The 72,089-nt window shown below is 35.8% G+C and overlaps 1 protein-coding gene across 1 annotated transcript; it reads left to right on the forward strand.

Annotated features, from left to right (window-relative positions):
• Positions 1–32,370: 32,370 nt before the first annotated feature.
• Positions 32,371–35,849, forward strand: LOC131066558 (receptor-like protein kinase 7). The gene is made up of 2 exons (XM_058001354.2): positions 32,371–34,996; positions 35,181–35,849. The coding sequence occupies exons 1-2, from the start codon at positions 32,428–32,430 to the stop codon at positions 35,570–35,572; spliced, it is 2,961 nt and encodes a 986-aa protein (XP_057857337.1). The 5' UTR covers positions 32,371–32,427; the 3' UTR covers positions 35,573–35,849.
• The last annotated feature ends 36,240 nt before the right edge of the window (positions 35,850–72,089 follow it).

Genomic DNA, 72,089 nt, shown 5'->3' on the forward strand with positions numbered 1-72,089 from the left:
GGGTCTAAAATGTATGGTTCAAAGTGATAAGAATGGAATTGATATTTTGCGTGGTATTGCACACATTGTGGATTCAAATGTGATGCCTATGAAGAGTTGTGCCGAAACTTTAGGTTATACACAACCTCCTACTCAAGTTAATCATTCTATTCCTTTGACAACTCCTATTGCTAGTATACCTACTTTTACATCAAACATAATGACTACTTCAACACAAGACATTCCACCTATGATCACCAGTCATGGGGGCAATCCTTCTTCTTCAATCAACCCTCTTCCTTCATTCCATCCAACTTCTTCATTCATTCCTTCAATGAGTGTTCCTATTATATCTCCACAAATGAACATGACGCAAGGGGGCAATTCATTTAACCATTCCATTCCTCCTTGTAGTGTTCCTCCTTTCCAATCATCTCCTATGACTAACTATCATAGTGTCCCACCACCTTACTCTCAATCAATACCTTCTTTCAATAACATAATACCTCCATCACAATCTAACACGTCTAATATGAACTCTTCGACTGAAGCAACCATCAATAATCTTGCACAAACTGTCTCTTCTTTACAGCAACAAATTGCCTCTATGAATCAATCTAAGACTAGTGTGCCCACATTTGATGTTGCGAGCCCACTTTCTCTTGACATTGTTCGAGCTATCCCCCCTAAACATGTTGAAATCCCGCATTTGGAGCTTTATAATGGTAAGGGTGATCCTCTAACACATGTTAAGACCTTTCAAACAATATGTACCGATTTTGCTTATGACCAAAGGTTGCTTGCAAAACTGTTTACTAGAACATTAAGAGATAAAGCCCTACAATGGTATTGCTCGTTGCCATCCTATTCTATTACTTCTTTAGAACAACTTGCCAATGCTTTTATTCAACAATTTCAAAACAATATAAGTCCTAAGGTTACTTTGATTGATTTAATGCATTGTAAACAAGGTGTTAAAGAAAAAGTGATTGATTTCATTGGTAGATATAAGCATTTGTATGCTCAACTTTCTTTTCCAGTACCTGACAATGATATTCAAAGAATCTTTATTTCTAATTTACAAAAAGATATTAGAGAAAAACTTCTGTTTTCTGAGTTTACTTCTTTCCAACAGTTGTGCGCAACTCTTCACACTTATCAACTGACTGTGAGTCAAATGGAACAAGCAAATCCTATGGCTCCGAGTGATAAGGGTGATAGTAGTCAACAACCATTTGGGAAGTTTAAACCGAACAGAGAGTCCATTAAATTCAATGAAAACATCATCAACAACAATGTGAATGCAGCATCAGGTGTGCCTCCTATTTCTAAGTTTTTCAAGAAAGAAAGAAAGTTTACTCCTTTGAATGAATCATTGCATAGTATTATGAATAAGTTATTGGAACAAAATGTGCTTACCCTCCCTCCTATAAGGCAAATAGATCCTGCAAAGATTAATTCACCCTATTTTGATAACAAATCTTTTTGTCAATTTCATCATCAACCTGGGCATAATACTGAAAAATGTTTTGCTTTAAAGGGTAAAGTTCAAGATTTGATTGATAATAACACTATCTTTGTTTCTGGTGTGAATGATAAAGGCAACACATCTGTAGCTCCTCCTAACCAAAATCTTAAGATTTTTACTGATCCATTACCTTCTCATACCTCTAATGTGATTGATACTAATGCATCCTCTGTCTCACCTGATGATCTTGTGTCTATGACTCCGAATGTGATTAACTTTGTAGAGCAGTAGAAAATCCCTAAAGAACCTTCCATCACCTTTGATTCTAGTGAAACTATCAGGGCACCTGATGGTCCTTTATATATAGTTGCAAAAGTCAAGAATACACCTTGCCATGGAGTGCTTATTGATCCTTCTTGTATGGTTAATGTCATTACTGAAGAATTTCTTTTTACTTTGCAATTGAATCAAGTGATCTATGACGAAACAAATGTGGTTGTGAAACTATTTGATGCATTTTCTTCTCCTGCAATTGGTTCTATTACATTACCTATTGAGGTCCATAATAAATCCCTTGATGTGGTTTTTGCTATTATTCCATCATCCGAACAATTTTGTGTGAAGCTAGGCTATCCTTGGCTATCTTCCATGAAAGCTATTGCTTCTCCTATTCACAAGTGTTTGAAATTTCCCCATAATGGTGAAGTTGTTACTATCAATCATAGTCTCTTTAAACCAGCTGAAAGAACTTCTAGCGTTCCTATTGACTATTTTTGGCCTAAACAATTCCAATCTCTTCCACCACGAAGTGATCATCTTTTTAAATCTTATCAAAAGTGGAAAAAAGATATGATCCTATCTCTAAGTGAACCTAGAACACCCAAACTTGATATTCCTATCGTTCTTGAGAAGGAAGTTCTTCCTTTGAAAGATAAAACTAATGTCTTTCCTCAAGAAGATTCCCAACCCATCTCTATGAATGTGACTATGCCTATATCTAATAAACTTCCTAAAAGTAGACCTATACCTCCTCGTCATGATGGGCTTGGTCTCCTTCCTAAACCAAATATTCCTCCCTTATATGGAGCAGTTCCTCCTCCTTCCTCTTATGGAGAGAAGAGACCTTCCTCTTCTCCTATTATTCAACCTAAGAGGCCACAACCTAAACACCCAAGTGATAAGGATGAGAACATTCCTCCTCCTCAATCTTCTCAACTTCCTACTAAGACTAGACGAAATCGTTCTGCACGTGAACGCCAATGAAAGCGTCATCTTAGAGCTCAGGCAGCTGCTTCTCAAACTTTGCAATCCCCAAAAACACCTTCAGCCAGTATTATTCCATTTTCTCCTGAGCTGACGATTGAGCCAAAATCTCCTAAACATAAGATGCATGATGGTCTTGATCCTGTGCGAGTTAAAGATCCTATTTTTATAAATCTTGATGATGATATAGATGAAAATGTTATTCATGATGAAAATGTTATTCATGATGAAGGTGTTACTCCTGTTCATTCTGATAGTGAATATGAATATGTTGATGTTGATAACCATTTATCTAACGAATTTTCTAAAGCACTTATCCTAGCTCCTAGACAAGAACAACGTGGCTCGGAACATGAACATAGCCCTTGTTTGGATCTTGTGATAGCTCCATCTGCTGTGTTGGATGTTCCTCCTCTAGCATGTTTCCTACCTTCCCGAAATATTGATCAGCAAGATCGGGGGGTAGATGACATGCTAGACTAGTTCATTAGCATAGCAGACTCTCTCCTCCTCTCTTGATCTCTTTTGTTACTTCTTCTATGTGTTATTCTCATTCTTCTATTTGTTTTCCTTAGTGTTGTCTACTTGAGGACGATGCAAAGCAATGAAATCTCTTTTGGTCTCTCTCATGTTGACTCAAAAGACACATGTGTTCCCTTCTTCTAGGTGACCTTCCTTGATTGGGGAATGAAGAACAATTATGCATACATACATATGATATACATGAATTATCATACAACATACTGACCCCGAGGAAAGCGAAGTCACCTTGTGCTTTGTGTTTTGTGTCTATTATCCTTGGGCTTATCTCACACTTGGGGGCTAAATCCTTGTGATAACGTGCTCCTTTCTCATTTCTTATATGTATCACTACCTTAAAGAAATCACCCCCGGTGAGGCGTGTGCGATCACTTTAACGTAGGGGGCATACATCCCATTCATATCTTTTCAAGATACTTGAAAATTTCTTGACAAATTTAGCTTTGCCTTGAAAATTTTTGATATCTTTCTTGCATGACTCATAGTGAGGGAGCCTTACTACTGATAGTCATGGTTCTCCCTCGTGATCTTCCCTTTTACTTTGTCAATCGAATTCGTAAGATCCTTAGTCCACTGGGGGCTTGGTGTATCTTGCCTCCTTGACGTGGTGAAAGTTTTTCAATGTTGTTTCCTTGTACTTTACTGGAAGTATGAGCGTACGCTTATACTCCCGCTAAAGTGGGGGCTAAATGTAGCGTCCTAAAATTGTGACACTTTCAATTTCGACTGCATTTGGGTCTTCACGATGGCGGCGCAACGTTGAACCTGAATGGAGACCCCGAAACCTGTTTACAACACCAAAAACTGCATTTTTCTGCACGCTGGCCTGATCCCTCCTTGCACCCTGCTGTCCCGGGAGGTGGGACCATTGCGCCCAGTGCCCTGGTCCTTCAGGACTAGGGTGCCCAGTGCCCTGGTCCCCCAGGACCATGGCACCCAGCGCCCTGGTCCCTGGCCCTATTTTGGGCCCGGTCTCCCTTTGGGCATCGGGTCTTTAAGTTTGCAATTCGGGAAATAATGTTTCCTGGTCGGCCTAAGGTCGTAAAAATCAATCTATCAACCCTAATTGACAAGTATATAAACTACTTTTCCTCTCCTAGAAAGGGAGGAAGGAAAGAAGCAAGGGCAAGACGCGGAAGCGATATTCAAACATTCAAACATTCAAGCATTCAAGTATTCCTTCAAGCAATTGAGCATTCTAAGTCTCCATTCAAGGCTAAGTGTTGCATTTAAGACAAGGATTCAACCATTGAAGAGGAGATCACTTACAACACATACAACATACATTACACCTTCGCATGTAAGAATACAAACATTCTTACAACAAGGTATCAGTACTTGTTTACATTACCAACATTTACATTTACAACATTCTCATTTCTTGGTTAATTCCAAAACCGGGGTTTGACCTAAAGGCAAACCCCTAATCCCTAACCCCCCAATCGTCCTCACTTTTCTGTGTGTAGGTTGCAGGTACGCGGCTGTAATTGAAGATCTGGAATCCTTGTGCAGAGACGAACAGATCCACCTTCATTTCGCGGATTTTTCGGAGGACCGTGTGCACTCCGGGCGCCATCATCCCATCAACTTTCGCTCAAATTTGCAGAACAGCACCGTCTCAACATTTTACTGCTAATTCCAGGTCTGTAGCTTCATCCCATATCCCTATCTCTATTTACAAGCGAATCTTTCTTGCTTCTACATGCATTCCTAGTTTAATCTTTCTATCTACATTCTTTACAAAAGAGGGTATCCTTGATGTCTTAACCCTTGAAACTCATTTAGAATCCATTCTTGCATTGTGTGGGATTGGATCTTATGGGTTTCAACCCCTCTTTTGAATGTAAAGTCTCCCCTAAGTGAAAACCATCAACCCTAGTGACCTCCCTTCTCTCTCCTTGGAGTTGGGGAGGGGAGAACAACTAGGGTTCGATTTTTCCGCTTTACACATGCATACATACACTTAACTCAAGCTGTATAAATAGATCTCTTAAAACGATGATCCAATTCATTGCTTCGATCTTACAAACAAGATTCCTCGAATGAATAAGTAAACAAAATATTTCATTGGTTAGATTGACCTTGTAATCATACACAATCTTCTAGTGCAATTTCCAATGTAATAATGGTTAGATGTGCCTCGATCTTGTAACACATTTTCATATGCATGTCCAGGTTCAATGTATCTGGTAACATATTTCACTCGGTGAATATCAACTCGATGTGTCATCTTTACTGCTCGGTAGACATAAAAAGATACTCGGTAGACAGCTTGATGTGTACTACGTTCTGTGACTGCTTTCTTCTGTAACCGACTAGACTGTGCATACCGACTTCTCTATTATACCGATTGCGTGATTCAGTAGTGCTAACAGACTAGAATATATAGTATGACTTTGAATATAAAAACTAATGGCAACTTGATAAGTAGTAACTGTGCTCTGCTGGTTGGTCTGATGGTTTTGTCTATTTAGTTCTTTGTTCATCCTTTTTTGTCTTTCCTCGAGTATGTACCATTCTATATGTTTATGTGGGTCTTTTTTGATCAGTTATGTGTTTTGGCTTAATGCCTTGTTAAGTCGAAACTTTCTCTCATGTTAAAAGGTTCTAGGGTCCCTTCAAAACCTGTTTTTGCTCTGATAAAAAACATTCATCTTTGTACTTTTGTATCCAAGGAAAACCTCTCCCCCATCATATGATTTGTAAGAGGAAAACCACTCCTTATGAGGAGTCATGTGGTGGGAGGAATTTGAACTAATAAACCAAGCATCATCCCTAATAATGTTAGCTGAAATAAATAGAGCATCAAAATAATCATTGAAAGAATTTTTCATGGAGAAATCAACCCCATGTTTTTAAAATTTATACTCCTTCACATTGCCCCTTTTTACCACAATTCAAACACTTTTCTCTTTTCGAGGGTCTTAGAGAATCCTTTAGTCTTATCCTTCTATTTATCCTCTTAATGTCCTTTCTCTTTGGACCATTCCTACACATGCAAGGCCTCTTGGCCTCATCTCTTTTGAAAGAAGTGTAGAAATGATGCTATCTATCATCAAATCTGCACTACCACCACTTATGGAAATGATTAGATTTTCTCAAGATTCAGGCAAATAGCAAAGCAATAAGATAAAATTAACCTCATCTTCTATCGTACCATCTATTAATGCAAGTTAACTTAAAATTAAATTAAATACATTTAAATGCTCAACAATGGATTCACCATCTTTTATTTTTAAAGAATATAGCCTTCTCTTGAGGTATGAATTATTAGACAACTTTTAGTTTGGTAAAAATCACCTATCCTCAACCACAACTTGTATACAAAGTCTTCTATGGAGAAATTCAAGAGGATGTATTTCATAAGACACAAATGAATGGTTTCTCATTCCTTCTTTTCCAACTTCTTCCAATCTTCATCTATCATAGTATATAGCTTTGTCTCTTGTGAAACCAATAACCACTGATATCTTTCTTTCAAAGGATCTTCAAAATTCATTTTTCACATCTCACAACTAGTGCCATTGAATCTCTCAATATCTATATGAGAATTAGAAGCCATGATCTACAATCTTCTTTCCAAACCTGCAAAAGACCACAAAACAAAACCTCCCACTACAAAAAAAACTTTCAACAATAAAAGTGAAAGGCTTGGACCCCTCTTAATAGAATCATTAGGTCTGACACAAAATGTTGAAAACAAGGTAAAGAAAGCTTGCAATATTAAATTCTTTATGTGATTACAAATATAAAAAATAGATTACCAAATTTGAAATATAAAAGTGATTGCAACATTTAACATAAGATAAAAATCAAAAACCAAATGAGACATGAGATTTATGTGTAGAAGCATCCCTTTAGAGAGAAAAAAATCACTAGAGAAAGAGATGAAGAATAATTAATCTTAAATACCTCATGTCAAATCTGTGAGAACCATAAGTCATTTATGATGCTTAAGAGTCTTGTATTTATAGATTCTTTCTAGATAACTATCTCATAACCAATTTGTAATCACTCAGTAACCACTTACACATTTTTGAGAAAAACAAAATAGGGCTTTATTAATGTTTAAAACTTATCAACTTTCACGTGAAAGGAGCCTATTTTATAACATATTACAAAAATGTGATGAAAGTAACAATTACAAAAGATAACACTAAAACATAACTTGTTACTTTGACTTTTAATTGAAAAAAGAAAACTTTTGCAATTCAATTGACTGAGAAATATCAAATTCTTTAGTCTGATGCCTTCTGAGATGCAATTTGTCATTGCTAAAGAAAGCATTTTGCCTTGAATGTTCTAAATTATTTGATAGCTTGATCCATGAATTTATTTTATAGGATGATTACATTAATTACCCTCTTCTGAATATCCTCCAAACTCTGATAATAGTTAGATAGGTGACCATTGCATACATACAAAGTAACACAAATGGTACTCAACCTTTTCATTACACCTACAATAAGAGCCTCCTCATTAAATAATTTTACATCAATCTTATTTCCAAATCTTCTCTGTATGAATTGGATATTCATATTTTGAACCTCATTCCTCATTGATGCATTTTTTATGATTGCCAAAAATATTCATTCTTATTTACTCACAAGTTGCTAACATGTTTTCTTGTTTCGTCAAAATCTAATTGATATTTATGAGATTCCACTCTATACTCTGAAACAACGTGTTGGATTGATTTTCTTCTGCATTTGAGAAAATCTTCTATGAAACTAAGTTATCAGTATCCATTTTGATCATTTCCTGAAGGTCTCTTAGAATTCTTGCCAAACTGATTCTCTTTGATATTTTTCAGCTCCTTTATAATTTTTGGTCTCTTAACATCTGCCTTTCAACGAACCTCTTTGGCTTTACCAATAAAATCTAAAGTTTCTTTCATCTGATTTACCAATTTCTCTGTCATTTTTCCGTATGAATTATATTTATTTTACACTTTCTATGACTCCCTTCTAATAAATCCTTCAAGATTGGGACTTGTCGAGGTAGGAGCTACATCTAAGAGTAAAATAGAAGTGTCCACAACATACCTAAAACAAGATGTTAAGACTTGCATTGGCTGTTTGAGCTGATCTTTTGAATGTTTTCCTTTTTGGTTCTCTAAATCAATTTGGTTGAAAATACCTAAAAGTTATAAATATCTCCATAATGTGTTGAAAGGTCGAGATCTAATTTGTTGATATCAAAATCACTCCCATTATCTTCTTTTACATTATTAGAATCAATTGCCAATATTGATGCAACTTTTGTCTTCTTTGGCCTCATAGTCTTCTAGATCAAATTGGAAACTGTATTGAACTCAGGAGAAATCAGCTAGATAAGCCTCTTCTTATTTTGCAAGCTCTATTGTAGCCATGAAGAAGAGGGTACTTGTGAAGAGCTTGGAATGCCTGTGGATATGGTTCTAATGACATAGGAACATTAGGGACAAATGGAAAAGGAGCTTCATTAGGAGGGGTATCACCAATTAACATTTTAGGAGGAGAAGTGAAATGATCATGAGAAGGTGACATGATAATAACAGAGGGTGAGATAGAAGGAAATGGCTCCTCATATTAAGAGATTATTTAGTATCTACATATTTTCTTTCCTTTGCAACTTCCTGAATCAGATTTAGTGTCTTTTCTTTTATCTTTGACCTCTTCTTTCTTATCTTTGGATCACCCTCACACATGCCTATATGATTTCCCCTTTTTGGGTCTTTGTCATCAACACCTCCTTGAGTATTTTACTATGAATCAGTAGCTGAGGCATAAACTTAGCGAATGGTAAAAGACAATGAAACCTCATGAGTGTTACCTCTCTTGTTAGAAGAGTTATCTTTATTTGTAGGTAGGGTAGTAGTGGCTTCAACGAATTTCTTGCCTACCCATTCTTTATTTATTTTGATAACATAAGCTATCCTCTCACCTAGATCTTTCAACTCCCGATCTTCCTAATTAATAGGTAGTTTTTACAAAAGCCAAGCAATACCATAGATACTTTAGAAAAAGTTTACATAGAATCCATAACCTTCTCATACCAGATGGATACCAGAGGGGGTAATTTTGGAGCCTTTCCATCGCTAGGACTACAAGGGAAAAATAATCACATCTGATAATCAACAACACTTTAGTAAATCACACCTCGTTGATGAATCCTATTCCCATTGTTTCCCTTTTAGGAATGCCTATGTTGTCAATCACATACCTAGGTTAGGATCAACAAAAGTGTACTTTCTTCAAACAACTAGCCAATTACCCTTCTTCACAAAATATAGACCAACATACACAACTAGCATCCAAGATTGAGGCAATGAATAAGAATTTATCTCAAGTAACAAATGAACTCACGAAACTGATATTTAATCCCTTCTCAAATTCAGGCCACCAAAATACTTACAACTCAGATATAACTCCCCCCCAAAAAATCAAAACAATTAGAATTTTACATGGAGGAATTTTGGTCAACAAAGACCTAGTTGTCCATGGAACACTAGGCCAATAATGTTAGCATACCTAAACCTTCTGAAAATGCTAATATATTTGAATTGTTTGAAGCTAATATTGCAGCTCATGAGTGTAGGTTCCAGGAAACATTTGATCACATAGAGGAAAATGTGCGGAAATACAAAATATGTCAAAATTCATGCAACCTAATTAGATTGAACATCTTTAGGTTAGCTGAACACCATGTTACTAGACTCTTGTTTGCTTATGGGAGAAGCTAGTTTCAACCTCGTGACAATATGAAGAATTCACTTTCCCCTTTAATTGGGAAAATGAGCCAAAATGCACAGACATATGGGATTTCCAGCAGAATCAAACCAATTACAATATAATGAGCAAGAAGTTGCCTTTGGCAGGTGGTATTCACCCACGAGCCAGTACTACTCCTCCTAATCCTTATGCAAGTAATAATCCTATACCCCCAAAGGGACCTATAGGATTTTTCTCAAAAAAAAATAAAATTGCCTGGGATAATCAAGCCCTTCTTGGTGGCACATGAAAATTACAACGTTGTGGAAGATCTAAAAGAGACTAAGGACAACATCTTGATGTATGACATGTTGCAGAATTTTCCTACACAGAGAGAAGCTCTACTCAAATATTTGGAAGACCAAAAGAATGGATCAATCATATTGCTACAACATGATAGGGGATCAAGTGTGAATACTACTGATGTAATGACCATCATATTTAAAGGGAAGAATGGTCCTTCCCTTCTTTCTAAGCATATGAATATTCAAAAAAAACTTAAATAATTGCTTGGTTAATTTAGGTCCATAATTCAATGTTATGCCTTACTCCATTTGCCAAAAGACAAATATTAACTCCAAATCCCACCAATAGAGTAGTGTTGCTGCTAGAAAAAATGGAGGTCAAATTTATTGGTGAGTTGAAGAATATTTACATTCAACTAGTAGAAAATCCATGATTCTAAGAATACATCTGACATTAATGTGGTAGACATCCTAAAAATGTAGGGCATGCTGCTCAACAGAGAATGAATGGAGTGCTTAAGAGGATGGTTTACTGCAGACTTCACTTAGTTGTGGTTGCCATGGAAGGGATTGAATAATTATATCAAAATATATACCGAGCCAAAGATCAAGCATGTGATCTTGGAATACAATGCCCTAAACAAAGTAACCTTCAAGAAATTAGACTTGGGTATATACATGATAAATGAGATTATGGTTTACAATGTACAAGAGGATATAACATCGATGATAGTCCTGTGAGAGGCATACAAGAATTTGAACATGCTGATATTAATTTCTAAGAGTTTGTGAATAAAATGTACAATAATTTGCTACACTTGGGAGGTCAAATGGATGTTTCCATTCTCTTACTTTCGGGGTGGTTGGTATCCATAGCCAAGATCATTTAAAATTCTCTTGTCCTATTTGCTAAGATGTAGTGGCCAGAGTGAAAATCATGTTGTCCCAGGGAAATGATGGAAGAGATGTTGAAGGACAAGAATCGAATTCTCATACCATTCCATCTAAAGTAATTAAACAAGATGTGGATTTGGATGCCATCAAGACACAACATAATATTATAATAATACTGAACAATTCACAAAAGTTGAAGAGGGTAATCATACTGCTCATCATCACCATAATCAGCCTTTCAAAGAAAATAAATTAGGGCCTAATCACACCAAGAATGAATCCATGTGGAGATTATAGTTTTATGTATCAAAGTGCAAACAAGGATGTTGTGCTAGAGTTGAGTTGGTCAATCCAAAAAGGAAGTCCTTTTTGGCTGCCTATAGATTGTAGTCCACTTAAACTAATAATATGATAGAGTATGAAACTCTAATACATAAGTTGTTATTGTAATCATTTGCTTAGGTGTCCTGCCTAGTTGGCAAGGTAGTTGAGGTTGTAGGTTCACCAACTTTTACCTCCAAAATAGGAAATTCAAATTTTCGCATTTTGTATATATGTAAATTCACTCATCAAATTTGATTAATTCAATTTAGTCATTTTTTCATGAATCTACAATTTATATTTGATTATTGTTTCAGTTTGTACAAAATATCTCTTGGCAAACCTCACATGGTATCAGAACCACACTTGTTGCAGTTGAAACACATTCTCATTATTTGTGAACTGTCATTTCAAATTAAGATTTCAAGGTTGTGAATTTGGATTGGTTCATGCAAATCAACATAGATCAACAAAGCTTTGGTGAAATTTTCCATGTCTAGCAAATTTTTAAATACTTGAAGATTCATTGTTCCATATTTATGAATTTTGTTAAATCTCTTGTCTATAATTTTTTATAAATTGCGACAAATAATTGTAATTTTCTTGTAAATTTGGTAAATATTTGAATTCTTGTAAGTTATTTGTGTTAGGAAAACGGTGTCTTGACCTTGCCATAATAAAAATGTATTGTTGATATGTGAGCGCAGGGGGTTGAAGGGGGGATTAATCCCCTTATGGGCTTTGGTCCCTTGATTGGTCGGGGCCAAGGATAGCACGCTCTGGTGAGGGTTTTTTTTGGGTAGTGCCCCCAAAGAAAAATTTCATTTAGAGTTTATCATTGTGAATCTTAACCATTTATTACTAGGTCATAGATCTAACAGTGGATATTTTGTATGTCTTGTTTGCCCTAGAAGACAACCCTATTTTATGAGGGCATTGTACTATGACTGTATATTGCGACGTATTCTTAGAGTCTCATAGTTGTTGAGTTGCCTCTTGATCTCTATTGGTGATACTCGTTGGAGAAGCTTGCTCTGTGTAGGGTCCACCCTCGACTTGACTTGTTTCGACTAGAGTTGACTTTTAATTCGCATGATAGATATTATTGGGCATATGCTATTTCAGATGATTTATATGATGTTGATACTATCGTTATTGATCGTGTGATTTATTAGACACTATATATTTATTATGTGATTGACTATCGAAAGATTATATTGATCATGTGATTTGATGAGCATAAGTGTTGATGGATTTTACATGCCTTACTGTAATCATGAATTATACTAATCATGCACTTGATGATGTTTTTATGTACTAACCATATTTAATGATTATCTATGATGAGTTGATCTTATGGTGTGTTTGATTGTTGTATGGTTGTCTTCAGGATAGAGACAATTCCACATCACTGCGAGCGGGATATGTCGCTGCGATTCTCTAACCCTTGCTTGTTATAATATATATATGCATATGTCGTATCATTGCTTTGTGGATGCAGGATTTGCAAGTACCAGACACCGATTCCACCTGGCTCCACAGGTTTGAGCGTGTCTTTAAATCCCAATGGTATGTGGTTCAGAGTTGGCACAAGTTCCCCTCACATACTCTAGGTCTAAGTTGTTCACTGTGAGTCGTCAGTGTCTTGGTGCAAGTCGCCATGTCAGTTAGTAAGCTTGGTTTCTTTTGTGTTGTGAGTATGTTAGTATTGGCTGGTTAATTCTATTTTGTTGAGACTGATTGATTATTGATGTGAGATTAAATAGTTAATAATGTTTATTTTAATTATTTTGATTAATAGCGATTTGATTATTTGATTATCGAATGTTTAATTTAATTTATTGGATTCTTGCCTTTTTGGGTACTTAATTATTTGATATTTAAATATTTATTTATTTTTGATTTAATATTTATTGTTTAGCTTATGTTGTGGTTTTATATTTATTTGTGATTTGACCTTTTAATGGTATTTAATTATTTATTTATTTATTTGTTATTTATTCGCCTATGGTTTAATATTTATTTGGTATTTAATGTTTATCTGGTTCTTTAATTATTTATGAGCCTTTGGTTTGTTTAATTTATTTTCCCCATTTGATCTATTTAATTGTGGCTCATGTTTTATTTATTAGTTTGACTTTTATATTAAGTGGGTTGTATAAATTCACTTTATAATAAAATAATAAAACATTCCCACCAAATTGTAAAAGCATGATTTATATTTATCTTACCTACCCTCTTCTTTTATTGGTTGAATTTGAAAAGGGAGTAAAATTATATTATATGGTGGGGTTGGTAAAATATATTATAGATTGGAATATTTTGATTGGCGGAGATTGAGGCTAGGGTTTATGGTTATTGTTTGGCTTTTTATTTTCTTTCCCATGAAGTTTTTGGGGTTGGCTTGTTCTTTTAAAAAAAATATTCTTTGCAAGATTTTCCTTTGGAGTTTTGGCTTGGATTGTTGCTGGAGCTTGTTGGTTTTGGCTTTTGGATTTGGGGAGCTCTTTTTCAACTTCTTCCATCACACGGGTTGTAGGTTGGAGATGTATTCCTCTTTTTGTATTTTGTTTGACAGTTTTCCTGTATGCTCCGTGTTTGCAAATTTAATGTGTGAGCTTTGGAAAATAAATCTATAGTTGTATATTTTAGAAGGAAATATGTGAATGCATAAATCTGTTGTAAGACTTTATTCTATGGTTTGAGGAAAATACTTATATTCTGGATTTTATCTGGTGTCTTTCTGGGTCTGTGTCGTGAATGGATTTTTGATTGAATGTTGGCTTTTAAGTGTTTATTATTTATTTCATTTATGCCCTTTAAATCTATTGTTCTAGGCGACTCTGTGCATATGTTTTTTGAAGCTTAATGTTTTTAAGTTTGATTTTTAATCTTTGCTGAAAGTTGTGTGTTTTTCGTCCTATTTATGCAAAAGCATTGATTCTGCATTTGCGTTGTCCTTTCATTCATTTGCGTTGTCCTTTTATCCATTTGCGATGTTTGTTGTTGCATTTACGTTGTTCTTCGATGTATATGTGTTGTCCTTTGTGCAAAAGCGTTGTCCTTATCTGCACAGGCGCTAAACTATTTAACACAAGCGCTATCCTGCAATGCATAAGCGCTAACCTGTAATGCAAAAGCGCTAAACTTCAATGTGAAAGCACTGTTATGTCTGTCTTTGATGTTTTCATTGTTTTCCAGTCAGATTTGGATTCTTGAGTCTGGTTTCATTCCAGAGGCTTTTTGGGATTTTTGTAGACGTTTTCCAGCTACTGTTATTTATCAGTTTGATGCGAATTTATGTTTTATATGCTGAAAACACTCTTGGCTTATTGTTGAAGATCTGAATCTTTTTCTTATATTGAGATGTTGCAATGGAAAGATGCTATTGTTGTGGAGACAGCAAGATGTTATTGTTGTGGAGACAACAAGATGATATTGTTGTGGAGACAACAAAATTTATATGTTTTATTGATGGAATATTTCTTATATGATATGGATTTCCACTTTGAGGCTCATTTTGCATTATAATGGATTTCAGCCCTTTGCGCTCTTTAGCTATGGTTTTTCTTTGCATGTTTTTATGTGTTGTTGGGCTGCATGATGAAGTTATGGATCTTTTCTTGGAATTTGAATTGGAGCCTCTTGTGATTTATTGTTGGGCCATGTTAGGAGGAGTGGGCTTCCTTGTGATGACAGGGGTCACGAGAGATAGGCTTGCATGAGGTTCCTTGTAAGGATGCATGAAACCTAGACCACCAGGGCACATTGGAGTTTTCCATGATTTGTAAACAAGTGATAACATTAAAAATGAATTAATTAGAATGGGTAATTAGATCTCATTTAAACAAGATAATTAATAGTTTGAGCCTCATGGCTGATTCCTAGGGAGGATGTTTTAGGATAAGCATGAGAAGGTCGTGAAGACGGTAAGTCAAATCTCCCTTGATTCTCTCATGGGTAGAAATGGCTCCACATGTCTATCGAGGTTATGTCGTGAAGAGTTATGTTTTGGAAATATTATGGGGGAGGATAGCATGTGATGACACTCCGCTCCTACATGTGTCCTTTGTTTGAGATGTATTGATGCCTTGTTGATTTGTGCGCCTCTGGGATTTTTCTATTTGTGCTATCTTGTGATGGTTCTTGCTTGAGTGTCCTTGTGTTGGTTAGTTTCTTTGGTTTTGAGTGTCAGCCTAGATGTAGAGTGTGTGTTGGGACCTTGTGTCATCTCCTAGCATAGGGGGTGGTTCCTTTGGTTCCACATGGTCGGGTGGTTGGTGCTTTTAAATTGTTGGGGTGTTCCTGTCTTTGTATTCTTCTTGCGTGGATGAGGATGCTTCTTCAGATTGTTCATGGATAATAATTGCAGCAAGAATGTAAATGATGATGTGATTTATGTAATGAAATTATTATGTAATGGTTGTAAAAGAAATCACATTTATGAGAAATGACTATGTTGTTCTAGTTGTAGTGATAACTTTGGTTATGGTAAATGATTGTAATGATGAACCTTGAGTTGTATTGTAACGCATTTATATTAAATGAAATGGATGCATGAGGTGTGGATAAGTATTATGGATTGGAATTAAATGATGCAATTTATATTCTTGATGAGCCATGTTAAAAGGAAATAGTATAAATATTATGATAATGGTATTAGACTTAAATGATGTCTTAAACTAATGCTTGACTAGAAGAAATGTTATGCCTTGGTAAGATGTATGAGTATGAGTAATATTGGAAGGTATCTTAGGACATGTTTATGAGTTGCGATTAATGAATTTGATATTATAGTATCATACTTCGTGGATAGTGATCTAATGGTTGGATTGAAATCTTATAATGCTTGGGATGTAATTGAAGGTTCCTTATGGAAATATTGAATGGATGTTCTTAGTGAATGACTTACTAATCTTATTAATGGAAATTACTAGTAAGTGTATGGATAGACGGTAAAATAAATGCTTGTCTTTTAGGAAAGGATTAGAATGTATCATGTGTTATGGTTTAAGATTATATCTCCATTTGGTGGATGCTATTAGTGGATATGGAATTAGGATATTGTATCTTAGTTTGTGTTGAGGTGAATTCGTGTAGTTTCTTGATTTGTAATAAAATGATTGTTGATTAATTGATATAGTGTAAGAGATTTTGTGAGAATTAAGTGGGCTATGGATTAAATGTTTAAGGAGACTTTGTGATTATTGCATTATGTGCTTAGGAATCATGATGAAGTAATAAGTATGCTAGGAGCATAGAAGCATAAATGATTATGTGGAAGTCAATCGTAAATGGAAATTATGTTAATGCAATGTAAGGGATTAATCATTGTATGTGAATGGTGATATTTATAGTCGAAGATTGGTTAATGGTAATAGGAACATTTGGACTTGGTGTATAAAATAAACCTAAGAGAAAAAGGGAAGTAGCTATGCATTGAAAGATAGAGTCTCATATTAAATGAATGATTAAGAAGGTTGCATATCATGAGTGTTAGGTATTGCTATGTTGCACCTATGTGTGTATAATGATTAAGATTAGGAGATATTGATCTGGAAGAAAGTAAATGCTTATTGCTTATGTAGGTAGATTAAGTAATGACGTTTAGATACCCTAGGGAGTTAGTAGTAATGATTTAGTGTATTCCGCTTGCGTAATTGTTTGGATAGCTTGAGTGAATTATTCTATGTTCATAACACTTAAATGTTGTTGGGTGCTCGCTGCATTGTTTAAGTGATGTTATGTGTTGTATTGTAAAAAAAAAAAAAAAAATTTAAATTAGTGTGTATTTAGCTATATTTCTTTGGGGTATTTTGGCGGGCATTACACTCTGTAAGTATATTGTAATCTGTTGTTGATTTTTGAATCATATATTGGGCAACTTTTGGAGTGGGGTTTTTCTTTAGAAAGAATTTTCCCCATGTAAATCATTGTGTTGTGGTATACACGTTTTTGTAACTATTGTAAATATCTATAAAAGTTTTGCATTACCCTCCTTTCAAGATTAGTATAGGAAGTTGTTTTGCTACCATAACTTCCTTACAATTTGTGATTTACCTTGTCAAATTTAAGATTATTTACAGATCTATGAATATTTGTGTTTAAATCAGCTAAAAATTATGCAGATTAGCTTTATTTTTTTGTAAATATCTATTTGATTGCTTCAAATATGAAAGGGAGGCATAAATATTTGCAAATAAGTCAATATCTCTATGTATTTGCATTAAAATTGAAAATGAGGAAAATTATTTAATTTTTTCTAATTCAACTTGCATCAAGGCCTACCTACTCTTTTGGCCCTTTTACCTCGTCTTTTTGCATTTTTTTACTTATGCTATTTTGGCACTAGAGGATAGAGAGTATGTAAGGTGTTGAAGTTGAATGACATTTGATCTTCTAGAAAGGCGTTAAAATTTATAAGACATTTGGTCTCCTAAATAGGCACTTTTTTCTGGCTAACTTTGAATGCACTTACTCAAATTGTAGTCGTCAAAATCAAACTGTATGCTGGTTTGATCTAGGCGAGCTATTTGGATGCCACTTCTTTACTATTTTAGCACTTCTTTACTCAATCATATTCTAAAATGTTTCTTTGGCAGTTTGTAGAGTGAGAAAACAACAATTTTTATTACTATAATTTGTAAAATTCCTTGGGTATAAGGTGCTGACAGAAATAATTGTTTTGGTTTCCAAATCAAATTTACCGTGAGCACACCTTTGTTTGGTTTGGAGTGGATTTTTTTCCAGCCAAAATGGAGGCAATTTTTCCCAATTCACCTTTCCAAGTCAACTTGGTTGAGTAAGAGCTAGTAATTGCATTAAAATTTTGAGGTTATATTTTTATATTTACATTTGTAGAGTAGAAATTTGAGTTGTTTAATTTGTCAATATAAATTTAAGATGTATATCAAATTCAAATTATGTAAAAGCATCCTTCCTTCTCTTCATTTTTTCTTCAAAATTGCAAAAAGAAAATGAATTGTAATTCTTTGTAATGGTAATTCCATATTTTGGGGGGAATTTCTTTTGAGAATCAATGGGGTGTTGAGTCTTAATTTTTTCTACATTATTTTTTAGATTACAACTCTTCATAAAGAATGGATCTAAATCTACCTCTTCGAACTCCATTTAACTACCATGAATGGAAAAGTAAAGTTCAAATTTAATTGTAAAACAAAGGCTTACATAAAGTTATAATAGGAAAAGAAAAATAAATAGTTGATGATAGTGCTAAGATAAATGGTACAAGTGTGATCAAGCTTTTGGTTTCTAGTGTCTACATGCGTATTCAATACTTCTCTTTCATGTAGAACAAACTCCTAAAGAAGTTTGGGATACCATAGAAAATATATTTGGAAAGCAAAATAAGATGAAAGGTAATGAGTTGGAGAATAAGATTGTTAGTTTGAGCCTGATTTTATTTGAGATTTTGAAAAATTTCAACACCAAATTCAAATTGCTAAGGTTATAGCTTAAAGAATGTGAAATATTAAAAAAGGACGATTAACTAGTTCTCTCTATTCTATATAAGCTTGTCCCACATTATTTGGTATAATCTACCAAAAGTGCTATGGGAACCACTCAAAAAATTAACTAGAGAGAAAGATAAGGTGATTCAGATGGGGACATTGAAGTCTACTAAGTCTCAAGCTCTTATTGCTAGAAATGGGACACAACGGAAACTTCACGTCAAAGGATGAAGCAAAATAATCAAAAGGATGAGGGAAAATAAAAATATGAGTTCTCCAACCCACACATTGAAAGTTATTCAAATCAAGGAAGATCTAAGAGAGAAAGGGTTAAGTGTTCCAATTGCAAGAGTACTAAGCATGATGAGCACAAGTGTCTGCAAATAGATTGATCACCACACAAATCTTTTGAAGAATAATAATACAAGGATTGATGAATCTATCAAAGAGTCCTCATCAGCTCAAGAATCCTTTAAGGAAAATGATAAAGGCAAATAAAAATTTAAGGGAAGAGCATTAGTTGCAACATCTACTTTTTCAGCTTCATCTTGGATATTGACTTAGATGCTTCATACTGTATGGGTTCTTTATAGGTTAGGTTCTCTTCCATTGAACATGATAACATATCTCTTATTACTTTAGGAAATGATATTCTAGGAGCCATTATAAGGAGAGGGTTTGCTAAGGTCAAAGATGGAAATTTCACAAATATTCTAAGTGTCCCTTCACTCTGAACTAATCTCTTATGAGTATATAAAATTTCTCATATAGAGAAGGGAATGCAAGTTGAGTTTACTCTAGATTTAGTTGAGATTAGAGAAATACATAGCAACAATTTAGTAGCCTTGGGAATACCAAATCACTAGGTTAGGTTGTGTGCTTTTTCTCACTTTGCTCCTAAATATTATTCCTCTACTTTGGATCCACTTGATGATTCTTTTGAGGAAGATTTTTCTTTTTAAAAAAGGATCAGTATTATGGGCCACATTCTTTTCATGCTTCTGCACAATAGGCTATTTGTCTTCTAGATATAAATACATTGGATTAATACTTGATAGGTATGCCTAGTTTATTTTGTGACTCCTATCTTGTAGACTTGGAGGACACCATTGAGGATATTCATATTCTCTTTGATGATAACTCCTATGAAGTTACACCTTCTTATTTAGATGTTATGTGGGGATCTTCAATACCTCTCGTTCCTTCTCATATTCCAGGTTTGAAGTAGAATGTGCTAATTTCAATTTTGAATCTCCTATCCACCATGGATTCTTTTGCTTCACTTATCCTAATGAATATAGTAAAAGTCTAGTAACTAACAATATTTCAAAGAAAACAAGGCCAAATCATTGAGGATTAAACAACTAAATTTGTCAGGAGGATTTTCAAATAATTAAAGATGTTCAAGATTATGAAATGGTGATGACTTGTATTGAATAACTCCATTTGCATTTAAGAAGGCTTATGTTGTTGGTAAAGCCTAAGTAAATTAGAACTCGGGTTGCAAACTCTAGGAGTTTTGGGAAATCATTTTGGTCCTTAATTATAATGTGTATTTGTTAGATATGCTTGATGGAAACATCACTATTGGTCCATTGCTTTAATTTATTGATGAAACTAAGTCGTACATCATGAGTAATGTTTAAGTAGGATGGATGCTTTATTTATTGTAAAGTGAGATGTTCTAAAATGGTTATTCTAGCTTGAAAACTCAATCCATGTTTGCAAAATTATGGGATCACCCTTGGAAAACCTTAAAGTGATACATTTCCACCAAATTCAAGTTGGGTTTTAGCATGGCTTTAATTCATGACCTAGTTATGCATACCACATAGGAAACTTTAGTAGCATTTCTAACACACACTTTAGAGGAGGAACCATAGTGATGTTAATTACAAATTTTTTAAAAAAAACTAAAGATGTAAAGATACCTTTTGAACCTAGTAAAAAAACAAGAGAAATGAAGCTAAGACCAAACCTAGAAGACAATCATTCACCTTTTTGTGTCTTTTTTACAAATGACTATGTGGGATAAAATGATCGAGCTTAATAAAACAAGCAAAGGATCGAGAGTGTATTTTAGTTTGGTTTCCAAGTTTATCATAAGTAGCTAAGATTTGGACTATATCATATGTTACTTGGGATGAGTAAATAAGGAGTTCTAATAATGTTATTATGGTAAACTGACCTTGTAAAATAATTTTATCAATGTACCTCATCTTGTGGTATAAGGTGATTTAGTCCATAGAAATTTATGTGTTGTAATATGAGAAAACTAGTAAGTATTATGCTTATTTGTCTAGATGTCCGGAAGACTAGTAAATGTTGTATTCAATGCCCAAATGTGTGATACATGGTAACCAACTTGGGATACGGGTGGGGTGGACAAAATGTGTGATTTTTTTTTGTAAATCCTTTGTAAATAATATGTGTGTAAACATCTATGTTAAACATATGAATGTGGAATTTTGTTATAGGGCGTTCCTTCTAAAATAAAATGTTAAGTATACTTCCTTTTTATATATTGTATAGTGCTATGGTCCCCCTTGGCATTAATCCATCTATCGAGGTGTCAATATGCTAACGTAACTAGGGGTTGAGAGATGGAGGACCTGGATTGAGGTCTTGTGAAATTAAAAACATCATTGGTGACATTGGTATAAGATTTCAACAAACAAAGTCCCCATTGTTAGGTCTCGGAGACAACTGAGAGGGGGGGCTGAATTAGTTGTCCAATAAATTTAATCTAAATTAACTTAACTAAAACTTAATGCTTAATGCTTAATGCCGGTAAACCAAACTTTATGTCGGTAGACAGTTTTATCAATTAATTGCAGTGCCGATAAATATTAATGCATGAAACAGAAAGACAATAACATCACAACACATAACACAAATATTTGTACGTGGAAACCCTGTAAGGGGAAAAACCATGGTGGGAAGCCTTACCCACAATCACATGATACTACTGCAGATAGTATGTGTGTACAATATGGAGTCTGCACATGCAAAAAGGTCAGCTACCTAGAGCTCATTGCTCAATCACAAAATGGGAGTCACACTAACTACAATTTGATGGTTAAATCCAATGATAATGTACTACATAAGATAACATCTTCATATGCTGGATTCAGTACCGGTTAAGTTCTGATTGCCTTCACAAAATCCTTCCTTCAACCTTCAAATGATGTCTGTGTGTATAGCTCTGCTTATTTTCGCATATACCCTATTACAATCCTTTATCCAATCGCATATCAATCTCATAAATGAGATCTTACATTTATACCATAACCTAAAACCAATTGAATAGGTCGGCTCGCTAAAAGATATTACAATTAAATCAATTACAAATAAATCAATATCTGATGCATGATGTCGGCTCAATGCATTTACAATAATAATAAATCATCTTCATAACGTGTCGTGCTGATCTGGAATAGATATGCTTGTCGGTGCATAACCTGGACCTATTGCCGGTAACAACAAATATGCAAACCTGAATAGACCAATAACCAAATCGCCAAAACCAAGTGATCGAATGATGTCTTTGACATAACCAAGTAGTCTCCAAGTCATTCCAAGTGTCGGTGAACAACATAACTTGACGGTGAACCAAATACCGGTGACTGTGCATAAGTCACTGACTTGCCGGTGAACAAAACCAAAGATCTCCAAGTGCTGATAAGGTGTATAAGTGTTGACAAGTGTTGACATCAATGACAAAACCATATCAACATATCCAAAATACCAACAATCTCCCCCTTTGGCATTGATGGCAACACGAGATGAAAAAACCATCAAAGTGCCAAAACAGAAATGCCAAAAGCCAAAACCAACAATCTCCCAAAGAGATCATTAACCAGAAATAAAAATACATAATATCTCTCCCCCTAGGAATAATCTCTCCCCAAAAGATAATGTGTTTTTCCATAATATATCTCTCCCTTTGACATCAAATGCCAAAGCAATACAAAACCAAATACAAAATACCAATTAACCAATTTATCCAACTACTCCCCCTGAGAAGTAGCTCTCCTCATCAAAGCCGAAATAAAAGATTTTTCTGTTAATTCTGTCGGTTGATGACAAAACATCAACTGTCTAAGTCTCTACCGATGGGGGTAGGACTCCAAGCTGCTCTCTGAGATATTCAAAAGTCTCCTTAGGCAAAGGCTTTGTAAAAATATCTGCAATCTTCTCTTTAGTATTCACATAAACCAATTTCACTTCTTTTGCTTCAACATTTCTTCTAGAAAATTGAATTTGATAGAAACATGTTTAGTTTTAGAGTGAAATACTAGGTTCTTTGATATATCAATTGCTGCCATATTATCACAGTAAATAGTTATAGGTTCCTTGCATTTTACCTTTATGTCCTTCAACATTTGTTTGATCCATAATACCTGTGTACAATTAGTTGCTACTGCAACATATTCTGATTTTGTTGTTGATAGTGATGTACAACTTTGTTTCTTGCTCAACCATGAAATTAGTCTGCTGCCAAGAAAAAATGCTATGTTGGTGGTGCTTTTTCTATCATCTACATCTCCTATCCAATTAGTATCTGTGTATGCACATAAATCAAAATTTTCATCTCTAGGATACCATAAACCAAGATTTGTAGTGCCTTGTAGGTACCGGAAAATCCTTTTCACTGCTGATTCATGATCTTCTTTAGGATTACTCTGAAATCTTGAAACAATACATACTACATTCATTATATCAGGTCTTGTTTGTGTCAAATACAGTAAACCTCCTATCATAGACTTGTATCTAGTCGGATTAACAGGTGTTGATTCATCCTTTAAAGATAATTTATCAGTTGTAGTCATAGGTGTGCTTACCGGTTTAGAGTTTTCCATGCCAAATTTTTTTAGTAATTCCTTCAAGTACTTAGATTGACATAGGAATATACCTTTATCAGTCTGTGAAATCTGCAATCCTAAAAAGAATTTTATCTCTCCAATCATAGACATTTCAAATTCTTGCTGCATTTTGTTAGAAAAGTCTTTACACAACCCATCTTCTCCTCCAAAGATTATATCATCAACAAAAACTTCAATAACCAAGATGTCATCATTAGTCACTTTGTAGTATATATTGTTGTCAGCATTACCTTTAGTGTATCCCAACTTCAAAAGATATTTGCCCAATCTAGCATACCAAGCTCTAGGAGCTTGTTTTAGTTCATATAAAGCTTTCCTTAACCTGCAAACCATGTCTTTGTTATCTGTCAAAGAAAATCCATCAGGTTGTTCAATATAAACTTCTTCTTCAAGATCTTCATTCAGAAATGCACATTTAACATCCATTTGATATACTTTATAGTTCTTGTGTGCTGCAAAAGCCAATAAAAGTCTGACTGCCTCAATTCTAGCTACCGGTGCAAAGGTTTCATTGTAATCAATTCCTTCTTTCTGTGAATATCCCTTACACACTAATATTGCTTTGTTTCTGATTACCTTACCATCTTCATTAAGTTTATTTCTGAAAACCCATTTAGTTCCAATTACATTTTTGTCTTTAGATTGGGGAACTAATGACCGAGTGTTATTCCTTTCAATTTATTCCAATTCATCTTCCATAGCTTTAATCCCATATTTATCTTCACATGCCTCATTAATTGATGTAGGTTCAATTTGAGAAATAAGACATACCTCTTCATTTTCGAATCTTCCTGTAGTCATAACTCCTTGAAATTTGTTTCCGATTATCTGACTTTTAGAGTGGTTCAATCTTACATACCTGGGTGTTTTTACTTGATGCTGTTCTTCAGTAACTGTTGAATCTTCAAATGATGCCGGTGTAACTGGATCAACATTCTATACCAGTGTATTCACAGTAGGTTCATTTGTAATTATCTCTATTGGCAGTTCAGAGTCCATGTACCTTGAATTTCCTCTAAACTGTTCATCAATCTTCACATTTGCACTCTCAACAATTTTCTGCAATCTCTTGTTAAAACATCTATATGCCTTTCTCTTAGATGAATAACCAAGAAATATTCCTTCATCACTTCTAGGATCAAATTTTCCAATATACTCATCTCTTCTAATATAGCATTTACTTCCAAATATTCTGAAATATTTAAGAGTAGGAGTATTACCAAACCATAATTCATGGGGGGTCTTACCGGTTTCACCTATGATGTGAACTCCGTTGAATATATAAATTGTTGTATTGACCACTTCTCTCTAGTATATATGAGGTAGATTTGCTTCTGATATCATACTTCTGGTTGCATCCAAGATAGTTTTGTTTTTCCTTTCAACAAATCCATTCTGTTGTGGTGTCTGGGGTGCTGATAACTGTCTTCTTATCCTATTTACTTCACATAATGTATTAAATTCCTTAGATGTGAACTCACCTCCTTGTTTCGATCTCAAACATTTTATTATATCGCCGGTTTCATTCTCTACCATCACTTTGAGTAGTTTGAATTTCTCAAATGCTTCAGATTTCTCCCTAAGAAAAGTAACCCAACACATTTTAGAATAGTCATCAATGATTAGCATAAAATACCTATCTCCTTGTATACTTCTAGTTCTTGCTGGACCACATAAATCAGTATGAATTAAATCAAGAACATTGTTAGACTTCTCTGGAATACTCTTGAAAGTGGCTCTAACTTGCTTTCCAAATTGACATTCCTTACATACCGGATTGTGAGGTTTAACAATCTTAGGTAAATCTCTTACCGCCTTAGTAGTACTGATTTTCACAATGCAATCAAAATTTACATGACAAAGTCTCTTATGCCATAACCAACTTTCATCAATATGTGTAATCAAACATGCTTTCTCATTCTTGTCCAAATGAAAGATATTACCTCTAGTATGATTATCGCTTGCAATTTCCAAACCAGTTCTATTTAAGATTTTGCATTTACCATTCTTGAATTGTAACTGAAATCCTTTCTCAACTAATTGACCAACACTCAAATGATTATGCTTTAAACATTCAACATAGTAAACATTATTAGTATTGTGATTACCATCAAAAGATATAGTTCCTTTTTCTTTGGTCATACAAGCCTTATCATCTCCAAATCTCACTAGACCTCCATTGTAATCCTGAAAGGTTAAAAATTTTCTCTTATCACCAGTCATGTGATGTGAACATCCTTAATCAATAATCCATTCATCCTCATCTTCAACTTTAGCTGCCAGGGCCTGCTCTATCAGTTGAATAGTAAGTGTCGGTTGATCTTCTGTTATAGCAACAAAAGCCCATCCATTGTCTGTCGGTTCCTCATCAAAATCATCAATAACTCCTTCGTTAGCATAATAACAAGATTTGTCTCTATTCTTCTTGAATTTGTATCTTTGATAATCAGGGTTAAGCTTATATGTTCTTTTAGCTTCTTCTCTTAATCTGGCATGTCTATCAGGACATCTAGAAGCCATATGACCAATCTTATTACAGTTAAAACATTTAAAGGCTGCTTTACCTTCATACTTACTTCCAATTGGACCTTTAGGCATTTTTCTTGCAAATAGTGCTTCAAGCTCTTCCAGTTCTTCATTTTCCTTACTGATATCTTCAAGTTCATTTGCATAGAAGGCTTTCCAATCAGATTTCTCAGATGATGATGATGATGTTGCAGATGATGATGATGCTTTGAAAGCTAGATCTGTCTTAATAGTAGCAACAAGACCAAATTCCTCAAGTTCAAAAGGCTAAAGTTTTCCAACCAAGGTGTCTCTAGATATTGATGCATTAGGCATTGTTCTCAATTCATTTTTAGCAGTAACTTTCATTTTATATGCTAGTGGAAAAGCTCTTAAAACTTTAGAAACAAGCTCATCTTCTCTTAAGGTTCCTCCACAACATTGTATACCCAAAACAATTTCATTTACTCTTTCCATAAAAGCAGAAATTCTTTCATCTTCTTCCATTTTCAGATTTTCATACCTGAACCGGAAGCATTCAAGCTTTGCAATTTTGACTATGGAATCTCCTTCATTTAATGTTTCCAATATGTCCCAAATAGCTTTAGTAGTAGATCTATATGATAATCCCATGACTTGATGATCTGATAATGCGCTCAAAAGTGCTTCTCTTGCTTTGCAATCATTTTCCTCATCTTTAGCCAAGATAGGTGGATTAAGTTGACCTTGAGTAGGAGCAGTATAACCATTCTTTGTAACATCCCATATGTCATTTCCAATGCAATTCAAATGTGTCTCCATCCTGATCTTCCATATGCCATAGTTAGTTCCATCAAGTTTCAGACTGTCCTTCTTGAAATAGTTAGAAGACATTGGATCTCCTCAAGTTGTTAAACTTCTGCAAAAAGAGAACTAGGCTCTGATACCAATTGTTAGGTCCCGGAGACAACTGAGAGGGGGGGTGAATCACTTGTCCAATAAATTCAATCTAAATTAACTTAACCAAAACTTAATGTTTAATGTCAGTAAACCAAACTTTATGCCGGTAGACAATTTTATAAGTTAATTGCAGTGTTGGTAAAGATTAATGCATGAAATAGAAAGACAATAACATCACAACACATAACACAAATATTTGTACATGGAAACCCTGTAAGGGGAAAAACCACGGTGGGAAGCCTTGCCCACAATCAAATGCTACTACTGCAGATAGTATGTGTGTACAATATGGAGTCTTCACATGCAGAAAGGCCAGCTGCCTAGAGCTCACTGCTCAATCACAAAATGGGAGTCACACTAACTACAATTGGATGGTTAAATCCAATGATAATGTACTGCATAAGATAACATCTTCATATGTTGGATTCAGTACCGGTTAAGTTCTGATTGCCTTCACAAAATCCTCCCTTCAACCTTCAAATGATGTCTGCATGTATAGCTCTGCTTATTTTTGCATATACCCTATTACAATCCTTTTTCCAATCGCATATCAATCTCATAAATGAGATCTTACATTTATACCATAACCTAAGACCAATTGAATAGGTCGGCTCACTAAAAGATATTACAATAAAATCAATTACAAATAAATCGATATCTGATGCATGATGTCGGCTCAATGCATTTACAATAATAATAAATCATCTCCATAACGTGTCGTGCTGATCTGGAATAGATATGCTTGCCGGTGCATAACCTGAACCTATTTGTCGGTAATAACAAATATGCAAACCCGAATAGACCAATAACCAAATCGCCAAAACCAAGTGATTGAATGATGTCTTTGACATAACCAAGTAGTCTCCAAGTCATTCCAATTGCCGGTGAACAACATAACCTGTCGGTGAACCAAATACTGGTGACTGTGCATAAGTCACTGACTTGCCGTTGAACAAAACCAAAGATCTCCAAGTCATGATAAGGTTGACAAGTGTTGACATCAATGACAAAACCATATCAGCATATCCAAAATACCAACACCCATTTGGCTTCCCCGCACTCTTGGACCATATTAGTTGGTTCATCGTTAAATCCTTAATTCCTTGATAACATTCCATGGGTTAAAGATAGACCCCAGTGAACATTGTACCTACAATCAAATCAACATTATAAAGACTTTATACATCAATTGACCTATGAGCATTGCAAATACTTATTGGGGTTGAGAGAGTATTATACACATGAATTATTAGTAATTAAGTGTAATCACTTGTCGTGCATGGGTTAGATCATTATCTTTAGCTATTGTTGATCACTATGATTGAGGATACTTATGAAACATATGCATTGGGGACATTTCACTTGCCATGTGGAATTTTAATGAGATAGGGGATGAGTTAGTGTGGCAATGTGAATACAATGATAACTGGAAAACACAACTAGATTCAAAAACACATAATAGTGAGAGTTCTTGGCGATTCCGTACATGGAGAACACATTATCTCAAGATGAAATATAGGTAAATTTACACATATAACACTTCGACTATTCATCACTAGGTATTCTTTTTAGTACAAGGTGTTTTGGGTTGTACGCTATTATAACTTTGTACTGCATTCAATGATTCTTATGTGGTTGAGACCACCATGTTACTGTTATATGTGGTTTAAGACCACCTTATTTTGCATGCTATTATTTTCATGTGGTTTGAGACCACCATTTCCCTCCTCCCCTTAGATGGTTTTAACAAGCCACATGTTGTATGTAATGTGATTTCATTAAAGTGTCAAATTTCATTGGACTTTTTTATTTGGTTCTTGTTGATGTGTACTTGTATTTGAGACTAGTAGGCTTTGAATTGCATTATTTTAGGCTACTTATCCATATAAAATTGGTATTGTTCTACTTTCCTCAAGTACTTATTGGATTCAATTTTATTTTTATGATAAATTGTCACTTGTTTGGTTGCCACTTTGACTTTATTCATGTTTATTTATCTTTATTACAAGTTTACATTATGACTTCACTTTATTAAATCTTCTTGGTTTGAGGCAAAGTTGTTGTTGTAAGTGTTGGTATATGTGTAGTGATGTAAAATTGTGTGAACTACCATATCCAGGAGGGGTACCTAGTAGGACTTACAAGGGAGTATATGGCTTGGGGAATTCTATTGTGATGGTGGGAGTTGTGAATGGGGTTGGTATGAGGTGGTTGTAATCCTTTCCTCTTTGATTCATTGTGTGAGATACATGTGTACTCTTCTCTTGGAGGCTAACTCTCTTGCAAAAAAAAGAGAAAGGTACTAGAAAATGTATGGAGGACTCATGAGGGAGGGCTTTAAGACCATATTTCCTAATGGTTTCTTTGCACATGATACCTATGATATTACTTTCTTCAGAGATGAGGGACAATGTCTTGATGATTATTCACTATTAGTTCAATGAGACAGAGACATGCGTGGTTATTCAAATAGTTGCAATCTTGGCCTATAAACCTATGGATTTTTCAGATGTACATTGGTGCTTGTCCTTCTCTTAAAACCCATTATGTGAGCCTTGTTTTGTAAGTTAGGTGAGTCCATTTTATGGTATCTGTGAGTTGGCTATGTTGATTTAGCAGTATTGTAGACAAACTAATTGTTTGAGAATAATAAGTATTTACAAAAATTAAAAGATTTCTTAAACACGATGGGTATAATGTATTGATGATGCAATGTGATTTATGGATTCTTATTATTGATCTAACCTATTTTGAGACACTCTTGAGAGATAGTAGTGTTGAATAATTAGTGGGTTGGATAGTGATAACTTAATGATTATGATTGAAACCATCTTGGGTGTGAATTTGTTGGAATTCTGATTTATGTTGTCACTGATGTCAAACTTGTTCCGGATGAAGTCTGGCTTGGATATGATCTTGTATTGTTGCAGGTTTTCTTGTCTGGGTGTTTCTATTGAGTTTGATGTAGATTTCTCTATTTGGTGTTCCTATTGAATTTGTGTTGATGAAGTATCTTTGTAAAGGTACAATTGTGGCAAGTTCTATATGAAGGATATAGTATATAATTCTCTAGTGGTAGAATGATTTGCGTTCCTTCGGATGATGAAGGTCATGTTTTGTGATTTTGAATATATTGTCTGTGCTTCGCGGATGTTGCATCATCTGGTTTTTAGTTCATAGACTGTAGAAGTTTGATATTGTTGTTCTCTGACAATGAGGGCATCTATCAGACTGGTCTAGAAAGTGCTTGGTGGCCTCCAGATATGTGGAATCGTGTGTTACAGTTTAATGGATATGTTTATTTGGTTCATGCAGTATTTCAATTCAATTCTCTAGTGGTGTTTCTATTCCACAAGTGAGTTATATTGGTTTGTGCTAGGTATGTTCAGTTGTGTTATGTTTTTCAGTGTGCTCGAATGGATTATCTTGATTGGATCATAATTTTTGGTCTAGATATGCATTGAAGGTTGAGTTAGAACATTTGTATGGGTCTCACTATGGTGCGTGGAGATCCACGTCAAGTAATTTGCATTGGAAAATGTTTTAGCTGACTAGTTACTAAGTTTTATTGCTTATCTACACATTATGTTTGGTGTCAACTTTGGAAGATATTTTAGTGCATATGATATGTTGGATTCGAGATGTGTTGTGAAGGTTTTTGGTCCCCTCTTTCTTAGAAGTGGATCGCATTGGGTAATTTTGGTCTGGGTGGCTTATTTTATGCAATATTGTTTACTCTTTTTTTGGTCAACCCTCAACTAGGATTTTGATGATCTAACTTGTTTTTAAGGAGTGGGGATGTATGAGTTGTTACAAATATATGCTTTGTTGTCATTGATGTCAAACAATGTGGTCTAGATGGGTTCTGGTCTAAACATCAACAGAGTTAGCTATAGTGATGAAGTGTTTACAATTATGTTTTTGGATTGGAGGCCACTATGGATTGGTCATATGGTTTGGACATAGATAGTTTGCATTGGTAGTTGATCTGGTTGATATTAGTATGTTTGAATGTTGATCTGGTTCCTTGTTGGTGATGAGGATAGTTGGAAGTTTGATTATTGTTGTCTGGGTGTTTCTTGTTTTGGTCCAGACTTACGCTTTTGTGAAATGATATGATTGGTACATGTGTTCGGGTTATGCTATCATAGTTATATGTAACATATATGTTTGGTTTGGTGATGGCACATGAAGTATTCTTTTGGTCTGAAGTTGCTCATTTTGGTTTGGATCAAGTTCTATGCATTTAATCTTTTGGTTCAATTGTATATTTTGGACAGAGATGTGCATACACATTACAACCTTTCTTTGGGCCAAATTGGTGAAGATGTTTTTTGTTTTGGATTGGTATATATATACATACACAAGATAGACGAAAATATAGAGATATATGTGTGTGGAATACAAATGTGACAGTTGATACAAGGACAGTGATCCAGATATTTCAGCCAAGTTAGAATTTGTGCTATAACAAAAACTATGATCAACATAAAGAAATGCCTTTATTCATATGGTTCTTTTTCTATAAGTTGTAATAATGTATCTTGCCTTGTTGTAGTTAGCTTCATTGTGCAAGTCCTTTTATTGTATCTTGCACCAAAAGTAGTTAGCCTTGGTCTGCATTGATAAGGAAAATTTCTAGAAGTTCCCTAAAGAGGTGGATTGATGATAGATCTAATGGAAAACTTGATATCTTTTATATTGTACTTATTGTACTTGACATATTTTATATTGTATCTTATATAAAATCACATTTGAATATGTATGTTGTTTTATTTGTGTACTTAGGATGTTGTGAATTTATAGATTGAATTCACCTTATTGATTCTTAAGATCTATTACTTAACTGAAACATTTTTAGATTGTACTAAATAAATATTATAGCTGCATAACATATTGAAAAACAATATCCCAAATAATGATAGATAAAATATTAAAAATAAAAAATAGAAGTTCCTATTTATTCTCCATAAAATTATAATATCTTATCTGGTACAGCAAATTTAGCACTCCATTAAAATCTAGTCAGCTATATTATTGGCATGCCCACAGTGAAAATTTTGAAGATGGTTCGATATAGAGGCCATGGAGATTGTATGCCATTGCCAGTCACCAAACCATACTAGTGAAATCACCAGCTGATAAATTCACAGTAATTTAATTATGGAGTGCAGAGCTCTATTTTGGATTGCATGCTTGTTTGCCTATTCATTGTCATGGATAAGAGGTGTGCAAGCTCTCACTCAGGAGGCTCAAATTTTACTGGAAATGAAGAAAACGCTGAAGGATCCTCTAAATGCACTGAACAACTGGAAATATTCCATTCATGCACCTTGCAACTGGAATGGAATTAGCTGCGACAATATTACAGGTATGGTCACTGAGATCGCAATTGAAAGCAAATTTATAAATGGCCCTCTATATTCCAACATTTGCAAACTGCAAAATTTGAAGAAGCTTCGATTGGGAAACAACGCTCTGTATGGAAATTTACCCTCAGATATCATGAACTGCACCAAGCTTCAGTCCCTGAATCTCTCAAAAAATTATTTCTCCGGAACTTTACCAGATTTTTCCCCATTGAAATCCTTGCAGCTTCTTGATGTGATAGACAATAACTTCACAGGTGAATTCCCTCCTTCTGTTTGTAATTTAGCTGAGCTGACTTCCCTCAACCTTGCTAATAATCCATTCAGTCCAGGAAAAATACCCCAGCAGCTCATGAATTTGAAGAAACTCGAGGTGCTATACTTGGCCGGCTGCAATTTGGTAGGAGAAATCCCAAGTTTTATTTTTAATTTTACAGATCTAGTTCTTCTGGATCTCTCTTACAACTTTCTGGAGGGATCTATTCCAAAGGAGATTTCCAAACTCAGTAAACTCTACCAACTAGAGCTGTATTACAACAATCTTAGTGGAAATATACCCCCAGAAATAGGAAATCTCACAGCTCTAAAATATTTTGATGCATCAAAGAACATGTTGAGTGGAAATCTTCCACAAGAGGTTGGAAATTTGAAAAACTTAGTTTCTTTTCAGCTCTACAGGAACCAGCTTTCCGGTCAAATCCCTGAAACATTTGGTGAGTTTCAATATCTTGAAAGCTTGTCATTGTATCGGAACAATTTCACAGGTCAAGTACCACAGAAGCTTGGCAGTTTGTCAAATTTTGTCTTGATTGATATTGCTGAGAACCAATTCACTGGCCCACTACCAAAAGATATATGCAGAGGAGGTAACCTGCAATACTTTCTTGTTCATAAGAATCGCTTTACAGGAGAACTGCCCAATTCTTATGAAGATTGCAAGAACTTGATACGTTTCAGAGTGGGTATCAATAATCTAACTGGTAAGGTACCCAAAGGAATTTGGGGTTTGCCAAATGCCAACATTATTGATCTCAGCTTCAATAACTTTGATGGTGAGCTTGGTCCTGAGATCAGCAATGCAAAGAAATTAACAAGCTTCTCTATTAACAATAATCGATTCTCAGGGATCTTGGTGCCAGAGATCGGAATGGCCTCACAATTAGTTAAAATTGAAGTCCAGAACAACCAGTTTACAGGTTCAATCCCACAAGAAATCAGCAGTCTGATACATGTGAGTGAACTGTATTTGCAGGGAAACATGTTTGAGGGATCCATTCCACCTGAAATTGGTTTATGCACTTCTTTGGCTGTTATCAACCTTGCAGAAAACCATTTGAATGGATTGATTCCAGAGTCTTTGGGATCCACTGAAAGTCTGAATTCTCTAAATCTTTCAAATAACAATCTTTCTGGATCAATTCCAAATAGCCTTGGTACATTGAATCTAAGCTTTGTTGACTTCTCCAACAACCATTTATCTGGCCCTGTTCCAAATTCCTTCGTCAGCAACCTTAATAGTGAAAGCTTCTCAGGGAATCCAGGTCTCTGTGTCAAAAGCTCTAGCAGTAACAGTCATCTACTTCGGACTTGTAATGGTTCTCATCTCACGAAAGAATCCAGAAAATTGATATTTATATCAGGGATCATTTTTGGAACAGCAATATTAGTGCTAGTGATTGCGTTGATACTTCTGTGGCGAAAATACCATCAAAACCAAGATGAATTACGTGATAAAAGAGAAAGTACGCGCTGGAAACTTAAAGCTTTTCATGAAATAAGTTTCACTGAGGAGGATATTTCTGAAGCATTGCTAAAGGAAGAGAATATGATTGGAAGTGGTGGATCGGGCAATGTTTATCGTGTGGATTTGCAGAACAATGTAACTGTTGCCGTGAAGCGACTTTGCCCAGTGAACATTAACAGTATCAAGCAAAATGATCTCAACAAACTGATGGCGGCAGAAGTGGATGTTTTAGGGATGGTTCGGCACAAAAATATTGTGAAGCTTTATTGTAGTTTATCAAATGGTAAGTCAAATCTTTTGGTATTTGAATATATGCAGAATGGAAACTTGTTTGATGCTTTGCATAAAGGCTATACAGAAAAGGCATCAAAGGGAAGCGGTTTGCATTTGGATTGGCCTACAAGGTATAACATTGCATTAGGAGCAGCATATGGATTGGCATATCTTCATCATGATTGCTTTCCTACAATTGTTCACAGAGATGTAAAATCTACCAATATTTTGCTGGATGACTATCATGAGCCAAAGATTGCTGATTTTGGTATTGCGAAAGTTCTTGAAGCTGGCAGAGAGGTCTCCACCATAGCGTTCGCAGGAACTTATGGCTACATTGCTCCGGGTAAGTTCAGGGCAGTAGTGTGATTCCATTTTTTTATGTTTTAGGCATACCAAAATCTCTAATCCCTGTGAATATTTTAATGGGTTTGCTATTAATTCTAACCTCAAGGCCTAGAAAAATGAAATATTTTGACAATTATATCTAGCTAAATGGTATGGTGTTAACATCTATTCCCACATTGTAGAATATGCACATTCTTTTGAGGTCACTGAGAAGAGTGACATTTACAGTTTCGGTGTGGTTCTATTGGAGCTTGTTACTGGAAAAAAACCGGTTGAGCCAGAATTTGGTGAAAGCAAAGATATAGTTTTCTGGATTTCACGGAAAATATGTTCCCAGCAAGATGCTTTTGAGGTTCTGGATTCAAGGATTTCTAAACATTTTGAGGAAGCAATGGTTAAGGTTTTGAAAATTGCGGTGCGTTGTACACTCAAACTCCCAGCACTACGGCCCACCATGAGAGAAGTTGTACAAATGTTGGTGAATGCTGAGCCTTGCAGTAGTAATTCCAAGACAACCCAAAAGAATGCAACCATGGACTTTGGCATGACCGTGAGACAAAAAACTCAGCTTTAATTTAAAGATATAAGCATTTCCACTTAGGCTTTTACTTGGCTTCCAGATTTTAGTTTTCCATTACTATAACTCTTGATAGGAGTAAGTGAGTCAGGGCCTGGGGGATTACAAGTATCATGAATAACGTAGTCGGCTTGACAGATCTATTCGCTTGAATTATCATGATAAGTAGAAGCTGGGACAAGTTGAATTTGAGCAGCAAAGGAAATTATCCTCTACATCTATGCCCTCCTTTTGGGATCTGATATTTAGGTAGTTTTCCTTTTCAGGCAGGTAATGCAGTTTAATAGATATATTGGTAACTCTCTGTAACTTTACCCATTGTTCATCTTCTTTTCAAAATGTTTCTTTGCTCCTGTGCTTGATGGTAAATCATGAGTTTTTTTGCAGCAGTTATATTCCTTACTAGCAGTGCTTGCATATCGATTGTATATAGGATATATGAGGCAAATTTTATATAAAAGAATTCATCTGTTGTTCTTGGGTATGGTCCTTTACTTTGAGGATTGTTATTTGATGGTTGTTGAGATCTGGTCATGTTCTTGACAATAAGAATGGCAGTGTAGGTTATGTTATTAATTCATGGTAGAGACTCGGTTTTCCTATATGTCTTATGTCCTCCAACATAGACTGTGGTTTTACGGTAGGGGGTTTAAGCTGAGGTTTTAAGGAATATTTTATAACTGTGCACTTCAAATTTAAAAGTATAACTTCTAAAATTTATGAAAGTTGGCCGTCTGGTGAATGCAGTATTTTTCTTTGTATTTTTAGAAATATTTAGATAACTGATAAGTGACAGATATGATTCTTAAGATGGTTTGACAATTTCTAATCCCACACCTTTCCCACCAGTTCAAATCTGCAACCTTAAAAAAATAACAGTTAACTATTTTTAAAACAAGATTCCACTTAAATTGTAACAAATCAAATTTCTTTGCAATTTATGAAACCTCCTATTCTTTAAAAATAGATATGAAGCCCCACTCATGCCACTAAGCCAACTTATTAATAGCCAATTCAGCCCGAGAGTGGAGGAGTCGTTTGTAATAATTGTGTGACCAGCGGAAAATCCATTCATAAACTTCTTTCAGCCCATGAAAATTCGGCCTTCTCTTTGAAGCCTCAGGCTCTCAAACAATATAGATATTATTTCTTCTCAGGAAATTTACCAGGTCAAATTCCAAGAAAGCTTTACGAGAACATTTTTCTTTAAATTAACGAAACACTACTCTTTTTCGTGGAAGTCCTTTACAACACTTTTCCAGCTGAAAACGTTGTATACATTGCAGAAGATTAAAAACACAAATATTTAACCTTTCGACAAAAAATTAAAACCCTAAATACTTGAGCTCGAATAACTTGTACAATTCGTTTCAATGCCGTGTTCAATTCAAATTTGGCCAGACAAAAGGGTTCGATTCCCCTCACAAATAATCTTTTTTAAACCCCCGAGCTGTACGCTTCACCAGTTTAGCAGTCTCACGGAAAATAATAAGAATAATGCCTGCTCCAGAGTCTCAGAGCCTGATGTAAGCATTATTTTGACAGAGGCTAAAAATAGCCATTCATAATATTCTTTTCAAAACTTCCATCTGCATAGACAGCGAGGATTCGATTTACAGAGGCCTCAACAAACCCATTTCTTAAATTTAAAAAAAAAATTAAAATTTTAAGGATGTAAATGTATTAATAAAACATGATTTAGGATCTGATTCTTTTTTTAGTCTTTTGGATACCTTAGTAAAAATCATGCTGATGTAGAGCATATTTGATGTTGTGACCCTCAAACCTTAGAAACCTTAGTTATAAGTAGAGACCTTGTCATGTAAGTTGCCTAAAAATATTGGAACTGATTTGAAATTTTCACGAAGTGCAAAATTAAGGTGTAATTAAGATCCTATCCCCTACAACAAAATTTCATTTTCTTAAAAGTATTCTACTATATGTTAAAAATAATGCATGACCATTGTTTTTTGTTTTTATAATATAACCTTTAATTTTTTTGTAAAATAATATTTCATTTCCTTGAAAAAATCACCATGCATGCATAGATGATGGGAGGGTGCTACCAAATAATATTAGTTTTCATCCATTAAACATGTTTTATATGTTGATTCTCATTGTCGTCATATCTTCAATCAATCAATTTATATTCGCTAGCAATAAAACAATTGAGTTAGTGTGCATTTTGATCATTAAGTTCTCTTGACTTTAATCATTTAAAACCTAGATTTTGAAGCATATATATTTTTTCCCTAGATGTCTATTATTATAGCTTTACTTCATCAATGTCATTTGGTACAGAAATTTAGATGGTTGAGATTATAGTCTTGTTATTTTTATAGCGTCATATTAACTTTGGAAAATTCGTGTATTCATATTGGTACTTTTGTAGTCTAGACTCTTTGATATAAATAAAATTGTGCGTCCTTTCTAAAATTGATCTATTGTGTTAATTTAGGAAAGGTAGAATAAATATCTCTAATCTAGTTTAGGAGATGAAGTTGGTGGTTAACTAAATAACAAATATTGATTTTAGAATTTAGTTAAATTTTGGATAGAAGATGCCTTGTAATCGAGTTTAGGACAAAAATGATTAGAGTGATTTCAAATATGTTAGGAAATTTTTTTTGGAATATAAGCCTTTACGAATTAAATATTTTGAATGGGCTTTTAAATTATTAAAACTACATTGTAAGGGCATCCTAAGGGATTCTAACGTTTTTGTTGCAATATAGCTCTTTTCTTGGTAATATGTCTAGTAGAAGTATATTGCCTCTTCAAATGAATAATTTGTGTTTATATTCTATATGACTAATCATTGATTCTAGATTTTGATCTTAGTCTTACTGTTGTAGTGAATGATGAGGTCATTACTTTCTACAACCCCTCTCGCTCCCCCCCACCCACGCACACATGCACATATATATATACATATGTACATATGTGTATGTTGTATACACATGTAAATATGTGTGTGTGTGTATACACCTATATGCATATGTATATGTATATATATATGTGTGTGTGCATGTACATACATACATATATATGTGTGTACACACACACACACACATACATACATGTATGTATGTATGTATGTGTGTGTGTATGTGTGTATGTATGTATGTATGTATGTATGTGTATGTATGTATGTATGTATGTATGTATGTATACACACACACATGTATATATATACTGTAGTGTCCTAAAATTGCACCCCTTGCATTTTTTTAATCATATTTGGGTCTTTGCTTTAGTGTTTGCGCCCCTTGGCCTGATCAGAGGCTTGATTATGCTCATACATGTCATAAACACCATCTAGCTCAAAGATGCACCTCATTGCCACCTTGATCCTACCCCAAAATAGGGTAGGACAAGGGTGTGGCACCCTAGTCCTCCCTAATGGGGGCCTATTTTGGCCCCCCTAACCTATCTCAAATTTGAGCGGGAAAAACCTCTCCATGTCGGCTCATGTTGGAAAATTAATTCGTTTTCCCCACAAGCAAGTATATAAGAGGGATTTCCCCTCTCATTTGAAGGGGGGAAGCATCCACAAGCACACATTAGAGGTCTTCAAGCATCCAAGAGATCAAACATTCAAGCATTCAAGAGAAATTGAGCATTTTCACTCTTCCTTCAACCTTTGGAGCAACAATAGAGTCAAGATTTCAAGCATTGAAGAGGAGATAATTCATGAAGTCTTAATTCCATGTGGAGGCAAGCAAAACTTTGCAAGGAGGTATAAGCATTTCATTTTCAATCAATTTAACATCCCCTCAAAGAGGAGGATTTCTACTTTCAGTCATTTCAATTACATTATTTCAACCACTTGGTTAATTCCAAAACTGGGGTTTGATATAAAGGCAAACCCCTAACCCCAACACATTTCCCTTTCCTTATGTGTGCATAAAACAGGTGCGCAGTTGTAACTCTCGGGATAAGCTTTAGACACAGAGATAGAAAAGCCCTTTTCGATGATCAGAAATTTCAGAGGACTAAGAGGAGGGCATCCTGGTCCCTGCTATTTTTGATAGTTTTTCAGAGTAGTTCTGAATCATCTCATACTTCTTAGATCCAAGTGCACGACACAATCCCGAATTTACAACTCATTGTTTTCTCATATTTGTCTTCATTTCTAGCATTTAGTATTAATTTAACTAGTCAACTTACAAAATAGGGTCAAGCACATTCCATTTCAATCAATCTACTTAGTATTCCAACCTAATCTGATTAGTGACTGAATCTAGTGGATTTCCCCCTCCTTTTTTGAATGTAAAGGCATCTCCCCATTCAAGCGAAAATAGGTGATTTGGTGATTTCTCTTTCTATGTTGCAAATTGCCAAGTCACCTAATTTTCCCCTTTACATTTTGGTGAACACGACATGTCTTATCCTTAATTCTGATTTTCATTTTCAGATTTGATTCATATGCAATTTACAATTACAAGTTTAATTTCCTTGCAATTTTAAAAAAAATAGAGGTTAAATTCAAAACAACCCTAATTTTTAGATTCAAAATTGATCTTGTGATTTATCTAAATTGGATTAATTATTTTAGATCTGAGAACTCTTCAATTTTACAATTCAAGTTTTCATTTACATGTTCAATTTTCAACAAAATTTTTAAAATTAAGTAGTTAAATTAAAAAACCCTAGTTTTTAATTTTAAAATTGAACTTGTGGATTGTGTAGATTTTGAATTAATTTTCAGATTTGAGTTCTTGCTTCAATTTCAAAATTCACATTCCCACCTTATAAAATTTGAGTTTTAAATTTAAATTTTTAAAATTAAGCGGTTAATGCAACAAACCCTAATTTTTAAATTTAAATTAATCTTGTGCAATTTCCAATTTTCCTTTAAGCATTTAATCAATTTAGTTAAATCTAAAGCTTTCTTTTGTCCTTCTAAACATCATAAAAGTTGGCCCTTAACCTTTAGTACCCTTTTTTGTTCATTTTTGTAATTAATCATCTTATTGAACATCCTAAGTGTGCCCTATTTCAACCTTCAAGGCCTTATTTCACATATCTAGACATCTCCAATTTCTATATCCTTTTGAAATTCGCATTAAAGTCATAATATCTTGTTTCCTTGAAAATTTGGTAAACAGTTGGTCCAACCAAGAGGGGGCTATCTGGTCCCGACTTATTCTCCTCAAAATTTGGGAGCCTGTTTTGACTGTATTTTGTTGTTCAATTCCAGAGGTTTGTGAAATTTTATTGATTTTAGGTCACCCTAAGGTCCAAAGCAAATATGAATTTCAACATTTTAATTTTCAATTTAAATTTTAAAAATTAAGTGGTTACTAACATACACCCTAATTTTAAATAATCTCCAATCACTAGGGTAACATAGAAAGGTGGTCAATGTCGTCTGTTGTTGTCGTCCCGCCTGTGGCTCCCACTAAGTGTTGCCCTAATGTCTCTATTATCATCTCACCTAAGGCTCCTTCTCACTCCCCTGGTGTCGCTCTCCCTGATAGCACCTCATCCCAGACTGCAGACGTGGCTCGTTCTTCCTGGGCGGCAATTGCTGCGGAGATCCCCTGTAATGGCTCTATTTGGACACGAACTACTTTCTTTCGCAGTGGGGGGGAAGGGGGTTTAACCCCGTCTCATGTGCAGCCTCTATTAATGTGAAAAAAGATTCAGATTGGGAAATAGAGAATAATGTGAAGGTTTTTACAGAGCATGGGCTTATCTGTAGATTCAAGGGTATTTGGCCTAGCCTCCCGAAGCTGCACAAATGGATCTCTCATCACTAGGATCCACTCATTTCTGGTATTGTCCACATATACCCTATGGCTAAAGGTTTTTTTGTAGCTAAATTTGAGAATGCAAAGGATAGGAAAAAAAATTGTATGAAATTTTTTTCTATGAGAAAGATAAAATGTCGCTTTTGGCCAAACCCTGGCACTTTGATTTTAACCCCCTTTCTGAAAAGTTCAACAAATTCCCGGTTTGGGTTTGGCTCCCTTATCTTCCTATCCATTTGTGGACTGAGTCTCTCTTTGAGTAAATTGGTGATGTTATAGGGAGTTTCATTATGGTGGATAATGAATCCTATGAGCTTTATCACACTACTTTTGCTCGCATTTTGGTGGAGATAGATGTGTCTAAGGGACTACTAGCTGAGATTGTCATTAACTCCTCTTTTGGCAGCTGGGTCCAAACTTTGGATTATGAAAGTATTCCATTCAAGTGTCAAAAATGTTTTAAAACCGGCCATGTGGCTAGGAATTGTGGGCTTGAGAAGAAAAATCTTGCAGCTTCATGGTGGTTGGGTGCCTCTTACCTGCATTATACAATTAATAAATCTTTGGACTCTTCTAATGATTCATTGGATGCTGAGGTCTCGATGGCTGGTGCGGACTCCTTATTGGCGAAGAATGTTTCTTCAGTTGCCATTGAGGATGGCTCGGTGATTAAAAATGTTGGATTATAGGTTGTTGTTGTCTCTTTTGGTGAAAAAGGTTTGATGTCTCTTACCCCGTCGGCAACTTCACAGGGTGTTGTTACTTCTCCTGCCCCGTCTGTTGATGGTGGCCATATACCTGTGACGATCGTAGCTCCCTCTCCTTTCACTCCTTCCAATTTGGATAGATCAATGCTGGGCTCTTTGGATTGGTCTGTGGCGGCTACTAGAGTTGAAGAGGGTTGGATTACTGTAAAGGGGAAACATTCAAAGACGTCCAAGCCTTCTTTCGATATGACTCTTCGTTCCCACAAAGCTAGTTGTAAATCTTGAGGGCCCTCGTAGTGAGTTGCTTGGGCTGGTTTTTCTAGCCCTGTCTTAGGATGGGTTGCCTGTTGTCTTTCGGTGCAGTCTCTGTTTTTTGGTTGTGGCTCTCTCCTCTTTGTTGAGAAGTCAAGTTCTATCCCTAGTATGATTTGTATGGATTACCTCCTGTCTTTTGGAGTAGTTTTTGTTTTTTTGGTTGTTCTATCTTGTTGGGCTTTCAATGCTATATATATTTTATATTCTAATGTAAAAGATTGATGTAAAGGGTTTCAAGGGCCCTTCAAAACTTGTTTTCTCTTAATAAAAAACATACACACTAATTTTTTAAATTAAATCGATTTCTTCAATATTTCAAAATTTTAAAATTAAGAGGTTAGTTTTGGACAACCCTAATTTTAAATTCAAATTCTTCCCTCCTTTTAATTTTCAATTTTAAAATTAAGAGGTTATTTTCACTAGGCCCTAATTTTAAAATTCAGTCACCTTTGGTTAATTCTCAAATTCCTAGGAAATTGCATTATTGCTCTTTATTCTTTCAATCAATTTGTTCATCTAATTGGGTAATCATTTTTCCTAGAATTTTGCATTATTCATGTTGGCAAGAGACATTGTACCGGTGAAGATTCATGTATGGATATTTCTTGGGGGTTGTCATTGATGGCAACTCAGTCAATAAACTCTATCTGGTATATGCAGATTAGATCTACTAGAAGTCATATTGTTTATCAAGCATAAGTCTGAAAGGTGGACCACAGTAAACGGTAGAGCATGAGATCATGGTGCATATCTTGACATTGGTGTTGTAATTTTGGTTGTGGTGATTAAGGTAGTCAATTCATGATTTGAGGCAGCTTACTTTGTAATTCCAGCCTTCGGTGTCGATTCTAGTGCAAGATTCTAGGTCCGGTATCCGGTGATTCCAGAAGAATGGAGCTAATGTATTTATCAGATGAGTATTGTGTGATCCAGAATGATTGAGTTGTTTTCGATGATTGGTGATGTGTTCGAGGTAATTGTGTCATTGCACATGAAGCTTGTCATCATCTATTTTGGATCCACATATGCATTTGTGGTTGGATTGAGCCAACATGTTACTACACGTTTCATATTGTGTAGTTTTTGGAAGCCGACATGATTAATGATTCTTTTTGTTGGTGTGGATATATAAGATCGACTCAGTTGATCATTTTGGTAAATGTTATGTGTGAAGAGAGTCTATATGAGAAAATTTGCGAGTTTGGTGAATGTGATTGAAGGTTTTGGTGGTCTGGTGAGTGATAGAGCAGGAAAACAAAGCAAAGTGACAGATCATGTGCAGGAGTTAATCTAAGCCTAACCGGAACTATATTTTGGCATAGTTAGATGTTATACTTTAGTTCATTATTATTGTAATCATTTTGTATTAGCCTATAAGGCAGTGAAGCTTCCTCCGGGTTGCAGCCCTTTTTGTAATTGAGCAGTGAGCTCTAGGCAGTGTGCCTGAATGCAAGTGCATTCCCCTCATGTAATATTAGCATACTTATAGCCATAGTATAATAATATTGTGGGTTCAAATCCCACTGTGGTTTTTCCCTTTCCGAGTTTCCATGTAAAAATTATGGTGTTATGGTTTTTTGGTTATTTGCTTTGAGATTCTGCATATTACTTTCTTTCTTGTGCACCTGGTGGATTAAGAATCAGATTAATAAGTTTGTGTATTATAAAACATTGATTCACCCCCCCTCTCAATGTTCATTGACTCCAACAATTGGTATCAGAACCTAGTTCCTCAGAGGAAGCGTAATAGCTTGAGAAATATTCGTAAGATTGAATCAATGGACACCAGTTTGCAGAGACAACTTCATGTGGCACTTGAAGATCTTGATGCAACAAGAAATGAAGTAAGTTCTCTAGAAAAAATCTAAATGCAGTTGAAGACTTCATTGAAACCCTGAAAGATCAAGTGAGCACTTCTAGAGAAAAGAGAAAGGATTTGATGGATAGGCTGAAAGAGAAAGAAGAACAAAGTGTTGACAATCAAGCCCTACAAGACAAGACAAATGAATGTGAGAAGCTTGCTAGAGAGAATGCAGTCCCAAAGAATGAGATGCAATCTATTATGAAGCTGACAAAGGAGATAGAGGACCGAAAGAAAAATGAATAAACCTTGACTCAATCATTAAAGGATAGATCTGATGGATTTTATAGGTTGGCATATGAGAATAATCAGTTAAATCTTGAATTGGTGCAATACAAGAATGATGAACAAGAACTTGAAAGGCAGATCATAATTCTGAGAGATGAGCTTTCTACTACTAATGAGTACAAAGAAAAATTCAAAGCTAGCTCTTCTTGGTTGGATGAGATGTTGGAAAGTCAGAGACATGGGAAAGACATGCAAGGACTTGAATTTGAGAAAGGAGAATCCTCCGATTCTGGTCAAAGCAAATATCAGAAGGATAAGAACCTCCGATAAGACAACCTAATGCCTATAAATTCAATGGTAAATGTTTTGTTTATGGTAAATTTGGTCATATGGCAAGTCAATGTAGAAGTAAGATGAATAATGGGATGATGAATAACATGATGAACAATGGTTCCACCTTTATCAGTCAATGTTTCATGTTCAACAACTTTGGTCATAAGTGAAACATGTGCAGAACAGTGATAAACATTTTTCAGAATAAGAGATGTTGTGCTTGTGGAATGTTTGGGCACATTGCTAACCAATGCAAGATGAGACCAAACTAGATGAACTTTAGGCCTGTGCAGAGGAATGTTTTTTTCTATGCATGCAACAAACCCGGTCATATTCCAAAATACTGCAGAAGTAAGAACATGACTAACAATGGTCCGATGAACAAGAACAAATCAGATCAAAAGGGAAAAGCAAAGGTGGAAGAGATCAGGGATCAGCATAAGAATATGTGGCTGAAGAAAGAAGATTCAAATGTGCAGAATGACTCCACACTTGAATCCGGTGTTGGAACCTCATTCGGTAACTAGGGCATTTTTGCTTTAGGGGGAAGATTTTCATGTAGATCTTTAAAACCCTCTTTTAGAGATCTGTAACCAGTTAAGAATGGTTGTAGATGATGGAGATTAGTTATGCGGTTGATATCCGAAATAATTCATGGTGATTTGAGATTCCGGTAAGTAAATTCATGAAAAATAAGGTATTTGGAAGCTTTTAGGGTTATGCATTTATTACAACTAAAAGTTAGGTTTCTGAAGGATAAAAAGGCATACCTCTATTCATTTTTCACATTGCAAACAAAGAGTAAGAGTAGAGTAGCAAAGTGAAAGAGATATAGCAATGAAATCCAAGCTTGTAGCGACTCGTCGAAGACTCCTTGCATCCGGTTGTGATTGAAAAGGTATTTATCCATTCTCGAAGCTATCAGTTCATACCCTAAATTTTGAAATGGCGTCATCTTCTAACATTGCAACTACTTTTGTTGTTGAAATCACTGAAAGAGCTAGGCCTGTATTCAAGAAACATTTTTTTAAGTCAGTTGAAGATGATCTAAATGGTGCATTTTATTCTATACCGTATGGAGTATTTCACAATGAAGACATTAGGGCATACATACATTGCAATATCGAAGAATTGGATAATTTAGACATGTTATCCCTGTATGATAAGCACATGGTTGATGATTTTGGAAATTTGAAATCAGATTTCAAGAATTTGGAGACTAAGGGTTTTATTCAGTTTGTACACTTCCTGGTATTTGATGAACCCGAATGGGTAAGGTATGTTCTGAGCCGAATTAATGATGAATTTCTATGGTTGGACAAACCCCACAAGATCACAAAGCAAGCCATTTAAGAATTAACTTATTTAAATGCAACTGGTGACATCCCCAGATTGAGGAAAGTTCAGAATACAACAGTAACAAAGGTTACCGGATCCCAATTTGATAGCTGGTCAATGAAAATCAGTGATATCATTGAGCATGATATAAGATTTGCCTCGATGGTAATAGGATATAAGGTATATCAATCCAATAGGCAAAATTCAGTATTCAGTACTACTATTTATGCAGCTTATCAAATGCTCAAAGAAGATAAGAAGTATGATTTGTGTGTGGTGCTTCTTAGTGAGCTAATGAGTAATGTAAAGAAGATCAAACAAGACAAGAAGCATGTGTTTAAATTTTGTTCCTTGATTATTTGTTTGGCACTGTATTTTCTAAATGAAATCCTTGGTATTGGAAAGGTTCAATGGGCATATGGCAAACCAGTGGCAGCTCAAATAAAGGAAGGATTGCAGGGTTTGGGTGATGCAGTTTCATATAAATTTGCCTTATGGGGTTACTTTAAGACATTTTAGAAGCTAATGCAAGGCAAAGAAATAATTTCAAAGGATATTGTTGAGAAGTATGAAAATACATTTTGCTTCATGGTGGATAAGGATCAATGTCACATGGAAGCAGTTGAGCCTAGGACAGTTTGGATTCTTCCCATGAGATATGAAGCGGATGAGATCACTATTGATACCTATGCTCAACACCTCCTCAATAAGTCGGTGGATGATAAGGAGGAAAGATTTGGTACTTTTAAAGAAAATTACTTGAGCCTATATAAGCAATTCACTGAGTTTGGAAGGAAGAGAAAGGTTAGAAAGGAAGTTGAACAACTTGCAGAGCAGATGGGCATAACTAAAGAAGTTGTGTACAGAGCCCAAGAGCAGAATATTTTGAAGGAGGAAGACATTGTAAAAAAGCAGGATAAACCAATCTCTACTCCTCCCAATCAGGCCAAGGCTAAACAAAGCAAGTCTACACCTATTTTTTGGTGCACAGAAGGAAGTCCCTCCACCTAAGCCACAATCATCATCAACCAGTGGAGCAGAGAAGAGAAAGAAGGATAAGCCAATCATAACATATGTTGCTACTAAGGAAGAAACTAAATCAGATGAAGAGGTCAAAGAAGTAAAGAAGCCAGCCACTTATGCTCAAGTGGTGAGGAATCCCCCATTTCGTGTAGCTCAACCAACAAAGAAGCCTAAAACTCAAGGTGAGCCATCTGGTAAAGCTAATCTAAGCAAAAATCAGAAATCAAAACTTGATGAAGCTCTTAAATCGAGTAAGCTTAAGGTCCTTAAACTGTTGTGCCTCCAAAATCCTTGGATGAAATTATTAATGAAATTGTCAAGGAAGGAAATCTCAAGAACTTGTCTGTATATTATGAAAATTTTGATGACAAAGATCAAAGGACTATTGAGGAAGCTGTTGTAAAATATATGAAAATTTTTAGTAAATAATTGATAGAGATATCATCTCTAATTCCAAGGGAGTTATATGAAATCTTGGATGCCCAGAGACATGGCCAGTTTAGAGGATGAGAGGTTGAAAGAATATACCTTAGTACAATTGTGTTCTGATTTAACACATGATGAAATAAAAAGAATTTTGGGACTTGATAAGGAAAACTTTTGAAGCAAACATAGAGTGAATAAAATAATATTCAGAAGAGTAGATGAATTGGTTAAGGAGACAAAATTTATACTAAAGAAAAATTTGAAAGAAAATAACTTTCAGATCAATCTAGAGAAGGATGATTCCCAACCAGAAGGGCAATTGAGCAAAGATACTTCTACTCTAGCAGTTCATGCTCAGTCTAAGGTTTCTCATGAGCAGAGGGATCAACCATCTATGATTGATCTTGTTGAGCATGAATTTGCAGATGATACCACTGATAATCAGGTAGTTGGGGACTTTGGTGAAGCAATGCAAGATCCTCTAGTTATGGAAGTTAATTTTGAGGAAGCAACCGAGGAGATTGAAAATGAGAAGGGAGTAGGTGAGAAAATAGAAGTAGAAGCTGATGCGGAAAAAGGTGATACAGGTGCAAGTGCAGATGCGGAGAAAGAAAAGGGAGAAGAGAAGCTTGATAAGGCACCAGTGACCATGGAAAGAGCCATTGTATCTAACAAAGGAAAGCAGATTTCTATAGATGAAGAGGCCTTTTCCCAAGGATTGATTGATTTGAACACTCTTTATCCCATTCAAGCATTAAAGTTAGCCACCTCAGCCCAAATCAAAGCAAGTGAGGATTTATTAAAGTCTCAATCAGAAGATAAGGAGATTATATATATGGCAACCAATGTTTTAGAGAAAATTTTGCCTTCTTTTAAGCAAGATTCTGATGACTCATCCTCTGGTAAGCTTAATAATATGTTACATGCAGTCGATTCTCATTTTTTGTCCTTGGAGAAAGTTGTATTTATAAAAATTTTGAACAAATTCAATAAAATGAGTTTCCAAACCTTCTTGAAAGCAGTTGAGGATGACAGGGTAGTTTTGAAATCTGCGGTAAAGAGTATTGAGGATGCTTTTGATGAAGGTGGCAAGATATATAAGTCATGTCTTATTTTGCTGAAGTTTAATTTAGACATTGACACGAAGATTACAGAATGTGAAGGGCAGTTAGCTGCAATCTCACAATCTTTTGCCCCTCTTCTAGTTTTTGCTAGTAGTCTTGAAGCTCAAGTAATGGATCTAACAGATAAAATTAAGAGCTTTCTTAAGGAAAGGGACCGTATTATGAGCAGAGTAGGTGAACTAAGAAACCTTATTACTCCACGATTAGACACTTTGCTTGGTAGTTAGCAGGATGTTGTGAGTGCTTTGGGTAAGGTTGTCCCCTTAGACCTTAAAGGCATAGAAATACATGCCTACATGTTCAGTGCCTTGATAAATGTTTTGGATTATTTTCTGAGAGGATGGAATGAGTATTTGAAGTCCTTAAAGATAACCTATGCTGACATTTTCAAATTCATGTAAATCACTGTATATATTCTTTTGTACATAAGTTTTGACGGATTCCTACCTTTTCCATTGATATCAAAGGGGGAGTGGGTGTGGTGAAAAATGATGCATGTTCTTAGGGAGAGCTTGCAAATTTTTGGAGAGTCAGAAATCTTGGTGTTTTGCAGTCTTGAGTGTACAGTTCATTTTTCACAGTGTTGCCATCAATGCCAAAGGGGGAGATTGTTGGCAAGAGACATTGTACCGATGAAGATTCATGTATGGAGATTTCTTAGGGGTTGTCATTGATTGAAACTCAGTCAATAAACTCTATCTGCTATATGCATATTAGATCTACGAGAAGTCATATTGTTTATCAGGCATAAGTCTGGAAGGTGGAACACAGAAGCTGGTAAAGCATGAGATCATGGTGCATATTGTAATGCCTCGCCAGGAAACCCCGAAGGGTTTAAGTTAAAAACACTCAAATGGAGTGTAAATATATATTTTTTTTTAAATAATAATTAAGAGTGTTAAAAATAAGACACAACATTAAGATACATTAGAGTTATCTAAAGCTTAGATAACACAGTGGAAGACTAAACGAACCTAAGGAGTTTCCCAACGTGATTACGTAACTTCACACCTAACTCAACTCGCGACAATTGATCCAATTAAGCTAGATATCTAAGTTACGAGTTAATGTTTAAGACATGGATATGTTATGTTCAATGAATAGACATTTTAGAATTTAGGAAGCGTTTCATCTATTATGATTGGGGATGAGGCTAACAAGAGGATATTTACTCAATGAAGTTAATACATAATTAACTTAAGAATTCACCGATTAAGGTTTAAGTAGGGATAACTTGACGAGTCCATCCATTTTAGAAACAATGCGACTAATATAACGAAGTTCATTCATTTAGGTTTAAAAGTAACCAACCACAAATGAGATCATCCTTTATAGTAAAAGTATGGCTAACAAGATGAGATTCATTCATTAAGAATTGAGTTGTAAAAATAAAACGAGGTTCCTTCATTTGGTTTTAAGCATAACCAACTAATAAGTTGTAGTTCATTTATAGAGGATAAAATGTAATTAGCCAAAGAGTCCATTCATTGAAGTTGAAATAATACTAAGAGATGGGGTTCAATTCATGAAGGTGAAAATGTAATATAGCCACATGAGTTCATCCTTTTAATTAAAATATAGTTAGTAAGATGATATTCATTCTTTCAAGATTAAAAATATAGGTACATAGTGACGATCATCCATTAGGATTAAAATATAACTAACCAAATGAGTTCACTCTTTTAGTTTAAAATAAAGTAATATAAAGAAATACATTTGCTATGGGTATGATATAAACAACTAAATGAGTACTCTCGTTTTAGTTCAAATTATGTTGCAGATCATTTATTAAGGTTGTAATGAGGATAAACAATTTGAGTTCATCCAATTACAAAACTAATCTAGTGAGGATTATTTGTTGAGAATAAAACGTAAATAACTAAATGAATTCATCCAATTTAGTGAAATATAGCTAACATGACGATGTTCATTTATTAAGATAATCCATTAGAATTCAATTTAGATATTATGACAGTTAATCCTGTATTAGTTACCCATTCACATTCGTTCAATTTACAAGCTTTATAACAAGTTAATCCAATAATGGTAACCTAGCGAGTTTCTTTCCACTATTACTTCTTTTAATTAATATTAACAAAATACTTTTCCATAATCATAATTACAATCTTTTATGACCTTAATTACTACATTTAACCAGATGACTAAACTTATGCACTTGAGGTTTAGCTTCATCAAATTCCCATTATATACTTACAAAATACAACCATACATGATAACTTAAAGTATGAAATGAAAGAGACAAAGGTATCGCATAACACGGATATGATCTTGGAGTTCACCCCTAGAGGGCTACATCTCCGGGTTTGCTCAACTGTAAGACCCCTCTGACATTTAATATAGTTAGGATTACATAAGTTTCAAGTCTTTTACATCTTTGCCACATAGGCGAACACAACCATTATACAACAACCACCTCGGACGATAATTACATAATGATCCCTTTTGAAGCGAATTCTACTTAATACATCAAAAGCAATTACGAGGATTACTTAACTGTCGGTACCCTAAATGGAGACTTGACCAACTATGACTAGACACAAGCAACCAGACGACAGGGACCCAACAACCTAACAAGGACGTGTTATTATTATAGACATAGCGATTACAAAATATTAAACCATGCACAAGCGTTAATGGGTAAATACAGTCTTTTCTCATATTGTTATAAGCATCTAAACAAGTTATTTAATCCTTAGGTATGCATCCATGGCAATTTGGTTTTACAACAATATTCTAACCTCTCTTCTACCAACTCAAAGATTACCCAATTACTATAAGGAACATCTACATTAATAGTAATTAAGGAAATGGGAAAATCATCTCCCAACTAATTTAAGATTCCATTGCATACATTTTAAAACTAATTTCTCCATTCGATTTACTCATTAGCATCTAAAAATGAGTCCCAATATTTACTAACTAAATGAAAATAAAATTAAATACAACATTTCAACAATTGTTAATTCAATGGAAGTCATTGCTATATCGAATCCAATGATTAATTTATAATTAATAATATATGCTAATTAGACTATATCTATATTAGCATATATTTTAATTTATACATTTATCCCCCTTTTTTTTTTAATTTAATCCTAACTTGCTGAAAATATCAATCTCAATTCACTTTAACAATACAAATATATTACTTATAATATTTTTTATTTTTTTTATTATAAATTCCTTTTTTTTTACATACTAACAAAACATCATATTTGAGTTTTTTTTTTTTTTTTTAAATATAAAAAAAATAACTAAAAGAAAAATTAGGGCAGCCAAAACCCTAGGGCGACAAAACCCCCAAGGCGTTCGTGCCCTAGCCGAAGGAACTGCGGCCTCCACGGAGGACGCAGGCCCTCGGCCTCCACCAACAGTGGTGTCGAGGTACTGCGGCCATCGTGGGGTCGCAGGCCCTTCGGCTTCCACATAGTGGTGTCGGGGTAGCTGCGGCCTCCACGGGGGACGCAGTCCCCTTCGGCCCCCACTGTGTGGAGCCGAGGTGCTGCGGACGGCGCTGTGGGGAGGGGCGGGTTGAGCTTCGGCTCCCCCCTCGAAAACCCCAATCAATATGTATTTTTTTTTTAATTAATTTTTTTTCTCTCTTTTTTTTTGTTTATATCGATTTTGTTGAAGGATTCACAGTTTCAGTTTAAGGTAAAAAAAAAATTTTTTTTTTTTTGATTAAGAATAATGAAAACCCCAAACTCGAAATTCCCCCCCATTTCTTTCTTTTATCATAGACCCATTTATTTTCCAGATTTTTACCCAAACCCTCATTTTGGGAAGATGTTTTCTCAGCAAGTTTAAAACACCAGATTCATTAAGAAAATTTTGATCCAAGAACAACCCATATCTTTTAAAACTGAATCCTACGTTTAAACAACAATCAAGGGGTTTTTTTTTTGAGCAAGAAATCTTCAAGAACAAATTTCAGAGATATACCCAAATTTAAAAAAAACAAGAGGTGCATTCGAATCCTACCATCGCATTTCCAGAAGAGTTTGAAGATGAGCCCCCAAATCTGCAGTTGTAGAAATCCATCTTTTCTTTCTTTTTTCCCAAAAAATTCAACCCCCAATAAATTTTTCAACTTAGGTTAAATGGAAATCCCCTTTTTTGACCTAATTTCTAATTTCAAAAATTAAGCCCTTTTTAAAATAAAAAGAAATGATAATTTCTTTCAACTGTTAAATTGATTTAACTTGATTTTCTAATTAATATATTTTTGTCTTATTTTGATCTAAATTTTATTTTTTTTATATTAATTAGGCCAACATTATATTCCGAACTATTGACAAGGGTAAAGCATTTAAATTAAATTAATTTCCAAAATCAACCTTTTACACTCTATCAACTTTACAAATTAAAAAAATAATTTTCTTTAAATAATAAAATTTACCCTTTCTTTTCCAAAATGTGAAAGTGGTTAAATTAATTATATTTCAAATAAATTTAAATGTTTCCTTTTTTCAAAACGCATAAACTAATTAAATTCATTATTTAAAATTAACTGTTAAATTAAACTCGCTACACATAATAAAGCGATCTTTTTTGCTAAATGACTAACCTCATGAAAGTAACCTTTTTATTTTAATTTCTCAACTAATAATGCGTAAATGAACACATTAATTCAAATTAAATACTTAAAATTGCTACAATTATAAATAAAGCGATCTCTTAAATTAATGATTAATCATATAAAAGAAAACTATCTACTTTAAATTTCTCATTTACTAATGCGTACATCCACACATTAAATTGAATTAAATACTTAGGATAAAATACTCCATTTTCCACACGCAAGGCACACAAACCAAGAAAGTCCACCAATCACATGACACGCAACCCAAACGACAAAGGAACCCTACAGACCACACATGATGCTCACCTGATCATGGCTAAGGCAGGACGAGAGTTTTATGACCACCTAATCCGAATTCTAAGGATGAAGGAGGTATACTCAACCTTGTGAATCCTGAAGGAGATGAACCTCACACCAAGGCGATATAGTACCTGCAATCTCTTGCAACCATGAGTCACGCAAGCATACATATATATACATATTCAATGAAGGCGTTAGCTCAAGATTTATAACAAGAATTAGGAAACAACTACATTTACACAAGAATCGATGCAAAAGCACAATAATAGGTATGCACAATTATTTATATTATCTAATCTACAACATTGCATCATGGTTAACCAACCATTCAAGAATGCCATATAGGAAGTCAACCAAGGTCAAACAGGTTTTACAAGGCCGACTAGGGCAGGGGCATTACACATATCTTGACATTGGTGTTGTAATTTTGGTTGTGGTGATTAAGGTAGTTGATTCATGATTTGAGGCAGCTTACTTTGTAATTCCAGCCTCCGGTGTCGATTCCAGTGCAAGATTCAAGGTCTGGTATCTGGTGATTCTGGAAGAACAGAGCTAATGTATTGATCAGATGAGTATTGTGTGATTCAGAATGATTGAGTTATTTTCGGTGATTGGTGATGTGTTCAAGGTAATTGTTTCATTGCATGTGAAGCTTGTCATCATCTATTTTGGGTTCGCATATGCATTTGTGGGTGGATTAAGCCGACATGTTACTACACATTTCATATTGTGTAGTTTTTGGAAGCCGACATGGTTAATGATTCTTTTTGTTGGTGCGGATATATAATATCGACTTGGTTGATCATTTTGGTAAATGTTATGTGTGAAGAGAGTCTATATGAGTGAATTTGCGAGTTTGGTGAATGTGATTGAAGGTTTTGGTGGTCCGGTGAGTGACAGAGTAGGAAAATAGAGCAAAGTGACAGATTAGGTGCAAGAGTTAATATGAGCCTAACCAGAACTATATTTTGGCATAGTTAGATGCTATACTTTAGTTCATTCATTATTATAATCATTTTGTATTAGCCTGTAAGGTAGTGAGCCTTCCTCTCGGTTGTAGCCCTTTTTGTAATTGAGATATGAGCTATAGGTAGTGTGTCTGAATGCAAGTGTGTTCCCCTCATGTAATATTATCACAATTCTATCCATAGTATAATAATAGTGTGGGTTCAAATCCCACTATGGTTTTTCCCTTTTTGGGTTTCCACATAAAAATTCTAGGGTTATGGTTGTTTGGTTATTTGCTTTGATTTTCTACATATTACTTTCTTTCTTGTGCATCTGGTGGATTAAGAATCAGATTAATAAGTTTGTGAATTATAGAACACTGATTCACCCCCTCTCAGTGTTCATTGATTCCAAAAATTCAATTATTTTTGTAACTTAGATTCCAAAATTCAATTTTCACAATACAAAATTCAAATTTCCAATTTCCCTCCCTTAGTGCATGTGTTTTACTACTATTGGTCCTACCTATAGTATCCCCGTAAGGAGAATTTGTAGAATTAAGGCAGCCCAAGGTTTAATTACCAAGGAGATGGAGCCTAATTTGGCTAGCTTTTTCAATGAGTATATTGGTGGTTCTTCCAATCCTACACATATCCCTATTTATCCTCTTGATAATTCTCATGATGATGAGGAATCAATAACTAGGGTATCTTTTGACCAATTGGTGAAGATGGACAATCAATTTGACGATCTTCAATAATGGATGAGTCAAGAATACCTTAAAAGTGAAGCTCTTCCATTGATTGAAGGATTAAAACGAATGATTCAAAGTGATAAACATGGTGTTGATATCTTGCGTAGTATTTCTCATATTGTTGATTCTAATATTATGCCCATGAAGAGTTGTGTTGAAGTCCTAGGTTATACACAACCTCCTAGTTATGTTAATCATTCCATTCCTTTGACAACTCCTATGACTAGTGTTCCCACCTTCACATCAAACTACCTCTACACAAAATGTCATACCTACAAGTGTTATTCATGGGGGAAATACCTCTTCTTTCATTCCTCCTACCATGAGTGTTCCCCTTGTTACCCAGTCACCTTCACCACCTATAAATGTTAGTCAAGGGGGAAACTCCTTCAATCATAATTCTTTCATTCCTCCTTGCTAATCTTAGAGGATCCGGTTAATACTGAGAGGGGGGTGAATCAGTAGTAACAACAATTTAAAACATAAAACTTGAACTTATAAAACTTCACAAAATCAATCATAAACCAATAATAAACTCTTTACCATTACCAGTAATTACTGATAACCAATTGTTAAATTGATTTAACAAAACTGCTCATTAAGTGTTCATCAGCATGCATAAACTGAAAGTAAATCAAATCAACACATCAGAAACATTCACCATATGAACACCATATTTTTCACGTGGAAATCCAAATAGGGAAAAACCACGCTGTGAATTGGTACCCACAAATATTGTGCACTCTTTCGGAACGCGCCCTATTAAGAGCCTAGCCCGGTTAGGAGCTTACAAAGATGCCCTGTTAGGAGAAGACAATATTAGTAGTCACCCGATTAAGGGATTTAGATGATGAGCCCTATTAGGAGCTTTGACCTGTTAGGATCAAACTCGCAAGAGGATTTAACACTTAGATGTTGAGCTACCCGGTAAAGGGATTTACAATGTAAGGCATGTTAGGACCTACCCAGTTAAGGGATTTTGGCTGCTGCAACTGTTAGGGAACAATAGTGAATGATCTAGGTGATGCCCTGCAAAATGGCACAAGGTTAGTCTATGATCAAAGAACACAAAAGACACAAAAACATTAGTGTTAATCAATCTAAAACTAAACTATGAAGGCATACCAAAAGAGACACAAAAGACATGCTAATTTATCTAATAAACAAAACACAGATTATGAGGCATCTCCAACTGCCTCTTAGCATAGCTTTAGCTTCTTCTCCCTTGTTCCTCTCCTCTCCAAGTTCCAAAATAGTGTAGCTCTCAGCAGCTTTTTGCACTATGGATGCTTATGGAGGATTGAGATTATAGTATAGCTCTAAATGTGAAATAAAAAGCTAATACTAATCTATTGATGCTAAAATGATATATTTTACCAAAAAGACAAGATGTTAGATTTCTTATGCTAAATGCTCTCTAAAATGTCTATAGCTTAGATGCATAAAATTTTTCAGGATCTGGATTATGAAGGAATGGGCTCTATTTATAGGAAAAATGGAGCAATGGATGGCCAGGATTGAAGGGTTTAATCAAGGGTCAAGCTTGAAAGTTGGGGATCCATGTGCACAATTGGCACCAATGAAATGATGACAAATGTCCACATAGGGTTGGGTTGAAAGACCTCATGTTTATCTAAAGGCTAAGGGTCAAGTCTAAATTAAGATTACCCATTGAATTAAGAGTTAATCCAAGGATAAACCTTTGTGCAAATGATTAAGAGATAATCATGGTCAAAGCATTAAAGGCTTGATGAGACCCTTGGGTTGAGTAGAGGTTGAGTCAAAACAAATGTTTTAACCATGTGGGAGGATTGAATTAACCATTAATGGTTATTGGAGACTTTGTGGATTAAGTGGTTGAAAGTTGGAAGCCTTCAATGGTTATCAAAGACTTTGAGCCATTTAGTGGTTGAAGGTTGAAAGCCTTTAATGGTTATCAAAGACTTTTAGGCTTTGAGAAGTGACTCCATTTTGTTTAGGAATGTGACAATAATTAGGGGATGGATTAGGCTAATTAGGAAGGGGTTAGAAGAATCTAGAAGGGGATTAGATTTTGCAAGTGGATTTGGTGGGTGAGGGAAAATAGGATTTTATTTAAAATAAAAATTCATTTATTTCAAAATGTGTGCAAGTTGCATTTGTAGGAAAATGCAAGTGGGGTGGGGATAATGATTTAAATAAATGTTTTATTTAATTTATTTAAAAGAGGAAAAGGGGATTTAATTAAATAAATTGATTTTATTTATTTAATTGAATGAAATTTGATTTAATGAATTAATTAAAATAAATTGAATAATTTATTTAATTAATAGAAGAATGTTTGGGGATGAATTAATTAAATATTAATTTAATTAATTGATGGCTAGTGGATTTTTAATCAAATAAATACGAAATATTCATTTAATTAAAATGGACAGATTTGTGTGACTACATTTGCCCCTCTTTGAGACGGTGCGGTTTATCGCATTGTTTCAAAGAAAGAAAAACTAGGTGTGAAGAAATGCCCCATAAAATGTAAATTTAATGGGTGGTATGCCCCCTCGAGAGATGGGCCGAAAAATTTTGAAAAATCGGGCGATCTCTCGAAAAAGGATGAAAAATGGAGGGGAGGTAGAATAGAAGAAATTAGAACTAATGATGAAAGAATGGGAGAAAATGGAGTGAATATGAAGAAACAACAAGCCAGCGAGTACCCTTAGGTCATGCAAGAGATACAGTGAAAATGTGGTGGTTGTTCTTTCGAGTGATGCTATACAATTGATCAAAATTGGTTGAACAATTTGGTGCAATCGGTTTAATTGCCCCGGTCAAGTCAAAGCATGACAGTTGATGCCAGTTGTTTGCTTGGACAAGATAAAGTCTGAGTAAGTGAATCAAAGTGACCTGATGTGACTTAGACAATTGATGTAATTGCCCGATGAAGTCAAGGTATATGAAGCAAAATACTCGTTGAGACGTAGACAATTGATGTAATTGTCCGATGTGATTGTGTTTGATTGGTTGATCAATTGATAGTGTGTGCGTGGGATGGATGATTGTGGTGAATCATAGCAGCCCCGTTGAGACTAGGTCATTATGATAAATGCCTGATGTAGTCTAGGATTACCATGATCGATTACCTGTTGAGACCCGAAGATACTTGATCAGAGTATCTGTTGATAGTCTAGGTGTGTGTGAGTCGATTTATCTGTGTAGATAGAGTAACTTGCTTGATTGTGTAGATGAATGAGGATGGGAAACACAATCCCTCCTATTAGAGATGGATGGTGATGAACGTTCCTTGATTGGGTTGATGGAGAAATGATGTAGGGTATGTGATGCTGATTATCGAGATGGGGAGGGGGAGGGGGGGTTCAATGTTAGATAGAAGAAATGGAAAACCTATGACTCATTCCTATGGAAGAAGAGGAAAATAGAGTATGCATTATTATGACTATGTATGCATGATATGCAGCTATTATGAATGTATGGATGGGTGGAATGCAACGAAATGCAATATATACAGATGAGATGAGATGATGATCCATAGTGCTCTATTTTCATCATTGAGCTTTAAAATGTTGGAAGAGAATACAAGCATCTTGACATAATGATTCAAGATGACCTGAGTATTTCTTTCATGGATTTTTAATATAGCAAGTTAATACAAGCAACTTGATATAATGGATCAAGTTGACCAGAGTATTGCTTGCGGAACAGACAAGGATTATCTCCTTTCATGCATGACTTGGATCATCCTCCTTGATCTTAGGTTGATCATATCCTGAGACAAGTGCATACCGTACTAAGAAATAAAACCTTTATCCAGTTTGGATGAGGTAGGAGGAACCAAAGGAAGAGCATTGTAACTGTAACCAAACAGTATATATACATAAAGAATAAAGAATAAGGATCCTTGGTAATGGTTCATGCTCATATGGTCGAGGTATACGCTGTAGTCAGCAAGCCGTAGTGATCTATGACTGCATTTTGCATAAGATCACATAGCTTGATGAACTTCCCACGTAGACACCATTAGTACATGCCCCAGAACTTCATCAGAAATAATGCGCAAACGATACAAAACAATGCTGAAAGATCCCGATACAGATAAACAAATGATTGTACTCATAAATCAACCAAGTATTTGATAGCTTAACATAATTTTCTTGTCAAAGAAAACGTCATCTTGTCTTTGTTTTTGATAAGGAAGGATGCATCCTTGTTTGAAAGACAGTTTGGATTGTTGATGTTGATTGTGTGGTTGATTGGTAAATGGTCATTGTGTGAGTAGTTTGTCAATGTTTATTTTGGTATCTGCATGGATGGGTATGTACAAGGTGTTGTCATGTTTTTGTGTGATTTTTCAATGGTTTTGTCGATGTTTTTTGGATTTTGAATTGTTTTGAATGTTTTTGGTATTTTTGTGTTGTTTTGAATGTTTTTGGTATTTTGTTGAGACATTTTCCAATGTTTTTGGTATTTTTGATGATTGCCTGAATGAAGAGCGTAATGACACATAAGACAATGTAGAATCCACTTCCATCAATAGGTTAAGGGCATTGCCCCCAATTTTTAGACATGACTATGAAAAAGTGGGATGCAAGATGTATGGAGTACTATCCTAATTGCAGAGGAATAAAAAGCCATGTTTTTTGGATGGATGGATGTATGTATGAAGTAGATGTGATCGCAACAAGTCTGAAAGACAATGGAGCCATAGCCTTTACGAGTGGCACCTGTTTGCCAGGTTTTGACCACCGTACTTACCCAAGGTGCCACCGGAGTGGTTGTTCACCGTTTGGATGCATGATTTTTCTTTACTTTTTTGAATGTTTGTGTATTTTCTTCTGGACATTTTTCTGAATGTTTTTGGTATTTTCTGGTATGTAGGGGAGCCTGATGCTCTATTCAGCTTAGGTATAAAACCTTTTGAGGTGCATGCTATTGATTGGATCTGCGAGCGGTTCTCCTTCTGATGTAGCCAACTGATATGCCCTGGACCCGAATACAGCAGTGACAACATATGGGCCGAGCCAGTTTGATTCAAACTTGCCTTGATGTTCTCTATTTGGTTGGTTGCGAGGATTTTCTTGAAGAACAAGATCAACTACCTCAAATGTACGAGGCCTAACTCGGTGATTGTAACTTCTGCTCATGCGCTGCTGATAGGCTTTGAGATGGTTGTATGTAGCTTGTCGCTTCTCATCAAGTAACTCTAAGTCCTGAAGACGTGAGACTCTGTATGCTTCATCATCGATGAGATTATGCAAGGAAACTCGTAATGATGGTATCTCGACCTCAATAGGTAAGATAGCTTCAGCACCATAGACCAATGAATAAGGAGTTGCACCTGTAGGGGTTTGAATGCTAGTTCGATATGCCCATAATGCTGGATTCAATTGAACATGCCAATCACGACCGACATCATTGACTGTCTTCTTTAGGATTCTCAATATGTTTTTATTGGATGCTTCAGCCTGACCATTGCCTTGTGGGTAATAGGGAGTGGAAAAGCGGTGTTGGATATGAAATTTCTCACAAAGCTCACGGACATCCTGATTTTTGAAAGGAAGACCATTATCTGTGATGATGGACATGGGCACACCATACCGGCAGATGATGTAGTTGAGGATGAATGAGGCGATCTGCTTGCCAGTGACTTGGGTAAGTGGAACAGCTTCGATCCACTTTGTGAAATATTCGGTGGCGGTAATAATGAATTTATGGCCGTTAGATGAAGATGGATGAATTTTACCCACAAGGTCAAGGCCCCATTGATAGAAAGGCCATGGTGTTGTGATTGGTTGCTGTTCTTGAGCTGGTGCATGTATTAGGTCGCCATGAACTTGACATTTTTTGCATTTTCTGACAAAGTAGTAGGAATCCTTTTCCATAGATGGCCAATAATATCCAGCTCGCAGGAGTTTCTTGGCGAGTGATGGACCACTTGAATGAGTCCCGCAAATTCCTTCATGTACCTCTTCCAAAGCCTTTTTTATCTCACCTTGTTCCAGACATCGAAGGAGAGTACCATCAAGACCGCGTTGGTATAGGGTTTCGGCAATAATGGTATATCGAGCAGTTTGGCGAATGAAGGTTTTACGTTGGTTATTTGATTGGTTGGGAGGAAGGGTGTGATCACGGAGATAGGTGTAGAACTCACCATACCATGGGGATTCAGAACCAACAAGGCGACATATCATTTCGGATTCGGGGATATCATAAGCGGGGATCCAAAGCTGTTCTACCAAGAACTCGTAGCGTGTTGAATTTTGTGGAAGATCTAGGAGAGATGCGATGGTAGCCATAGCGTCAGCAGCTCGATTCTGATCTCTTGGTATCTGCTCAAAAGTGATAGTAGTAAATGATGTCTTTAGAGTGTCCACCATTTGCTTGTATGGCATGAGTTTATCATCTTTGGTCTGATATTCATCAGTTGCTTGTCGAATGACCAGTTGTGAGTCACCATATACTTGTAGTTCTTGTAATTTCCATTGTATGGCTAATCTGAGTCCTGTGATCAAAGCCTCATATTCTGCTATATTGTTGGTGCATGGAAATGTGAGCCTATAAGACTTCGGGATGCTATCACCTTGAGGTGTGATAAACAGAATGCCTGCCCCCAAGCCGTGCCTAGTGTATGAACCATCAAAATATAGTTTCCATGGTTGTGTTGTTGTGATCATGAATATCTCTTCATCTAGAAAATTGGAAATAAGAGGATGATCGCCTATGAGTGGTGCATCGGCCAACTGATCTGCAATAACCTGACCTTTGATAGCTTTACGGTCTACATACTCGATGTCAAATTCACTTAGAATCATCACCCATTTGGCCAAGCAGCCTGTCAATGCTACTTTGCTGAGTAAATATTTGAGTGGATCAATCTTTGCGATGAGTTGTACCTTGTGCATCAACAGATAGTGCCTCAGTTTAGTGGCTGCTAAGATTACTGCTAGGCAAGCTCACTCAATAGGTGTGTAATTGTGTTCATAGCCCACCAGTGTGCGAGAGATGTAGTAAACAGCACACTCTTTTCCTTCTGCATTATGTTGTGCCAGTAGTACACCCAATGCTGTACTTGTTGCTGAGATATAAAGTAACAACGGTCTACTTGGATCTGGTGGCATCAACAGTGGTGGATTCATGAGATAGTCCTTAAGTGCCTGAAATGCTTGCTGGCATTTGTCATCCCACTGAAAGCGGATGTTCTTGTGTAGCAGGTGTGTGAATGGGTGACACTTATCACCCAATTGTGCAATGAATCTTCGGATGGATTGAAGCCGCCCTTGTAATGTCCTTAGCTAACTGATATTCTTTGGAGGTGGCATGTCCATGATAGCTTTTACCTTTGCTGGATCGACCTCAATGCCTTTGCTTGAGACAATGTATCCTAGAAGCTTCCCGGAGGTTACTCCAAAGACACATTTCTTTGGGTTGAGTCGAACATGGTATTGTTCCAGTCTATCAAATATTTTATCTAAGATGTGGAGATGCCCTTCTCTAGTGAGTGATTTTGCTAGTAAGTCATCAACATAATCTTCCATCATGGTATGCATCATGTCATGGAAGATGGTGGTCATTGCTCTCTGATAGGTTGCTCCTGCATTCTTGAGACCGAAAGGCATTACATTCCAGCAATATGTGCCCCATGGACAGGTGAAGGCTGTCTTATGTTGGTCCTCTGGTGCGATCTTTATTTGATTGTTTCCTGAAAAGCCATCCATGAGTGAAAGCATGGCATGTCTTGTTGTTAGATCCACTATGATGTCGATATTTGGTAGGGGGAAATCATCCTTAGGACAGGCCTTATTCAGATCTCTGAAGTCAGTACAAATGCGGATGCCCCCTTTTGGTTTGCCAACTGGCACAATATTGGAGATCCATTCTGCATAATCAATTGGTCTAATGAAACCAACATCTAGGAGTTTCTTGAGTTCTGTTTTGACTAGTACTGCAATCTGGGGATGCATCTTATGAAGCTTCTACTTGACAGGTTTGGCTCCTTCTGCTACTGTAAGGTGATGCATGACTAAATCAGGATCAAGCCCAGGCATGTCCGCATATGACCATGCAAAGTTGATCTGACGCTGCTGGAAGAACTCTATAAATTTAGGTTGTTCCTCTGGAGTGAGAAGAGATGCCAAATGTATAATATGAGGATTTTCAAGAGTCCCCACATTGTATTCATTGGTTTCCTCGATAAGAATCGTGGATCGTTCCTGTTGGGTACTAGCAGGGAGAATGTCAAACCCTTCATCCTCGGGCGCCTCAGAGAGGTTTTCACCGTTGGATACACTCTTTCTTTTTACTTTTGTCGGATCAAACAGCGCCACAGTGTGGTTGTCACTGGAAGATCCATGTTTTATTGTTATATTTTTGCAGCTGAAAGGTTTGGCATCTGCCCCGAAGTATGCTGCGCTATTAAGTTCAATGGCGAATCTAGCTTTGTGATCCCCGCTTGGTAGGTTATCCCTTAATTCCAAAAAGTCAATGATGGCCTCATCGTTTTGGAAGAGGTCAAGACATGGGGGATTCGATTGGTTCCATTCAATGAGTTCAGGGTGGATAATGGGCATTACTTCATCGATTAGGTTAAGTTCGTTAGAGGTATCAGTGAGGGTTAAGACAGTGTGGTGAAGGTCGTTGATGGTACTCTCCCTGTCAGAATCAGGCGTAGGATGAGACGTAGGGTCTGTGGAAGATGTTTCCAGCTCAGGTACCCAAGTGGTCTTTATCTGTGCTTCTCCGTAAACAGGGATGTCTTTGCGGGGCGGAGGTGGTGATGTGTCTTCCTCATCTGAAGTGTTAAGTTGTACAGAATCAAATTCCCACTCATGTGAGTCGGTCTCTGAATCACTCTCCAGCATCCGATTGCTATACCATACTGGGATGTCTTTGGAGTTAAACACGGCAGGTGTGATTGGTTTATGTATCTTTGTAGTGATCGATGCTACAGGAACCATGATGGGGTTTAAAGGATCTGGTACAGGAAGTATTTGCAGTGTTGATTTAGTGACTTCTGTTGGAAGGGCTGGTGCCATAGATGCTGCTGCGGGTTCTGATATAGTTGCTGCTGCTATTGGTGTTATTGATGGGATTACTGGTTCGTTTGGTGGGATGATTGGTATTGTAGATGGTTGTGGTGGGTTTGTGAGCCTCGATGGGGTAGTGGGGATAGTGTTTGATGGTGCTTTGATTATGAAAGGTGTCCTCTTTGCAGTAGGCGGGCAAAATGGTTTGCTAGGTTTTCCTTTGAATCTGAGTTTAGGAAGGATCTCTTTTTCAAAACCTAGGCCTGTATTACCTTTGGGCTTGAATTCTGGTAGTAGAGGTTCATGTCATCCTTGTTTGCAGTATCCCAAAGCACTCTGACCATCATATCCCATTCTTTGCATAATGAGGAGGCCTTTGCCATATTGTTCTGTAGGAAGTGTAACTTGTGGTTTGTCAGTGGTGATGGGATCTTTATAGATCCAGTCCGCTAGGTCCTCATCTTGTGTTTCTTCCTCTTGACTCTTTCCAAGGATGAAAGGCGTCAAGGCACATGCTGGCATGATTAGTGGTTGCTGGAGTAACTGCTGTGGTTTACCATGTGTTCTAGGAGAAGTGGGCATTTGTCCCACACAAAAGAGCTGACTCAAGTTGTATTCTCCAGGACCTTCCTCTGCTACTTTCATCTTTAGCTTTTCTTGCTTGGGTATAGGGGTGTTAGAACCGGCAAGAGAGGCGGGACTTACATATGATGTGGAGGAAATGGCTTCCCTATTATTAGGAACAGTAATTTCTGGTTGATGGCTGATATTATGGCAAAATGCAAAGGGATTTGCATCGCCCAGGATTGTGATCTCTGCACCATTATGTGGGAACTTGATACATTGATGGTAGGTAGATGGAACAGCTTGCATGGCATGTATCCAAGGTCTCCCTAATAATAGATTATATGGCAGAGGAAGGTCCAGAACCTGACAAATGATGTGCTTTACCACAGGGCCCACTCAGATTGGTAGTACCACAGCTCCTTTGGATGAACGCTCTGCATCATCATAGGCCTTGATGGTGATCTTCTTGCGAGGATCCACTTATTCTATTGCATATCCCAATGCTGTGACCAACTATAGTGTACAAATGTTTAGGCCTGCTCCATTATCGATCAAGACTCGCTTGATCCTGTGTTGGTTGATAAAGCCTTCAATGTGTAGCGAAGCATTATGAGGTTGTTGGAAGGAAGAGTTGTCACTTTCGGAAAAAGTGAGACAAGGTGATGACTTTAGATTTCCAACCATGGCTTGAAATTGGTCCGTATTCAAGTTTGCAGGGACTGACGCCTCTTGGAGTGCTTGATCCAAGATAGTTTTATGAGATGGTGATAGGTGCAATAGCTCTAAAATGGATATAAGCGCAGGCGTTTTATCTAAGTGTTCCACAAGATTGTACTGCTTTGGGACGGAGGTGGTGCCCTGTGGAGCTGCCTTGATGGTGCCCTGTGGAGCTGCCTTGATGGTGACCTTGCCACGACGTGTAACAACATTGCAATTGGAGGTGGGATTTTTGAAGGTTATGGTTGCAATTTGTTCACTGGCATCATACAGATGATTGACAGTGTAATTATACGCAGCTTGCGTATAATCAGTGGTATCAGGACCTCGTCTGGAAGTGGAAGGACCCCTTTGATCTTGCGATGGAAGTGGATTCTTGAACATCTGATGATCATTATTGGTTGTTTTTGGGTCATGCCCTTCAATTTCAATTTCTCCTCGGTCAATAAGATCCTGAATGAGATCTTTCAATCGGTGACAATTACTTGTCTTGTGTCCTCTTCCTTGATGGAACTCACAATGTTCAGTATCTCTCCACCATGCCGGTTTGACCTGAGGCTCATAGTTTGATAGCTTAGGTAGAGTGACCAAATTTTGAGAGAGGAGTTGTCGCAACACTGTTTCAATGGGTTTCCCTAAGGGAGTGTATGTGCGTTTTTGTTTTTGTGGACGAGGTCTTGGTTCATCATGAGATGTGATGCGACCTTGATTAGGAGGAACATTTGTGTTATTCTGAGGTGGAGGATTTTGTCCTGCAAACCGAACCACAGGTTGTGCATTTTGGATAGTCCGAGCATCCACAACTCCATCGTTGACGACATTCTTGTTTTTATTCCAGAAGCTTGGTTTATCACTGTTGAAGCATGGGCGAGGACCATCTTTTGGTTCATTAAAGATTTTGATGAGTCCTTTTTTGATGAGTGCCCTTTCACATTTTATACCTTTGGTGATCATATCGTTAAAAGAATCTATGTCTTTGACATCCAGGTGAAATTCCATTTCTTCGTTTAAGTTGGAAATGAAAATTTCCACTAGTTCTCGTTCAGGTAACTGAAGAGAACGTCTACTAGACATTTGGCGCCATCGTTGCAGGAATACTGAGAATAATTCACCTGGTTTTTGTTTGGTGTTGCATAGATCAGCCATGGTGATGTCGCGTTCAATATTATAAGAGTAATGAGATAGGAACTTCTGGATGAGTTCCTCAAATGTTCTAATGCCACCTGGTAGTCGGGAAAACCATGATGTGGTTGTTCCTCCCAAGCTTTGGGGAAAAAGGCGCATTAAGTATGTGTCTTCATATGCAACTTTGAGACAAGCGGAATGAAATTCTCGGACATGATCGTGGGGATCTCCCTTTCCTCTATATTTTTTGAATTTTGGTGTTTCGAACCTGCGTGGAAAGGGTGGCATATAAAGATTCCTATCAAACGGATAGGGACAGATGTCGTTAAGTGAGAATTGATTGGTCTTAACACCACTATGAAGTTGTTGGGCAAGATTCTTGACTTGTTGCCGCAACATCTCCATTTCATTTGGAGGAGGAGGTGGTGGATTACCTCGAGGAATGTTATATCTGATGTGATTCCTACCTCTTTCCTCCTCATGGCGACTTTGTCTTTCTGATGCTTGTCTTAATTGGGCAAGATCAAAGTCAGAGGGGAGTTTGGCTCCTTCTTGAGCGAGTTTTAAAAAGTGAGCATCTGCGTTGCTCCTGAGTATTTCATCAAAAAATCTGTTAAAATGAGGGTTATGCTGAACCCTTTCGATTGTTGAAGGAGTGGGAGTACTTGGGTTTTCATCATTTATATTTCCTCCAAGTGCTTCTTGAAATTCATTGAGATTTTCGTCTTCTTCTTCCTCAATTTCTATTTCTCGTTGCCTTGATCGTGATCGGGTTTGAGCCATTTTGTTTGCAAGTTTGTTTTGAAGTTGATTGAAGATGATGATGAGTTGGTGATGAAATGAAAGATTGATGGTTGGTGATTTGTGTTGTATGGGGATCTCTAGCACTTTAAGGTAGATGTAACCGAAATTCCTTCTTTGAATTGCTTGTTTGTTTTGATAAGATTTGATGTGATAAGGTGTAGAGAAATCTGAGATGTGTTACAGATTGGACTACCTAGCAATGAGAGGATTCACTCATGAACTAGTTTTAACCTGCGTAGATGTGTCTCTTAGGATGAGCTTATCCTAGATGTAGAAACAATCTAAAAAGTGATGTGATGTGTTTGATTTCAAGCAATATCTAAAAAGGAATCTTGGGACAAGAACCTCTTAATGTTTTGAGAGTTTTGGGATGGATTGATGATGAAGTGATGATGTATGAATAAGATGCTGGATGTTTTGTTTTTCAACTTTCAATAAAAACTTTGTGTCACAAATGGGACAAACTCTTCTTCTTCCCTTTCAGGCGTTGGTGGCACTTCTCGAGCTGTGTTGTAGGTGATACAGATGTTTGGGAAGAAATTGGGATTAATCTTTCCTCCTTGATTTTTGTGATAACTCATAGCTCTATATTGCATAAAAGCTCTGCGGTTCAATGATTCTGAATCAAACTCGTTTGTTTTACCTTGAAGGTATAGGTGCATGCGATGTAGAAAGACTCTATGGGAGACAAAGATTTGTCGATTGATATAGAAGAATTTCCTCCTTTTGATTAAAGCCTTTGAGCTCAATTGTCTTCTTTTCAAGTTGATATTTTGATGACGCTTCTTCTTTCGCAAGATGTGAAGAATGGTCATAAAATTTTTGACTCTTTTGTTGTTTGTACCTTGTTTTTGATGTTTTTGGTTGTTTTTGAAAGATGTTTGGTTGGATGAATACTTTGTTTTTGGGATTGATTTTCTGATTTTTCTTTGACAAGAAAACAAAGCAAGCACACAAACACAAGATTGTAGCCTCAAAGGCACAAATGAGTATGGGTCTAGATCAACCCAATCCTTGGACTTGTTTTTGACCCTTCCTTTAGATTTATTTTAAGGTGTATTTCCAAAGCCTGAAGTCGGCTCAATTTGCACTAGGTCTGTAAAACGAATACACTTCAAACACTCTTTATCCCTAAGGTCAAATGGCCAGTTGTGATAAATTTAGCCCACATCTTGATATTTCTTCGACTTTGGTACTACATACCTTATGAATCCCGCCGTGGCAGGTAAGGATGTGATATACTAAGTCTTGCACGAGCATAACAAATAGATGATCCGTATGATGGGGGAGTCACCACTTTTATCAAGCCACAAGTGACTTTTCAAAAAGCTATGTTTCTACTCAAGGAAATATGTATGGTGAGTATCTTGGGAGCAAAACCATCTATGCTCTTGCACTAAATTATATCTCAAATATCCTCAATCAATAGAACAGGTGGGCTACTACTTAAAGGTGTTTAGTCATGTTCGATGTTTTTGGACATAAGTTCATTCTGCAGTGACTCACTTAAGAGCCTTGTAACTGGTGGTGGGGCTCGTTTGTCCTTTCGGCCAGTTACACTGTAGGAACAGCTATACCCAAGGCTACAACTTTCGCTCTCACCTGATTTCTATAGCGGCTCGAAAGATTTACCGCTCGAGGTCGTTCCCAAGAGTATCGATCCCTTGGCAGGCCTCTCTTAAAAAGATAAAATTTTGAGTGTTACTAACACTTTTCTCTTGCACCTAGGACCACGAGAGCCAAGGGAGAGGATAGTGTGTGTTAGAAGTAGGACCACCCGACTGACCTTTGTGCACAAGCGTGCCAAACACCAAATTCACTTGTTCTTTTTAATCCATCATTGCAAATGTGATCTAACTATTTGGAGATGTTGCTCCAACAGCCATGGTGTTCTTTCTAACTTCAAAAGAAATGTGTTTTGTAATCTAGAATTCGAAAATCCTGGTCAACTTAATGGAAAACACGTTTGCTTTGAAGTAAAAATCGCTTTTGCAAAGAAAATCAAAACAAGTGGTTTGTAAGTTTTTAACTGCACCAAAATTTGAAGTGTGGCTTGTGATTTTTAGATTTGATGCAAGAAAAGAACTTTGTTTGGTTGATTTTAAGCACCAATAGAAAGATGAGTCCTAACTAGAAAACAATGAAATTTTTTTGTTTTGTAGTTTTATGCAAGAAAAGAACTTTGTGTATTGATTTTAAGCACCAATAGAAAGATGAGTCCTAACTAGAAAACAATGAAATTTTTTTGTGTTTTTCAGGTTCTTTTTAAGCACTAAATGACAAATTTGTGATTTTTATGGTGAGTTGTTTAACCTGCATGAACAAAAACAAATTAGTAAAAATCGGTGTTCAAGGGGGGCTTCCACAAGCCTAAGATACTCAATTTTTCGGTTACAAGGCGACTTGGACAACACTCTGTCGCAATAGCGCTAGTCTGCGTTTGAGCAGAAGCGCTAATTTAAACAGTAGCGCTGAAAGAACAGAAGTTACAGAAAGACAGAAGCGCTAGAATGTTTCCAATAGTGCTAGAATAACAACAGAAGCGCTAAAAATATTTCAACAGCACCGAAACTTTTACAATAGAGCTATTGTAAAAACAATAGCGCTAAAAGAAAAATTGTCGGTAGCGCTGAAATGTGTTCAATAGCGCCGAAGCGCGACCTGTGTGGCACTTTCAACAATCAAACATGTTAGTTGGGTTAAAAAAAATTGTTTTTTAGGTGTTCGATTCACGTCGGGTTCACCAAATGATGCCCTGCAAAATGGCACAAGGTTAGTCTATGATCAAAGAACACAAAAGACACAAAAACATTAGTGTTAATCAATCTAAAACTAAACTATGAAGGCATACCAAAAGAGACACAAAAGACATGCTAATTTATCTAATAAACAAAACACAGATTATGAGGCATCTCCAACTGCCTCTTAGCATAGCTTTAGCTTCTTCTCCCTTGTTCCTCTCCTCTCCAAGTTCCAAAATAGTGTAGCTCTCAGCAGCTTTTTGCACTATGGATGCTTATGGAGGATTGAGATTATAGTATAGCTCTAAATGTGAAATAAAAAGCTAATACTAATCTATTGATGCTAAAATGATATATTTTACCAAAAAGACAAGATGTTAGATTGCTTATGCTAAATGCTCTCTAAAATGTCTATAGCTTAGATGCATACAAGTTTTCAGGATCTGGATTATGAAGGAATGGGCTCTATTTATAGGAAAAATGGAGCAATGGATGGCCAGGATTGAAGGGTTTAATCAAGGGTCAAGCTTGAAAGTTGGGGATCCATGTGCACAATTGGCACCAATGAAATGATGACAAATGTCCACATAGGGTTGGGTTGAAAGACCTCATGTTTATCTAAAGGCTAAGGGTCAAGTCTAAATTAAGATTACCCATTGAATTAAGAGTTAATCCAAGGATAAACCTTTGTGCAAATGATTAAGAGATAATCATGGTCAAAGCATTAAAGGCTTGATGAGACCCTTAGGTTGAGTAGAGGTTGAGTCAAAACAAATGTTTTAACCATGTGGGAGGGTTGAATTAACCATTAATGGTTATTGGAGACTTTGTGGATTAAGTGGTTGAAAGTTGGAAGCCTTCAATGGTTATCAAAGACTTTGAGCCATTTAGTGGTTGAAGGTTGAAAGCCTTTAATGGTTATCAAAGACTTTTAGGCTTTGAGAAGTGACTCCATTTTGTTTAGGAATGTGACAATAATTAGGGGATGGATTAGGCTAATTAGGAAGGGGTTAGAAGAATCTAGAAGGGGATTAGATTTTGCAAGTGGATTTGGTGGGTGAGGGAAAATAGGATTTTATTTAAAATAAAAATTCATTTATTTCAAAATGTGTGCAAGTTGCATTTGTAGGAAAATGCAAGTGGGGTGGGGATAATGATTTAAATAAATGTTTTATTTAATTTATTTAAAAGAGGAAAAGGGGATTTAATTAAATAAATTGATTTTATTTATTTAATTGAATGAAATTTGATTTAATGAATTAATTAAAATAAATTGAATAATTTATTTAATTAATAGAAGAATGTTTGGGGATGAATTAATTAAATATTAATTTAATTAATTGATGGCTAGTGGATTTTTAATCAAATAAATATGAAATATTCATTTAATTAAAATGGACAGATTTGTGTGACTACACTAGGTATAGCACTTAACTGCTTGCTTGATCAGATCCAATTTTTCTCTAAATCTTCTACACTCTGGCAGATCTCTCACACTCTTCTCAAAAACTACCGACACAACAAACATCAACTATACCGACCTAAATAACGTTTACAACTTAGTCGGTTACAAAACCCTAAGACTTACAACATAGATCATCACAGATCTTTACAACTTATTACAGATCATCATATGGATCATTACAATCAATTACAAATCAATTATAGCAGTTGAATGATCATTGCACCTCAATCTGATACACTTTCAAACCCTTAGCTCATTTCGCTAAGCACTTCGCACATTCCCAAGAAATTTGCTCTGTGATCATGCCAAAACATCATTCAAACACTTCACATGGTTTCAACCACGTCATCATCAACTTATAA

The sequence above is a fragment of the Cryptomeria japonica genome, chromosome 1, assembly GCF_030272615.1.
Source record: "Cryptomeria japonica chromosome 1, Sugi_1.0, whole genome shotgun sequence".
NCBI lineage: Eukaryota > Viridiplantae > Streptophyta > Pinopsida > Cupressales > Cupressaceae > Cryptomeria > Cryptomeria japonica.

Bases quoted from the DNA above. Each gene is read 5' to 3' on its own strand.
- LOC131066558 (XM_058001354.2), top strand. From the start codon at position 32,428: ATGGAGTGCAGAGCTCTATTTTGGATTGCATGCTTGTTTGCCTATTCA. The intron at 34,997-35,180 runs GTAAGTTCAGGG...CCCACATTGTAG, and splicing joins TTATGGCTACATTGCTCCGG to AATATGCACATTCTTTTGAG.